The sequence below is a fragment of the Jaculus jaculus genome, chromosome 12 (genome assembly GCF_020740685.1).
Source record: "Jaculus jaculus isolate mJacJac1 chromosome 12, mJacJac1.mat.Y.cur, whole genome shotgun sequence".
NCBI lineage: Eukaryota > Metazoa > Chordata > Mammalia > Rodentia > Dipodidae > Jaculus > Jaculus jaculus.
Genome location: NC_059113.1, coordinates 38,966,026 through 39,019,262, shown reverse-complemented (window position 1 = coordinate 39,019,262; position 53,237 = coordinate 38,966,026). Strand labels below are relative to the sequence as shown.

Below are 53,237 nucleotides of genomic sequence, written 5' to 3'. Positions count from 1 at the left end.
GAGAGAGAGAGAGAGAGAGAGAGAGAGAGAGAGAGAGGACAAGCAAAAGGGCTGTTCTACCATAGCTGTGACACTGACTTACTCTCCTTTCTGTCTTTCCTGAGAGCTTTGGAGATGCTTTGAGGTATCCAACAAGCATGCAATATTGTATTCATGTGGAACTTATTTCCTTGAGACTCCTCTGTACTAAGTACATTCATCTCTTGATAACTGTAATGTTATCGGTTCTAGAACACCCCTCCCCTTAACAAAACCCACAGATGAGTCCCTCATGTATATTGGCGTAGAGTTTACATATCCTCACGTTATCTCTGGATGACTTTTAATGTCTAATACAATGTAAAGAGTTGCTCTACTTTATAAATTAGAGAATAATGACAAGGAGAAGTCCGTGCATGCTCAGTATGGGCACATTTCCAGTCCTCTGTTGAATCCACAGGTACAGAGCCCATGGACAGTGACTATTATCTTTCACCTATCAGGTAGTATTTGGAGCTCATAAACTTTCCACCTATATAAGTAAGACTCACATTTGGCTGCAAGCTACAAACCCAAAACAAGGATGACTTAAATAAGATAGTTTCATTTTTATCTTTTTTAAAGAGAAGCCTGGTGTTAGGCCAACCAGTCGCTCCCTGATTATCTTCAAGAGTACAGACATCTTTTAACTTTCAGTTGTTTTGTCTTGGGTAAAAAGCTTCCATTGTCAAGGTCAGTTACTGTTCTCAAGATGGCACCTCAGCCCCAATATCAGGCCTACAACCAAGGCAGGGGCAAGAGCTTCTGGCAGATGAAGACCTTGCCTGACTTCTAAGTTTACATATACGTCATTGTTTTACTCTTATCATAAGGGGGGTTGCAGGGCATATCTTCTAGGAAAAATTATGTAAAACAGAGGTGTCATTACAAAGACAGTGGGGGAAAGGAAACCAGATAGGCATGTAGGGAGTCAGTCTCTTCACACCTCCTGCAGGACACTAGCTTATTGGCAACTGGCTGAATGATGGCTATGGTTGTTTACATGTGAAATGTCACCCAGAGCTTCATGTGTTTGTGACTAAGCCTCGTACTTAATCCCTAGAGGAAGGATCCTTTGGGAAGTGGAGCCTTTCTTGAAGAGATGTGTTCTAGGAGCAGGCCTTAGGGTGTTAAAACCCCGTTCTAACTGTGGCAAGAAGCTCACTCACTCTGCTTTCTTTCTGCTCATGTGGAGATGTGATGGTGCCTAGCTGTCTACTAGTACCATCCTTTGCCCATCATGGTGAAATGTCCCTTGAAACCGTCAGCCAGAAATAAACCCTTTCATTACTGGGATACACAGTTGCCAAAATGAAGGTGTTTTATCCCAGTAATGAGAAGGTAATGGCTACAGATAATACATGTTCTGTTTGGCACTACTAAACATTCGTTATTTAATTTATAGTCACACTAGCAAACTAACAGACTCTGCTAGTATTTTGATGTCTAGGGGTGGTTTTGGGGAGCCACCTTCCCACATTTTAGAGAAGTGTTTTGAGTAAGGAAGACATGGCGCCCAGGGAAAGATCTTCAGGAAAAAGTAAAACCAGATTGTTCCTGTTCTTTGACAACCAGGTATCAGGACAGCGTAGACAGGTGGGAGAAACGAAGGTATCCACTCGTGTCCCCACCATAAGCATATTTGTCACACTTGGTACTTCTGCCACAACATGAACAGGTTTCAGAGGAAGTGGTGAAAAACAGGACAGTAAAATAGAATAGGGTCAGGGATCAGGGTAGAAATTGTATTTTTTTAATTTTTTTTTTAGACACAGTCTCAGGTGAGCAAGTAATGATCTGGAACTCATTATATAGACAAGGATGACCTTCAATTTCTTATCCTCTTGCTTCCACTTTCCTAGTGCTGGGATTACAACTGTATGCTACCACACCCAGTTTGTTTGGTGCCGAGGTTCACACTCAGGGTCTTGAGTACTCTAACCAACCACTCTACCCACGGAGCTACATCCCCAGCATTGAGGATGTCTCTTCCCACTAGCAAAGAGGCAGCACTCTTTTCCCTTGCTCTGAACCCTGATGTGAAACCCTGACATGGCTCTATTGCAGAAGGCTGGAGAAGCAGGTTGGGGGCAGACTGACTTGAGTACCATACTCTGAGCATCTCTGCATCCCTCTATCCTAGTCAGACTATATTTTAACTTGATTCCCTTGTCTGTCTTCTCAGGACTACCTGATTGCTTCCTGAGTCTGTATTACCACATCACATTTCTGACATCTGGCATGTGCTCAGGGGATTGACATGTCAGGCTAACTGGGAATGCATCTAAAGGAAGGGATCCAAGAAAGGCAGCCCCAGGGGCCGCCTAGGGAGTGAGCAACACAAATACCTGCTTCCCTCTTTCTTTAGTTCTCCTTCTGTGGCCACAGGAGGAATACCACTGCCTACACTGGCATTTTGTCATCTATTGAAGGTGGTCCAATAAACTACATGCGATTGTTTGAGGATCCGTTGGCAACTATTTCTCCCCTCGCCTTTGTAGCAATTTGGTAGTTTTGCCAGGGCAGTGAGAGATGGTCTCATACTCAAGTGATCTTTGGTGAACCTTTCTTTTACTTGGAGTAGAAGCTTGCACAGAGGATTGGCCTGGGGTACCTCCCTGTACCTGCAGACCACTGGAGCACTGAGCATGATCCCTCAGACAGCTGTCCCTGCCTGGAGCTTGATTACAAGGTGAAAGCTCCTGTCTGGGCAGGCAGAGTCTCTGGAGCTGTTGTCTAGTCTGCACAGAGGAAGCCTCACACAGGAATAGCCGTCCTCCCAGAGGCTGAGCACAGACAGGACTTTGGGTTGGGAGATGAAAGTTAGGATTTGTGGTGTCATTCTTACTCTGATCAGTTTCAGGAATTTCTCTATAGGACCTGGGACATTGATAGGCTTTCTGGAGCAGCTGCCTTCCTCACCTGGACCACAGTCCTCCTGGAAAGTTCTTTGTCCATGTTATATTTTTGATTTCACTACTGGGTTATTAGAATGAGAGGGTCAGGAGCTGATCCCTTTGTACCATGAGCATCTTGAAATGGGCCATCAGCTTCAAAGAGGCTCCCAAGGAACCATGCATGAAACCTACTCTGCTTTTCTTCTCCCTAGTGGACTTCTCAGTGTATGTGTGTTTGTGTGTGCGGGGGGGATCACAAGGTGGGGGAACATTTGAAAGGAGAGGAGAATACATGGACACTGTCTTTGAATTCCTGGAGGAACAGGATGAACATACAGCAGATATTGTTAAAGAGGATATAATTCAATGAGGTTGATTCCTTTAGGCTTCAGAGTAGATGAAGTTCTCAAAGGCAGAATAGCTAAAGAAAGGGCAAGTAATACAATCTGGTGGGATGAAGCCATGGGTGCTGGTCTTGTCTTCTGATCTGGGGTATGAAAGGAGTCCTTCAATGCAGGGGTACTTTGTTGCTGACATGTGTCATCGGACCTGTGTACACCCAAGCCTGGTGTGTCTCCAGCTCAGCCTTGCATGGGGAAGTAATTCTTGGCAAACATGACCTCCAATATTTCCTGCCTCAGGGAAGCTCATTGCCCAGCCTTGACTCATGTGGGACTTTCAGGGTGGTACCTAATGCTCAAAACCTTTCTTCGTAGCCTCCTTCCTATTTCTCTATGTGGAGAACCTGGCTGGAGGAACATGTACTGCTGATTGCAAATAGAGTCTGGAGCTTGGATACTTTCTGGAGTTGTGGTTGCTTCCAAACTTCCTTCCACTAAGACACACATGACAGGAACATCTGCAAAGACCCTCCTCCCATAGCTATGCTAAACTACAAGTTCTCAGGGGGAAAGTGAGGGCGTGTGTGTGTGTGGACGGGGAGGGGGGCTGAATCCAAGTGAACTAGCGAGGAGCTCCTCTGTAAGAATGCACCAGGGATGTGAGAGCATTATTAGAGGGATGATCTTCCATGACAGAAGAGAAGTGATCTTTAAGCCCTGTCACTTGTGACACTGTAACTCCAAGTAGTGATGTAGCATTTGAGACAATTCCTACCTGTGCGCAGGGGACAGATGGGCTAGAGGACCTGCCCACACCAGTGTAGGGTTGAATGTTACATAGCCATCCTAGAAGAGCCTAAAAGCTATAGAGTCTGCAAATCTAAATCCTTAGTCAGACTCTGGAGGCAGGGGGTGACCCAATGAAAGAAATTACTGCTTCTATGGACTTTTTTCCAAAACGCAGCAGGAACAAGAATGGATTTTAATGCTGCCTTATGGAACCCTTGTGAAGTATTGAGATGCCTTGGAGGCCTATTGGAGGGAGGTTGCCATGGTGATCTGGGAGCCTAGAAGGCTGAGGCATAGAGGGAGTCAGCTGGATCTCTCACCCTATCAAGTGCCCACCTCCTATGGTCTCTGCCTTGGCTTGGGACAACTTGGGAACCCTGTTATGAGTACCTTTTCCAATCTTTCACCTAATAGGTCTGTTGGTTGCTACAGGAAGTTTTAGGTACACTTATCTCATTGCTTCACAAAGTTTTGTAGGCTCACTGTGCTTGGTGGGCCCTCTGGAGACACTCTTCCAGTTGCCAAAGACTGAAGGCCCACACTGTACCCCAGAGAAACTGCATGTAAGGCACTTGGGGAAGCAGGTAGGAAGCAGCCAAGAGAGGGGATAGAATGGGATAATTGGGGCTTGAGAGATGGCCTAGCCATTAAGGCATTTGTCTGTAAAGCCAAAGGATCCCAGTTCGATTCTCCAAGACCCACATAAACCAGATGCACAAGGGGGCACACACATTTGGAGCTCGTGTGCAGTGGCTGGAGGCCCTTGCATGCCCATTTTCTCTCTCTCTCTCTCAAGTAAATAAATAAAATTTTTAAAAAGTAAGGGACGTCTGGAAGCTTAGGTAGGGACGTGGCCATGGAGACTTCTGATGCCCTCTTTTCTCCACAAGCCTCTGCCTATGCAAGGCCGTCCCTGCCTCCTTCCATGCATTTCTTTCAATTTCTTTGCCAACCTTTACCATTGTTCTCAGCTGAGATGATTTCCTGGGACTCCAGGGGTTTCTGTCTTTCTTCAAGTTTGGGTGAGGCACAAACTGAGTTCCTACAATCACCGCAAGAACTCAACATAGAATTTCTTATTGCCAGTTGGCTTGCCTGTCTTTCTTTCTTTGGGAGAGCAGGGGCCAGGGCTAGCTGTTCCTATCCTCGGCCCAGAGCAAGGAACTCGGAAAATGCATAAGTTGCTAGAGAGGGGCTAGCATAGAGAGGTTGAGGTTTTTAAAGTGAACCCCGTGTCTAGAAACCTGCACGTCATTCAGATGTGGCACTGAGGTCTTGATTGAGATGAAAGGAGGGTAGCAGGGACTGAGGCAAGAGCAAGGGAAACAGGATATTGGATCAACATGCATTTGTCCTTGGCCAATTGCCAAGTTGAAGTTAGTCGGTGAGAAGGAAGGGAGAGGGCTGTGGGGAGAGAGTGACACCCCTTAGCCTGACCCATTGTCTCTGGTATAAATACTAGAGAATCAGGAATGAACTTCCTCCGCCAGCTAACATATGGTGGGAATGTTCTTCACTGGACTGTGTTTTCCCCTGCGCCCCTTTCATTGTTCAGTTTTTGGAATGTTTCATGCTTGTGACTTATCTTGACTCTCAAGTCAATGTCTCACTCAGTAAGAGAGCCAAGGCTGTCAAATCCAGTGGGGTAAGAAGTCAGTCTTCCCTCCTTCTCTGAGAAGGACCTCCTTTGGTCTGTTTTGGTTCCAGAGGGTGCACATGCCGAATCCAGCTCAGGCACTCCAGTGAGATTTTTCTTGGAAGCATATCCCACCTCTAAAGAACTTCTCTTCAAGCACTGCATCTGGCAGAGAGAGAACAGGATGGATGATGGCTGGGGGCAGGAATTGAGGATGAGAGCCAGAGGGTTCAGGGACCATCAGCAGCATGAGAGAGACCAGGTATAACTCAGCCAGCCACATTCCAGGTATGTGAGGGTGGAGCCCTGACCTCTGTCCTTCCTGCAGGACCACATGGGGGAGGGGGGTTGTTGCCTGGACTAGTTTTGTGGCACTTCAAGGGAAATGGGACTGTCAGATGGTGGTCAGCAGGGCTTCTTTGCCTGGCCCAGCCACCATCAGCGATTCAGGAGGAAGAATTTTAGGCTCTGGAAGAAACTCGACTTCTGCCTCTGCTTTTGCTTCTTTTTGATGATGGGTACCCACACCAGCCCGCACACCAGAGTCATGAGTCCCAGCGACAGGAAGGCAGGCCCTATCATCTTGAGGACTGCGATGGTCTTTTCATTCAGGTTCATGGCATAGGCCAAGCAGGTGATGGCCACCCCGAAGAGCAGGGTGGCAGTGCCCACTGACATGATGATGATGGGCTTGTGGTATATCTCCCAGTTGCTCCTGGGGGTGGTGGTCCAGACAGACTCACTTCTGGAGCTGATGCACAGCGAGCTGGCAGTCTGGCTGGGCAGCAGGTCCTTGGATTCTGGAGACCTCTCATCCACCTCCAGGACTTTGGGGAGCACCTCCATCGTCATGACTGCTCACGACTGGGCACCTACAAGTGGCAACAGAAAGGAGGGTGAGGTGAACAGAATCCTCACAAAACCTTTCTGTACTCGGCGTTCAACTCTAGCCTGGCTCTCCATGGGGAGGAATCTAGTGTTTGTGTGCTAAAGCCAATGGGAAAACCAGATGAAATCCACGTAAGTATATGAGCTAAGCTGAGATGGTTATTTTTTCTTGGGTGAGATAAATGTTCTATCATTTCATTTTCTTGTGAAACAGGGTTTTGCTATGCAGTCTTGAACTCACAATCTTCCTGCCTCCACCTCCTGAATGTTGGAATTACAGACATGTGCCACCATGCCTCCACTAATATTATGACATTCTAATCAACTGCTTTCAATATATATATATATAATATTATACTTATATTTGTTTATTCATTTATGTGCATGTGTGTGTGTGCACGTGTGCACCACAGTACTTGTGTGGGGGTGAGAGGAGTTAACTATACTCCATCTTCTTTGAGACAGGGTCTTTTGCCACTGCAAATGAGTACCTTTACATGGGTGATGGGGAACTGAACCCAGGACACCAGGCTTTGCAAGCAAACACCTTTAACCATTAAGTCATCTCCCTAGTCCCTCAACTGCTTTTAATATTTAAACGAAAGAACAGTGATGGCATCTTATAAATAAAGACAAGCTGTAGTTTATTGAGTGGCATGATAATTTCAAACTCAATTGCTTTCTAGCTATGTGATCTTGAAAGAGTCATTTAACTTCTCTGTGCTTCAATTTTCTCATCTATAAAATGTGGATTATCTCCTGATTTTGCAAGGTTTCCAAAAGGGTTAAAGGAATGAAGGCATGAAATGCACTGGATCAATGCCTAGCATATTTAGGCTCTCCATACATGGTATCATTTGCCTGTTAGAAGAGTGATGTTTGATACACAGATATATAGATTGTGTGTGTGTGTGTGTGTGTGTGTGTGTGTGTGTGTGTGTGTGTGAGAGAGAGAGAGAGAGAGAGAGAGAGAGAGAGAGAGAGAGAGAAAGTGAGAGATTGACTGACTATGCCAGGCACTGCTCTGAAGTTGTTTTCAATCAAGTTGAAGTCACATAATGCTGTTCATGAATCACTAGTCCTATGTGACAGATTCAAAAGCTAAGGCTCAGAGGTGAGTGAAGAGCTCAGAGTAAGAAATTGCCTGAGCTCAGGTTTTCCCTTGTTTATACCCTACCAGGCTGTTGCTGGCTGAGGAGCTTTGTGCAGTCTGGGATTTCAAGTGCTTTGTTAGCTCAGGATGGGTGGTCCAGGTTCAGGTTCACAGTGTGAACTTCCACCATCTATGCCACCATTCCCACCTCCACGATGAAGACAACACGCAGACTCCACTTCATCATCTAAGCCATCCTTCCCGTCTCCACACTGAAGGCCCCACCTTCTCCATCATCTAAGCCATCCTTCCTGTGTCCACACTGAAGACAGCAGGGCAGACCCCACCTTCTCCCTTGCTTCAGTTTGGATGTTGCTTGAGTGTCCTGCTCCAGGCTTCATATGTTAAAATTTAATCCCTAGGTTGAGATATGGAGAGGGTGGCAATTTAACCCTACTGTGGTGTGTAGGGTGGGCCCTTTGAGAGGTGGTTAGGATTAGGCAGCAGTCATCAGGGTGGAGTCCCAGTGATTGCCTTTATCAGAATAGGAGGTGGGGCCAGACAGACCCACTTGTGTACTTCCTGTCTGAACACATGATGCCATACACCATCTTGAGACTTTGCCAGCAAGAGATCACAAACAGATGCAGTCCTTTGCTCCTTCCAAACTGAACAAAACAAGCTTCTTTTCTGTACAATGTAGCCTGCCTCAGTGATTTCACTATAGTAACTGAAAAGGCACTAACATTATTCTTAGACCTCTTAGAGGCCTAAAGTCTAGGTCAGTGACCACTTCTAATTCCCTTGTAGAGCCATGTACATAACCTCTCAGTCACCTGGGGCTCCCTCATCTTCCAGTCCCCACTCAGAGCTCTTGATGCTCCTCTGCATGAAGCAACTCGGCTGATGAGAAGCACGGCTGGCCAAAACCTTCCTCACCAGACAAGTGTTTGCTTAGATTTCTTTAACATGGGATTAAAACCTTGTTTATTATTATTTACTACTGATAATAATTATTAATCTTTGCATGTGTGTATGCATGTGTTTGAATCCTTATGGCAACCCACCCATCCCATTCCATCACTCTTCCACTTATTTTTTGTTGCTTGAGGCAGGGTCTCATTCTAGTCCAGGCTGACCTGGAACTTACGCTGCTGTTAAGGTGTGTAACATCGTGCCCAGTTTTCGGTCTTGTTTTTGAGCCAGAGTCTCCTTTTTACTGCTTCTCAAACATGTTTGGTCTTGGAAGATTCTTGGGTTTCTGCACCCCTGCGGGACTGGGGTTGTAGGTGAACGTGGCCATGCCCAGCTGTTTTATTTGTGACCTGGAGATTTGATTTAGCAGTCTCAGGCCCTTAACACTGAACTGCTGAGCCATTTCTACAGCCCCAAAGCCTTTTACTTTTTTTTTCTTTCTTTTTTAATACAAAACTGGAAATGCTGTTCAAATGCAAACACCTATGCATCTGCAATAATGTAGTAAGATGGGAATGACCTAGGGAAGGTTCTTTTCTGTGGACAGGTTTTGCTAGGGAGGGAAGGGATGCTGAGAAGGTCCAGAGGTTTTTCCACACACCACTGCCCTGTGAATAGTGCTTTACAACCAGGAAATTCTGCACATCTTTAACTGGACAAGTAAGCCAATGAACACCTTCCTGTCTTCTTTCTTCCCTCCTGAACCTTCCACTGGTCGCTATGACAAATTCAGCCCTTAAACCCACTGGGCAGGCTGACTTCTTTCAAGCAGAAGCCTGGATGGGGCCTCATCTATGACAAACTCAGGCCCTGCTCAGATCTGCATTCACATTTATGCCTGGGCAGGAATGGGATTCCATTGATTTCTTTCTGCAGCACCATGATTACTTGGGAACAATGAGTTCCCCCTTCCCTAACCCAAATAGGATGCTGGCTAGACCATGCATCAGACCCAACTACAAAAGAAGTACGGCATTTAGTTTGGAAAACTATCCCTGAAATTAAAGATAGTTTGGGGTGAAGGAGAGCTGCCTGATGGCTCCACATCTGGAAGCCCTGGAATCTTTCACTCCTTAACCTGGGCATTTCTCCTTCCCCGAGTGTTTTTTTCCTTCCATGCTTTCCCCGGTGTCAGTTCAATGGATCTCTTCTACCTCCTCCATGCCATTAGGCCCCACCTCCTATTCTGATAAAGGCAATCACAGGGGCTCCACCCTAATGACTGGTATCTCAGCTAAGACCTGAGCTGATCACTGACTGACTGCTTTCCTGTATCTCAAAGCACAGCCCTTAAGATCCTTCCCCATTGATGGAAGGAAGCAGATATTCATATTCAGTTACCCTTTGTGGAAAGAGGACATTTGGGATGGATGTATATGTATTTGTATATGTATATGTATACATACATGTATATGTATATGAATATGTATATGTATATGTATATATTCACTCAGTGCTGTTGTAACCATCAATACACAGGTGCTTGCTTCCTTTGGGAACCTGTGGCATATTTTCATAAGCTAAGCCATCATTAAAAAACAGCTTTCTTTCCTGTGAACTGGTGGAGGGGATAGGGAAGGGGAATACAGCATGTTGGGAAACCTTGGGGTGCGAATTGTAACCTGAATGTAGGTGATGGCATTTTGATGGGCTAGGGGTCCTGGGTTACATAAAAGGAAAGAGTGGACTGAGCACCAGCATCCATCTCTCACTATTTCCTGACTGTGGATGCACTGTAACCAGCTGTATCATGTTCCTGGCCTGACTTGATGGACAGTAACCTCCAACTGTAACCTGAAATAGACCCTTTCTTTCTTAAATTCCTTTTGTCAGATATGTTGTTGCAGCAAGAAGAAAGGTCATGGATATAGCCACCATTAGGAGAAATGACTCCTGGCTTCTGAGAAGGGGAGGCAATAAGCCTGGGCTTACTGGAGGCACCTCGTGTCTTCTATCCCTCCTCTTCGGCCCTGTAAGCTTAGCGTTATTTTGAAAAGGCAGAAATTGAGGCCCAGCGAAGCCAACCCCTCCACCTCACCTTACCCCAGGCTAGCTTTACAGCTACTGTGTTGGGTATTGTCAGATCAAGGTCTTAGGGTACAAAGCTCTTTGTACTACACTATGGTTGGTCTGATGGGCCCTGACAATGAAGAATAGGAAATAGAAATTGGCTAGGCAGTTGAGGGTAACACATCCTAAAAAGTAAGAAGTTTATTTATTTATTTATTTTTTGATTAAAAGATAAAAATATCTTTGAGCTTGTAAGGGGCATATCTCTTTTTCCCTAAGGGGTTCTCCTTATCTCAAAACCAGCCATAAGTTAGAAGCTTGAAAGGCACCTAGACACTGGCTTGGGAACTGGACTGACCAGCTATCTCCTGTCCAATAAAGCCCCATCTAGTAAATTCCTATAAGAAACCCCGATTAGTGACACCATGTAGATTACTCACTCATCATCCCTCTTGCTATACATGGTCTCTTCCTTCTTTCCTTCTCTTAAGCTCTATAATGAAATCTTTGGAAACCTCATCCTTTATAGCCTGTGGACTTCATTCTTCAAAATCACAAGACAAGAATCTGGAGGCCACTGACTCAATGGAAGTTTGGTGTGACTGTGAGTGTCTAACACCCATGAGTTAAAGTCTAATCCAGATCTGAGAATGGCTCTTGTCCTTCTGAGAGACACCTCAAATTCCCTTCTCACTGGGTGCTCTTCAATTCTAAGGATCTGATATTTTTCATTTTGGTGCCTTATCTTTTCCTGATGTAACTTTCACTGAATACAGGAGGATTTAAATTCACCATTTCCTAACCTCTGGCTCATCATACATGTGGGAAATAGTAGTTCTGTTGTCAGTGTTTTGTTTCATTTCACAAGTATTCAACTGAAATCACTTTCATTTTGAGATTAGGACTTTTCCACATTTTGCTGACGTTTGATTATTCATTGCCTTCTGAGATGCCCAGGATGGAAGACGATCTCTGATTTTGTGAGAAGTATGTAGTAAGAAAACATTGGTGATTCTATGTAGATTACCTATCACCTGTCATCTACTTATCTATCATCTATCTCTATCATGCTATCTCCCATCAATCAGTTCATTTACTATCTGTTCAGCATCTATCTCTGCATGTATCCATCATGTATCATTTATCTACCATCAGTTTATGCATGTGTGTATGTGTGTAACAATTATCTGGACTGAAATGGTCCATATTTTGTCAAAGAATGGGAGCTTCATTTGAGATGAGTTATTTGCGGGGAGAGGTAGATCCTGGGAAGTGAAGGGGCAGGACAGATGCAATTTTGGGCAGGTGCCAAAGGAGTCTTTTTGGACAAGGATGAGAATTATGCCTTTTCCTTTCCATTCCCTGATATCATCTCTCTCTGATTGTGACAAGCTGCAGACAGGAGCAAGGACAGACAGAAGGGAGGGGCAGGGCAGGGCTGCTGATGGCACACAGTGCTGGCAAGAGTTGGGCTTAATCTTTCACAGTTACTAGGAAGTCTCTGAGAAAACAGAAACCGAGGTCTCTGGCACCAGCACAGCCCTTGTTTAAATCCAGCCTGCAACTTATAAATTGTGGGACCTACCTTGGGCAGGTACTTGAGCCTCCAGAGTGTTAGTAACCTTGCATATAAAAGGAATAATAATGCATTGACCTCATGTGCTTGCTGTAAATGTCAAATTTCAAAAATAACAACAACAACAAAAAGAACTACCATCCTGTTCAGCATGCTATAGTGTTCAAGGAATATCCTTGGCTGCTATTATGATCATTTTTCATTCTGGGTCCCTGCTTTTTCATCTGTGAAATGAAAGCATTGGGTTAGGCAACCTCTGAAGTTATTTTTGATTGGCCTATACATAGTGAATCAACTTAAATTCTGAAAGTTCAGGTTTCCATAAAATTACCAATTTAGGGGGCTGTGTGAGTTTTACAACATTTTTTTAAAGTTTCAGTAATATTCTGTCCTTTCCTTTCCCTCCTTTATGCCAGGGTTTCTGAGTAGCAATTCTGTTAGCACTTTGGGCTGGGGATGCCATATTTATGGGATGTTTAGCATCATCTTTGGTTTCTACCTATGTGATGCCAGCAGCAGCCCCACCTCACTCATGACAATTTAAGAATAGCCCTTGGGGAAGGACTACATGACCCTGAGGGAGAAGCACTGTTCCATGCCAGCCCTTTCTCCCTCAGCTAGCAAACCGGAGGGGTGCTTCCTGCTCTGCGGCCACAGCGCCTGGCCCACAGCCTGGCATATTTCGTAGGTCTTCAGAGGCCTTGGCTCTGATGACTCAGCTCTGAATGGGGACAAGATGGTCAGTGAAATACTCTCCTATTGAAATACTGGGATTTGGTTTTTGTGTGTCTCAGGGGACATTTGCCTTACTGCAGTGCATTGAACCGTTCTCTTCAAAAGTCAGGTCTACCCAGAACCACAGGAAGGGACCTTATTTGGAACAGAGCCATTGCAGAAAGAATTACGGTAAGGATGTGGAGACAAATCATCCTGAGCTGGGATGGGATTTGGGTCCAGCTATTGGTGTCCTTATAAGTGCAAGGAGAAGGAACTTTAATACCCAGAGGGGAGGGTTATGCAGAGGAGAGGTGGAGAGGGAAGTAGTGCTTCTATAAGCTGAGGAGAAACAGGCTTGCAGACACTTTGATCTTGAACTTCTGGCTTGTAGTAATACAAGAGAATACATTTTTGTGGTTTTAAGTCACTAAATTGGTGGTAATTGTTTTATGGCAGCCCTTAAAACATGAATACATTCTGCTTTCTTCTGTGTCCCTGAGGATCCATAGCAGGACAAGGGCGGGACCTGAGAGAGGATTAACTCCATCCAGGGGAGGACTGAGCGTCCTGAACCAACCACAGATTGGACTGATGGTTGCCTTCAGAGCAGCCATTTGAGAATGGCCATGGCCCTCCTCGAGGCAAGTTTATAATACAAGGGAGCTGGTTTAGTGTGGAGACTTAGATATACCACCAGGGATGGCAGGATGTGGGCTGGCTCAATGGAGTGAAGCGGCACTGCTTTGGAACTAGAAACCAGTGATAAGGAACTCCACAAAGGACTCTTCTAAGTAAAAACCAGACACTAAGAGTCCATGCCATGTGATACCATTTACAGAACATTCACAAACAAGTAAACTGATCTATGTTAGGAGAGTGGTTACTTTTGGCTAGTGACTGAAAGGGGAGCTCGATGGAGACTTTGTGGTGCTGTCAGTCCAAGATGGTTGCTGGCTCCAGGGTGTGTAATAGTGGAGAGTGGAGGCACACGTTTTGTGGCAGGACCACACACTCTGTGTCTTCTAGCTGCATAACATATGTGTGTGTGTGTGTGTGTGTGTGTGTGTGTGTGTGTATGTGAAAGACAGAGAGACAGAGAGAGAGAGAAAGAGAGAGAGAGAGAGAGAGACAGAGAGACAGAGAGAGACAGAAAGCACACATGGGTGTGCCAGGGATCTCTTACTACTTTGTGTGTCTGGATTTATGTGGGTGGGAATTGAACCCAGGCTTTCAGGCTTTGCAAGCAAGTGCCTTTAATTCCAGAGCCATCTGTCTAGTCTCATAAAATATTTAAACCAAGAAAATCACAAGCTATAGCTAAATGTAATCCTTTCTTTAGATTCTGATCAAAACCAACTAATTGTAGAAAGAAGTTTAGAATAATGAGGGAAGTTTGAACATGGCTGGAGTCTGCCTCAGTGTGAATCATGGTCACTTTCCTTCCTGGCTTCCCTACTAATAGGCCTGTTCTTAGAGACAGGTGGCCTCTGACCTCTAGTTAGCATGGCTTTGCCATAATTCCTGGGCTTCAAGGCCAAATCAATTGATATGTTCTCAGTGCTGAGAGAATGAGAAGGGAAACTCCCTTAAAGGAATAGACACAGCAAGTGGTGGCCTGTCTTGTGTTTTGGTGCATTATCATATTGCACTAAAGTTTTAACTCATTCATTTAATTGAGCATGTTTAAAATTGCTGATTGGCACATAATAGTTGGACATATTTATGTGTCACAGTGTGATGTTTTGATCTGTGTATGTAGCTGGCATTCTGCATACACAAATCCAACCAAACCTGGAACAAAATATTTGAGAAAGCATTTCCTACATACTGAACATGGTCAGGCTTTTCCATTGTCATTATTTCCTAACAATTATCAGATCACTATTTATAGAGAATTTGTAACTCTGCAATTTATAACTCTGAAGTAAGGCTAAGCACAGAGCACTGCAGAAGCCCTGATATTTCCGTGAGGATGATACTAAGTGTTCAGTATCACAAGTTTATGTCTGGAGCTTGCAGGCAAGTAGGCAAAGACAGACAGACAGACATTCCCATTTGACATAATCTTAATATAATTTCTTTGGTATTATAAGTAGTCTAAAGATGAATTAAAGTAAACAGAAGGATGTGCATTGCTTCTAAGCACCATTCTACATAAGTACCTAGAACACAATCAGATTCTGTTATCCATGAAGGAGGGAGTCCTGGAACCAAATCTCTGATAGGTAAAAATTGAGCAGGACAAGTAACATGCCCATTCTCTTAAACATCTAGTACTTTTTGAAGGCAAGCATGTGGAAATTTAAAAACGCTTATTCTAGCTATTTATTTTTATTATTTTGGTTTGTGGAGATTGGGTCTCATATAGCTGAGGTTGGTCTCAAAACTAGTATGTCATCTCAAGTATAACCTTGCATTCCTGATCCCCTTGTCTCCACCTCCTGACTGCTAGGAGTGCAGCCATGTCCACCATGCCCTGTTGTTCTAGGCATTTTGACAAATGAAAACATTTATTCTGGCCTTTAAGGCAGGAGCACTTGTTGGTTGTAGAGTGAAGGGAATGCTGGAAGATGAGCCTGGAAAAGGAGCTAGGATCCAGAGCCTATGGACAGTGGTTGGCCTGCAGTGGACTCCCTGTTCATGTAAAAGTCAAAAATGTTTTATATATTTTTTTGAATTTTTTTGTTCATTTTTATGTATTTATTTGAGAGTGACAGAGAGAGAAAGAGGCAGCTAGAGAGAGAGAGAAAGAGAATGGGTGCGCCAGGGCTTCCAGCCACTGCAAACGAACTCCAGATGCATGCGCTCCCTTGTGCATCTGGTTAACATGGGTCCTGGGGAATCGAGCCTCAAACCAGGGTCCTCAGGCTTCATAGGCAAGTGCTTAACCACTAAGCCATCTCTCCAGCCCCATGTTTTATATTTTTATTTAATTGTTTTATGTGTGTGTGTGTGTGTGTGTGTATGTAGGACAAAGGAAAACCTCAGGGTGTCCATCCTCACCTACTTTGTTTGACACAGAATCTTAGATTTTGCTGCTGTAAATGTCAGACTAGCTGGCCCCCAAGCTTGAGGATTTTCCTGACTCTGTCTCTTAAGCATACAGATGCGTGCATTATTTGCATAAATTAGGGGGATCCAGACTCCAGTGGTCAGGCTTGTGCAGCAAGTACTTTTAGCCATTAAGCTCTTTCCCCATCCCTGCGTGTTTCATATTTATTTAAGCTAGTTAATTAACTAATTAATTTATGTTGTGGTTCTGGTATTGAACTTAGGCAAATGCACTACTACTGACCTATATTCCTAGCTTACTCTCTCTTTCCTCCCCTTCCTCTCTCTATTTTGAGACAGGGTCTTGCTTGTGATCCACCTGTCTCAGCCTCCTGAGTAGCTGGGATTATAGGTGTGCATCACCAGAATTTTTTTTTTAACTTTTTCGAGGTAGGGTCTCACTCTAGCTCAGGCTTTCCTGGAATTCACTATGTATTCTGAGGGTGGCCTCAACTCATGGTATCCTCCTAATCTCAGCCTCCCCAGTGCTGGGATTAAAGGCGTGCATCACCACGCCCCATTTTTTTTTTTTTTTTTTTGAGGTAGGGACTCACTCTAGCCCAGGCTGACCTGGAATTCACTTTGTTGTCTCAGAGTAGCCTTGAACTTGGGCGATCCTCCTTCCTCTGCCTCCCGAGTTCTGGGATTAAAGGCAGGCACTACCATGCCCAGCCTACCAGAATGTTTTGAAGTAAGAATGTTTTGTCTATTTATTTATGGTTGAAGAAATCACAATAATAATAATATTTTGCAATATATGACAATTGCATAAAAATTTGAATTTTTGTATTCTAAACAAGTCAGGTTTTTTTTTTTTTTGACCCAGCTAAGCTAAGCTCATTTGTTTATGTATTATCTATTGCTGATTTTGCATTTGAATTTCCATTTCAGTGGGATAAGCAGAGTTGTCAGCACCTGCAAAACTGACAATATTCACTATGGGCACCTTTACAGAAAATGTTTAACAATCCCTGACAGAAGACACTGGGGGCTAGGTAGAGTGGTAACAGAAAAAGCAGGGAAGGGTTAGGTAGGAGGAGAAATATGACCTCATTTTCACAGTAGGCGGAACACTCCAGCTGCTTGATGGAGAGTTATAAAGGAGGACAAGGAGTATGGAGGGCATTTGAGAGGCTGTTGTGGTAGCTCAGGTGGGAGATGGGGCAGCCTGGTGTTTGGCTGTAGCCATGGAGATGAGATGAGGTGCATAGACTAGAGGCTTATTAAGCAGGGAGTGGAGATGGCAGGATGTGATGGAAAAGAAGATTGGGCCAATGTGCAGGTCTTGGAAATAAAAATTAGTGTTGATCTGGGTGGTCATAGTTAACAGAGGTAGATGAAATACTGATTAGTGTTGCCAGATAAAATGAAGGACCCTAAGTTGAATTTGAACTGAAGATAAACAGCCAATAGTTTTTTATCTATGTGGTCTTTTATGTTTGATTTATTTTATCCAGTGTGTCTGTGTGACTCAATCATGCTGCTGTGTATTAGATGTTGCAGTGTCCCATTGTGTGATTATGTACCAATTTATCCTTTCTTTTGTTGTGGGCATTTGAGAGCTCTCTGTTTCTCTCTTCCCAGTGTAGATAAACCTACAAATAATTGCATTTCATAAGGAATAAAGGGTGGTCACACCATTTTTACTAGCCCTGGCCTTTTGGATACTTGTGTGGTCTGACAGAATACACACTTAGAGGTCTTAGGCATTGCCTACGGATGTCATAGTTGTGACCAAAGCAATAAGAATTGGTTTTTGAAGGAAGAAGTCCTAGCAATCACTTTGGTAGATGGGAGATTTCTCATCTCTCATCATAAAGGACCCATTCTTTAACCTTAGAAGAACCAAACTCCCAGGGGATGATGATGGTACCACCATCAGCCAATCATAGGACTTACTCCAGCACCAGTATCTGGGTGAAGAGGGTTCATGACTTCCTTGGCCTTGGCCTGGATGTTGGAATCTGGGGTTCTACCCGAGATGCCCAGAACCTCAGTGACCACACTGGGCTCTGAAACTTGGGCCTCATGTCCCAGTTTTAAGGAAGAGTTTATTGATGGCTTAAGGATAGATATGTGGTCAAAAATAGAGCCCCTGGAGCAGGAGAGAGAGAAGAGTAGGAAAAAACATGGAGGATAATTGATTTTCAAAAAAAAATTCATCAAAGGAATTCTGTGAAGAAAAGAGTCATTTCAAATAGTGCTGGAACAACTAGACATTTACATGGAAGACAAAAATGAAACTTATAATAATGAAACTTGACCCCACATACATGATCAACAGAAACTAATGGAAGGTACTGGAGAGATGGCTTGGTGGCGAAAGTCACTTGTATGCAAAGTCTGTGGATCTGGGTTTGATTTCCAAGCTACCCACATAAGTCAGATGTGAAATATGGCATAAGCATCTGGTGTTCATTCATAGGGGCAAAAGGCCCTGACACACACACACCTACACACAAATAAATAAAAATTTAAAAATTAATGGGAAGTGAATTGTGGACCGAAATATGCATGACAAACACTAAACTGTAAGTTTCTGGAGAAAACATAGGAGAATATCTTTGTCCCTGGAGGCAAGCAAAGATTCCTTAGAGAAGAGAAAGAAAAAAAAGCCAATAGGTGAGATTCTATCTACACTGGGGAAAATAATCATAAAATATATAGCTGTAAGTGCTACAACTGATTAGTAAAAGCCAAAAGGCCCAGTTAGAAATGGTTAAATATTAATCAAGCTAATGAGAAGATATGAACAAATAAACACAAAAAAAATCCATGAAAAGTGCTTGACATTGGCATTTTACAGGACAGTTTAAAAAAAAAAAAAACACCAATAACCATCACAAAGTCACTAGAATGCCTCTTTCAAAACCTCTGACTATATCATGTTGGTAACAGCATGGATCAGGTAGAACTCTCCCCCTTCTGTGGGCACCACTAAACAGGATTTCCAATGAAGTTAAGCACACACCTGCTCTTTGACCTAGTTTTTGTACTCCCAAATATTTATCTGTGCAAGGGAATAAAAGCCTATGTCCACAAAAATATTGTTTAAGAATATTTGTAGTTTTATCCAGCATACCAGGGGTGGGGAGAGAGACCACATGTCTACAACAAAAGAAAGGTTCACATTCACACAATTCAGTACACGCACAGCAAGACGGCTGAATCTCAGACGTGCTGGATGAAAGAGACCAGGCATAACAGACCACATGGGGCTGGAGGGATGGCTTAGTGGTTAAGGTGCTTGCCTGCAAAGCCAAAGGACCCAGGTTCAATTCTCCAGAACCCATGTTAGCCAGATGCACAAGGGGGCAAATGCATCTGGAGTTCATTTGCAGTGGCTGGAGGCCCTGGTGCGTACATTCTCGGTCTCTCTCTCTCCCCATCTTTCTCAGTCAAATAAATAAATAAATAAAAATATTTTTTAAAAAGAAACACAGGTACACTATGTTTCCATTTATATGATGTCATGAGGTCAGCTGAGAACTAAGTAAGGTGACAAAACTCAGAACAGTGGGGTAGGGTAGGAAGAAGTCTGGCAGACACTGGAGAGACTCTCTGGGGTGGATGGAAGGAAGTATGCCATCGTGTCATTTCACCCAACCTCTGACATGAAGGGGGATGCTGAGATATTTCAGTGGCTGGGAAAGTTTTAACCATTCCCCCCACCCCTCATTCATATATTCATTCTCTAACCGATGGGTTGGTGCTGAGGATCCGCAAGCTGGTGAGCAACCACGAGATCATAAGAACTGTAAGACAGTAAGGAGTGCATACGTTTTCCCTCAGTAGATTCCCCAGTGTCTGGAACATGCCACTTAGTGGGACGGTGGTTGAAAGTGAACTAAGTGAAATAGCACTCTGAAGATGAGTAGAAACGGGCAGTGCTCACGGCTCTGGAAGTGCGTTCTTCCCTCCGTGTCCTTTGGGGCTAGGCTGCGCCCTCTAGCACTTGGCTGAGGCAGGGGCCTGGTGACCGGTTGCTAAATGGCTAAGTTTGAGAGTCACAGTGAGTAGAGGAAGGAAATGGCTGTGTGTGTGGTTTGCAAATCAGTTTACTTGGTTTGTTTCCTTCCCAGTTTTGGTTGGGGCCAAGGAGGGTTAAATCCTGGGTAGCTTTGCATTGGGAGGAGGCCGCTGGCAGAGCAGCTAGCCAGGTGGTCTGGAAAGGCAGCTGTGAAGGGGAGGTGGAACGCTCATCACCTTCCATGACCTGCCCTTTCTTGGTGTCTCCTCACTACTCACTTCACCAAGATGGGTTGCCCCTTGGGGAACAAAGTCCTTACCAGTCTCCAGGGCCTCTGAGCAGATCTGCTGCTTTTGGAAGAAAGGCAATGCCATTTACCCATCCCTCTTTCATTGGGTGCTTGGGAACTAGCCGGTTTGTCTCACTGAATTCTCCCAACAAGTCACCCCACCATGAATGTGTAATTATCACCACATTTTGCAGATGAGAGACTGAGGATGGTGGAGGTTTGAGTGATCAGGTGAGTAGAGAGATAAGGGTGAAATGTGAACTTGGGAGCCTGTCTGGTTCCAGGATCCAGGTTTAGGTTAATCCTGCCCCTCTGGGAGTTTTGGATTTCTTTTCATATTGAGAGAGGAATGAGTGGTGGGGAGGACTGTTGAACTGCATTACAGATTGTAAATATAACTGTCATGATGGATGTGTGGGTGAGGGGTGAGCAGGCCAAGGGGTTTGGGGGAGTTGAGGTGGTTGAGGCTGAGTGGGGAAGCCTGAGCTGGTTCAAGGGGGGGCGGGCTGCGGCGAAAGTGGCCACAAAGTCACTGCTGCGGTCATCACACGCCTGGAGGATACAGAGCCCTGCACAGGCTTCGTTTGTCTCTTGGAGTATCTCTGAATCCTCATAGCACGGTGAGGGTGTGCCGTTAGCAGCCCTCCGATTTTACAGCTAAGGAAACGGAGACCTCCAGATGTCCGACCTCAAATGCTGCTCTCTTGCATTCTGCACCATGCCTTCTCAAGGTTGAGATCTTTTTCTTGTCTTTTTCTTCACTGCCTTACTTCCTGGAGGCCCAGCACCTCCATGGATGTCCATTCTTTGCTTTGTTATTCACTCCCCAGCCCTTCCCTGGCACTGCCCTTCTTTGGATGTATTAAAACATGGTCAATTTGAGTTGGCTATGAGATTTAGTACATGTAATGACAAAATGTCTAGTTGCATTTGATTTGAGATCAACAATTGATACTTCTTGTTAAGTATAAGAGTGATCCAATATTGCACGAGACATCTGTCTGTATACTAAAATGTGCATTCGCTGCTTATTAGAGACTCTAATTGAATCAGCTGTCCTGAACACAACATGCTTAGCCCCCATCATATTATTAGCATCCTTTCTGTGCTCCTGTGCTCAGGCCTGGAGTTATCTGGCTCTTCCCCATTCTCCTTCCCAGGCCTCTCCATGCAGAGAGTTCAGATAGGACCTGGGCTATTCTGGGAATTGTAAGGAACTGGCTGACATGGAGGACAGAAGAGGCACAAATGACCTCACAGTGGGGAGGCTGGCCCAGCCCGCAGAGGGCGAGAACAGAAGACAGACGGCGTTGTTTGAGTAGTGGAATTGCAAACTTTTTATTCCTGAGGGAGACCCAGCCCGGGTGAGGATTCGAGGTCTTCCCCTCAACCACTGAAGTCCCACTCTCACCCCCAGGGTCTTTATCTGTTCTTGCTTTCCTCACTTCACTACCCACCCCAGGGTGTTCTCTGGGTGACCGTCCACTTCTCTGATAAGGTGAGTGGGGCCCTGTGCCTGGGCTGATAAAGTAGTCTACACAGTTTGGAATATGCTAGCTACCACTGTCAACCCAGACCACGGACAGCCACCATCTGTCCCTAGCTCACAGCACTCCTAGGAAGGGAACATTCTTCCCTAAGGTCATCATTCTCTGGAGGGTGCTACTCATATCCCCTTTCAGGCCACACAACCAACATGTGGACCCTGTACAGTGACAGGGTGGAAAAAGAGCTTAGGGTTACTGTGTGTGACTATGTCTGACTTACTGAAAGGCGGGTCCCTATGGCCCCTGTCTCTCTGATCAAGCGGATGTTTTTGTTTTCTCATGTGCTCTGTCATATGCCTTGCTTTCTGAGGTGAAGATAGCAAGACAGAACATTCACTCTATATTGTCTTCCTGGCATCTGCCTGAGATGCTGGCCACACCTGCAGGAAGGAGGGATGGACCTGCCGCTGCTGAGGTTGGACGTGGAATGTCCAGGAGACAGGCAAGGTTTCCTGGGTCTGTGAATGGCCTCTTTGCTCCTCTATCCACCTAGTTTTGGATGGAGGGTGCTTTCCCACTCCTTCCTTCTAATGGCTTCCAAGAGCGGAAGACTTGACATCTTTCATGTGGAGTACAGAAGGGCCGCTTTCGTCACACACAGTCCCTTCTCCCATAGGCATAGCAAAGAGCAACCCCCTCCTAATACACACACACTGCTGCCTTTCCCAGGCAGTCCCTCCAGCCTGCTTGCAGCTGGCTTCACCCCGCCCAGGCACTCTCACTTGCCTTCCAACTCCAGTTCAGAGACTCAACATGCCCAGTAAACTTCATACCAGTTCCTTCCTGGGAGATAGAAGGAAGGGCAGAGGGGATGGTCCTTCTTTACTTACTGTACCCGATGTCCCAGGGGAGGATGGGGGTCCTGAGACTCAGCTGGTGCTCAAGCAGGGAGGAAGACAGCAATGAGTTTCGGCTCAAGTCCTTCATTCCAGCTGGAGAAAGCCACCCTGGCTACATCCAGAGCCTCCAGCGCTGTGAATCCCAGCCACTGAGCAGGCTCAGGCAGGGATGAGCTCACCAGGATGTGGCCTAATGGGTTAACTCTTTGCAAGCTGCTGGCACAGGCACTTGAGTGTGGCTTTCTCAGCTCTGCTCAGCCACTATTAGAGACGAATCTTGTGAAAAATTCATGAAGCTCTTCCGCACTGTGCCCTGGAGTTTGGCAGGTCGTGGCTAGGCAGGGTGGCTCCTGACTCCGGCTCAGCGCTCAGGAGGCACCGGCGGTTCTGGGTTTGAGGAGGTGTTCCACGGTGCTTGGTGGTGGGTCACACCTCATGCCTGGCTCAGTGGTTCTGAGGCTGAGCTCATGGCAAGGTTTGATAGTGAGATCTGGGACTCCATCTGTTTTAGGTTATTGGAGGGGCACGCACAGACATGGGGGGCAGCCTTAGTGACAAGATGGCAGGAATACCTCTGGAAGCTTTGCAGTGCCCATGGCGGGCATGCTACATTGCAAAATGCCTGGAGTACACACCCGAGTATCTGTGAGAGGGGGTAATGCAGCCCCTCCTTGCTTCTCCCATCTTTCCCAAGGGTGGCCTTATGGCTTGGTGTGAGATGCCAGCTGTAATGGGATGAGAAGCAATGAAAGTTTTGCAAATGGAAGAAAGGCTTCCACAGTATAAGCCTCCACTTGTGCTCGGGGAAGCTTGTGTGAGTGGTTGGGTTGTCAGTCTTCAAGATGTCCGTGGACGCAATGAGGCTAACAAAACTGTATGGTTCTGGTGGCTAGACTGACCTCTGCCCTTCTCCCCACTAACATGAGAATGTGGGAGCCATTGCTGAGGCAGGGGTGGGCAGTGGGCTGGGAGAAGACCCTTGCAATTGACAGCAGTACATTGCAGCTTCCTCTGTGAACTCAGCAGAATGCGAAGATTCTGAGAAAGGAAGGCTCTGCAGGGGTGGCTGTATGATCACTGCTAGAGAAGCAGGAAGCTTCAGGATGAACTTGCCCACCTGGTGGCCGGACAGGCGCCTCTGTCTTCTGCTGTGAATGGTGAGCACTTCTGCTCAGGGAGGGTCTGGGAGTGTGCCTGGTGGTGAGCACCCAGGGAAACTTGACTTTGAAGGGTTTTCAGAATCTTACTTGGCACCTCAGACTTTATGCTCGGATGCGCTTATTAAACCAAGTTTCCAGTACAAAGGAACCCATGATGAACTGATTTTTGCAATGTAGATAATAAAATAATTTATTTCTCCTCTTCAGGGTGTGGCCCTGTGGTGCAGTGCTGGTCATCAGTGAGGTAAGACCTAACTGATTTCTTCCTGTATGCCAGGCATGACTCTGAGCACTGTGTCTATGTAATAAAGCACCGTTCAATGCGAGGTCCTATGAGGTAGGTTATGTGGTAATTGCTATTCCTCTATTTGGTCTTGGACAAATTACTACTTTGAGCTTTCATTTATCAATTAGTTCACTTATTAATTGGGAAATCATTTGTACATCAGAATTTTTATAAGGATTAATAAGAAAATGGTAAGAAAATGCTTAATGAATATAATAAGATGTATATTCCTATATCTATAAGCATATATATATATATATATATACACATACATACATACATACATACATACATATATATATATATTTATATATATATATATATATATATATATATATATATATATATATATATATAAATTTGGGGAAATTAGTGGTCAGACCCAGATAGAAGTTGTGTTGTTTGTGGGCTCCCTCTAGCAGAACAAAGGAGGATAAATGCCACATTGGTCCTTGGGCAGTTGGTTCAAATGTCCTGGGGTGAAGGGTGGTTGCTGAGGTTTAGTGTGCAAGGAATAGAAAACAGATCTGGGCATTGCCTCAGGACCCCTCCTGGCCTCTTGTTAAGGCTGTTATCATTCTGAACCTGGAACCCATAGCTTCCCTGACACAGTTCTGCTTCCCTAAACTTACCAATATAATTTTCCATGTGATAATGGGAGCATAGGGTCACTTACTCCATGTTTGTCTGAGCTTGATGGGTTTTCTGATGTGGGACTTTCAGGGCTAACCCCAGAAAAGTTCTACATAAATGCAAATGAACTGGTTTTTTTAATTAAATATTTTTGGTTAGTGGAACATCATTTGGAGACTCCCTATTTATACAAATAAGCTCACTCCTTCTAGAAGATTCTATCTAAATTTAGCTAACTCAATCAGTGTTGCCTCACCTCCCCTGTAACCTCCCACTCTGGGTCTTCATAGTTGCTCTTATCTTACATTTCTTGATGATTGTCTATGTGCCCCACTCTTTCTGACAACCTCACCAACTCCTTGGAAAACGTTTTCTCAATAAAAAATATTTAAAAACATTTTAAATATATATAAAAATATGAAAAAGTAATCTAATGCATTTCTGTAGATGTTCACAGTTCAGATGCAGCAATGATCAATGCTCATTCTTTTAAATTTTTCTCTCTCTTATGCATCTACAAAAATTTATTTTTTAATTAATTAGTTTAGTTAGCTATTTGAGAGGGAGAGAGGAAGAGCGAGCAAATGAGCTAGTGAGAGAGAGAGAATGGGCACTCCAGGGCCTCCTGCCACTGCAAACAAACTCCAGATGCATGTACCACACTGTGCATCTGCCTTACATGGGTACTGGAGAATTCAACCTGGGTCCTTAGGCTTTGTAGGCAAGCACCTTATCCACTAAGTCATCTCTCCAGCCCTAAAAAGCTATTTTGATAGTGCACATGTGTCTGGAGTTTATTTGCAGTGGCAGGAGGCCCTGACATGTCCATATTTCCTTTTTCTCTTTGCAGGTAAATAAATAAGACATTTGGGGCTGGAGAGAAGGCTCAGCGGTTAAGGCATCTGTTTGCTTGAGAAGCCTAATGACCAGAATTCAATTGCCTAGTACCCACATAAAGCCAGACACACAAAATGGCTCCTGCATCTAGAGTTTGTTTGCAGTGGCTAGAGGCCCCAGCACACCCATTCTCTCTATCTCTCTCTGCTTGCAAATAAATAAATCAACAAATAAATACTATAAAATTGTTTTTAAGCAAATTTTAGACACCTCTTCTTAGAATCCTTGGAAGTAGGGACTGGCACAAGTCGGAGCTTCCTTCCTTTTTTCTCTTTAAAGACTGTAAGTACAATGCCATCACAAAATGACACAGGAAATGTAAATTTATCTTAATATTAATTATTGTTCCGTACTCATACTTCCAGTTGTTTCTTAACTACCTTTTTATACACAGGTTTCTTCAAAGTAGGATTAAAATATGACCTAGTTATAGTCCCTGGTATTAAATCTCTCAGTGGCTTTTATTGTAGGAGTCATTCCTTTACCCTATTTATTAACATCTTTCATTTTAGACTTTTTCTAAAAATAATTTTTCAAATGAAAAATTGTCCATGTTTGACTTGTAAAATACAATGTTTTGGAATATGCAAACATAGTGGAATGGCTAAGTTGGGCTAATTAGCGTAGCCTCGTGTTCTTGTCTCTCCCTCAACGCTCTGGAGTTGACTAAATGCTTCCTTGCGAGCCACTAAACATTTCTCTCTGTTTCCAAAAGCAGCATTTCCAATCTCGGATGGCCTTGGACCCCAGCACACACTGCCTTGGTCAGGAAGAGGTGCACACACCCACACGATTGTTCACAAGGTACCCTGCAGCATTTAGAGCAGTCTGGTCTGTGTGCCTTTTGGTCCTCAAAGTAGCAAGTTCTCTGCTGTGACACTGTGTGACGGGTCACCCAGATTAAGACTTGGGGCTCCCTGATTCTTATAATTTCTCCCTGGCTCTCACTAAGGCAGGGGGTTAATTCACATGGACTCTTTAAGAGAACTGTGGATCTCTGAGGCCTCTTCTGAGGAGACCTGGCCTTGCTCTGAGCAGGAGCGGAATTCCAAAGGCCCTGTTATCTCTTGCTAATGCAACCCCTATAGAGTTAGGTAGCGTCCATCCCTGGCCATGGGGGGCAAGAGAGGGGAGCCCAGGGCTGCACCACAGGATGGGAGGCAAACGAGCCTAAGTCCTAGGCGCCCACTCCTCACACTGCTCCAATATCTGCGCAGCACTGGCAGCCCGCTATCAGAAACAGAAATGCAAACCCCCACTCTTGGAAAATGTGTCCAGGGGGAGCTCCCAGCTCCCACGCCACCCTGTCTATCCCTCTTCTTCCTCCTCTGCTTCTGCCTCACACACCTGCCGATCTCCTAGGGCGACGCTCCCGCTCCCGGGGATCAAGGCCTCTTCAATTTTCAGGGCTATTAGCGGAGCAGGTGACCGCAGCCAGCCAGGCCCTGCTTGGGGAAGAAGGGGTGCGAAGTAAGTAGAGGGAATTTCACAATTCAGGCGCTGGGGAAAGTAAGCATGACGCTACTGGTGGAGCTTACACGACAGGAGATGGAAGGCAGGAGGGTGGAACATGTTTTCTGAGGTCGGGTGCAGTTCCTAGGTTCGTCTTTACCAGCCAGGACCTACCCTCCGGTGCCAGTCCCCAGACAGGCCCGGGGTGGGGCGGGGGAGGGTGTCAGGGTGGGGCTCCAGGTCTCAGGGCGGGACCAGAGGGCCGAGGCGGCTGCTCTTGGGGTGTGGCTGCCATCTAGTGGTGAGTTTAGGTAAAGTTGCTGTCTGAATCCTAATCAGTCCCTCTCACTCACTCCTCTGGCTTGGTAATTCCCATTGGACTTGAAATTACAAAATCCAACTTGTGTTTGATGATAGGTACAATCTCATGAAAATATCTCCCCATCACAAGATTTTAAACAATCAAGAGTTCCCTATAACTGCTGAATAGTTCAACTTTTCATCAAATGTTGGTTATGGATCTATTCTATACCTGGCCGTTTTAGGTTAGGCTCCAGGAATAAAGAGAGATAACTTAATAGCCTATATGATTTATGTGGAGAAAGAGGGAAGAAAACCGACAGCTCTAACCCAGAAGGAAACACTGCTACGTACAGATCAGGCTGTGCTGTGATGTTGAGAACACAAAGGCAGGATGACCTTGGGTGGTAAGGGGCTGAAGGGAGAGGCCTTGCGCAAGAGCTTATGGCTAACAAGAGCCTTTAAAGGACGCTTGGGAGCCAGAGAACAGGATAGAGGTGCCAAAGGTGGGGGTAGGGGCTGGGATTGGAGGTGGCAGAGCAGCTGAAGACTACTGGCCAAAGAGGCTGTGGGGGTGAAGCTGCAGATAACGGAGGCAGAAGTGTTTTGAGATCAATACAGTATTGGCCCTTTGGGCATTGTGGACAGTAGCAGCGTCAGATTCCCTCTTCTCCCCCCAGAAAGCAAGGCTATGGAGTAGAGTCTTAGATGGAAAGATCTTAGACCCTGATAATTTTCCAAAGCACTATGGGTATAAGGGCCAATCAGTAACTGCAGAGGACTTTAGTCAAAGAAAAAGTGACCCTAGTGACAGGTGAAGCCAAGAGGGTAGTAGAGAAGCTGACTGGGGGCCTGGACCACTTAGGCCTGAAGCAACTTAGCTGGGATTCAACTTACGTAACATGAGGCAATCATACCCTCATTGCTTAAGGGGCTGGACAGAGTGTCTTATCACTCACTACTGTAGTGTCAGATCAGGCTTGACTGGGCCACCAATGAAGGATGATAGAATATTTTACTAACCCATTCCTTCAGAACAATGATTTCCCCCCATCTCTAGGAAGTATTGTACAATGATCTCTCTTTGCATATTCTTCCCAAAACAAGGCTCTACACCATGTTTTCCTCCATATTCCACCACCACTGGACATGGGGCTGGAAAATTACATAGACAGGTTTTGACTAAACATTACCGAAGCCCCTTGGTTGGGGCCCTTTCATATCTGTGAGTCTGTATTGGTTTGGGCAAGGTAAACTCACATTTAATAAGAACATTTTCTCTCACTCTGGGTAGCATATAAGAAAAATTATACGTTCTCTGATCAGTCCTGAAAGCTTTACCAGAAGCTGTGGCTACAGAGTGGTCTTTATTACAACACTATTTCCCCTAAAGTAGATTCACTGAAAAGAAGGCTGCCCTTAAACCCTACCCAAGGACATGTGTTCCCCAAACAGAAAACATTCTGTTGTACTGATTCATCCATGTATTTCTTTTCCTTCTAGTCTGCTAACCTTCTCCAGGGAGAGAAATTCTGCCCCCAACCTCCCCATCTATAGTTAGTATCACCAGAAACTAAGGAGGGAAGGTAGAGTTTTGGAGAATACATGAATTTATTCAAGTAGTGTGTTTCCACTACCAGGCCTCAGGGAGCTTCTATTGCATGGTGCGTCAGAGCCAAGTGCCCCAGGCTGTCCCCAAGCTTTCGGCCCGTGGGAATGGTAGGTATTGGATTTGTGACAATGCCTGCCAGCAATCTCTTAATAGTAATGCAGACCAGAAAGAGGTATAGGAACAAGGAGACTGTATCTATTATGAGAGTGGAGGCATGAATTAATTTGAGCTCAAAATGAATTCCTGGTTGGTTGAGTATTTCAATAAAGATCTAGCTGAGAGGGTCCCATAGTCCAGTGACCTGAGGGGTGCCTCATTTGAGAGGTGGTTAGCAGGAAGTCACAAAGAATGACTCAGGATGAAGCTGTAATTGGAACCAGGAACCAGGCCTTGCTGGATCTTGTAGGCTGTGATGAACATGAGCAAGTCTTAATAAAGGTTATCTTCCGTGCAGCAATGAATGAAATGGCAGAAAAATGTCCTTATGTTGCCTTCTTTGGGCTCCCGTGTAAGGTCACAGTGATGATGACATTCTAGTGCAGGTGAGGGACATCCAGGAGGAGGGAGGGTTGGGCAAGAGCTGACTGCCAAGATACCTTGGTGGAGAAAGCCTGAGTTAGACATTAATGCTTTGTGTTAGTGGGAGTCCTAATGTGGGAGGTGCTGGCCTGCAACCGGCCTATGCTACCAAATTCTAGTTTCCCTCCTTAATTTCTGGTGATACCAACTTCAATATGAGGGTTCCAACTCAATGGAAACCCACAAACAGAATTGTTAAAGAGGACCCAAGTTTGGTGACGTTAAGTTACTCTGTGATGTTTTGACATGTCTGGTTCAAGACGCCACTCTGAAGTTCAGAGGGCTGAAGTTCCTGCAGCAGTTTGCACGTGCTTTGTACCCTGTGGGCTCCTGGGCTGGAGCCTCGGTCTCAGTGTGGAGGTGTTAACAGGTGGAGCCTAGTCAAATGTTGCTAGGTCTTTGTAAGCACTGGCCTCTGAGGGGGTTACAGTAGTTCACACGACTGCCTGGTTGTTACAGAGCATCTAGCCTGCGGCTCCCTGCTCGCTCTGGTTTCCTGTCTTGCTACATCTTTCTTTCTCATATGTGCTCCTGCCAAGATGTCTTCTTCCATCATATGATGTAGGAAACACTTGATGGGGCAACATACAACCTGGGACTTTCAGCCTCTAAAGCGGGAAGCTACATAAGCCTCATTTCTTCATGAAGTACCTGGCTTTCTTTACAATGTACCTGATTACAGCCATATACACATACTTGTTGCCCTTGGTGTGAAGGGCTTCCAGAAGTGGTGCTGAGGGCATAGGGACCCCCAGCTGAGGGGAACATAACTGCCCGCCTAGCTTGAAGTACTTTGCGCTGTCTTGGAGGCAGGTCTCTCTCTGAACACCAGGGGGTGTTGTGGTGTCCAGCCTCACAGGAATCACTCACTGAGTATTTCTGTGTCCAAGACTTCTAGGGTCTACTCACCTAACGCCTTTGTCTTGCTAACCCTATCATTTTGTTTGAGCAGAAGTATTTCTGCATTTGGCAAAATAGTCTTGGCTGGCACAAGGAAACGATTACAAAATTTCAGTGACTCAATGTACATTTTTTTTTCAATGCATTTATTGCATGTTTTTCCAGTGCCCTTTAGAAGGTGTTTAGTAGTCCAAAGCTGCCCTTCTGCTTGGTCCCTCAGGCTCTGTCCATTTTGAAGCTCTAGTTTCTTGGAGGAATTTGTCATGATTGTCTCCATTGCACTGACAAGAAAAGTCATGTGGGAAAGGAAAAATGTTTGGAGGACCTATATAAATTCCTTTCGGCCAATCCTATGGGAGAGCTTTTAGTCACATGGCCGTATCTAACTGCAGGGTGGACTGGAAATGTACTCTAGTCATGCAGTCAGAGAAGTAGCAAATAAATGTTGGTTGAAAATTATCAGTCTCTGCCACAGTGTTGACCAAACCCCGTATTTCACTGTCTCCCTTTGTTTATTTATCTACTGCTTTGTGTTACAAAATATCCCCAAGGGGGAATAGCTCAGTGTTAGAGCATTTGACTGCATACAATGAAGGTTTATTAAGTCACATAGTTTCTGTGCATCAGGAAGTTAGGAACAATTTAGCTTGACATTTCTGGTTCAAGTTACTTGGAAAGTAGTGGCCAAAATGTTGGCCAGGCCTGTAAATTCTCCGAAGCTCCCTTGAGGTCAAGGATGTGCTCTGGGTGGCTCACACTATCTCCAATGGGTCAGGGAGTTAATGCCAGCTGATGGCAGACGATCTCTTCTCCTCCACACATGGACTTCTCCTCGGGGCTGTTGCATCCTTACAGCATGACAGCTCGCCTCCCCCAGGAGCGAGCCTGTAGAGAAAACGTGATGCCGTATATCATTGAGTCTCAGTGATAAATGGCATCATGTTTTCTCTTGCTTATACAAGAACTTAAAAATGCAGTTAAAAATCAGCATGATTTTGGGGACCAGAGAGATGGCTTAGCAGTTAAGGCATTTGCTTGTGTTGCAGTCCAGTTCACATTGCTGGTAGAAATCACCGAACCAAGAGCAGCTTCTGGGAAAAAGACATTTATTTTGGCTTACAGGCTCAAGGGGAAGCTCCACGATGGCAGGGGAAAACGATGACGTGAGCAGAGGGTGGACATCACCCCCTGACCAACATAAGATGGACAATAGCAAAAGGAGAGTGTGCCAAACACTGGCAAGGAGAAACTGGCTACAACACCCATAAGCCCGCCCCCAACAATACACTCCCTCCAGGAGGCGTTAATTCCCAAATCTCCATCAGCTGGGAACCTAGCATTCAGAACACCTAAGTTTATGGGGGACACCTGAATCAAACCACCACATTCCGCCCCTACCCCCCATAAACTGATAACCATACATGATGTAAAACACAATGCATTCATCTAACTTTAAAAGTCCCATAGTTTTTATCAATTCCAATGATGTTCATACATCTTTTAACTGAGGCATAATACCAAAAAATAACCTCAAAAAATCATAATGGCACAGAATAAATATTCACACTGCAAAAGATGGCATTGGGTATAGCAAAGAAACAATCAACCAATATAAGATTTAAAACAACCAAGGCAAATATCAAACTCTGTAGCTTCAAGTCCAACAACTCAAGCCAGTGACAAATCTCAAGTCCCATAATTCTAACCAGCAACAAGTCTCTGGCATTCCAATTCCGCCCCTCCAGCTAGGCTACTCACAGTCCTGGAAAACTTCATCAGGGCTGGCAGCTCCTTAGCAGCCATCTCATGGTTCTGGCATCTCCACTGGGTCTCCAATGCAAGCCACGGTTCATCCAGGAGGCATTAATTCCCAAATCTCCATCAGCTGGGAACCTAGCATTCAGAACACCTAAGTTTATGGGGGACACCTGAATCAAACCACCACAGCCTGCAAAGTCTAAGGACCCAGGTTTGATTCTCCAGAACCCACCTAAGCCAGATGCATAATGCATCTGGGGTTTATTTGCAGTGTTTGCAGGTCCTGCTGCACCCATTCTCTCTCTCTCTCTCTCTCTCTCTCTCAAATAAATAAGTGAAATTAAACAAAAATCTAAAAATCAACATGATTTTAAAGAAAGGTGTGATATAATATCAAGGAGAGATTTGGGTGGTATTCAAGGCTTTCTCCTTAACTACTTGGAATGTTTGCTGTAAGTCCATTCTTTTCTGGTGCTATAATGGAATGCCATAGTCTAGGTAGTTTAAAAAGAAGATATTTATTTGTCTCACAATTCTAAGGAAGTCTAAGGACATGATTCTAATATCTGATGTGGGCTTCCGTGCTGTGTCATAACATGACTGGAACAACTGACTGCACGTGAGTCAGAGAGAAAAATCAATTAACCAATTAACATCCTTTTATTAGCAACCTACTCCCACTATTGCTTCAGTGCATTTAGGAGAACGGAGCCCATTTGATCTCATCAGTTATTTATTTGTTTGTTTGTTTATTTATTTATTTATTTATTTATTATTTGTGTGTGTATGTATGATGTGTGTGTATGGGTGCACCTGTGTCACGGCATGAGTGGACATCAAAGGACAACCTTAGGGTGTTGGTTCTTTCCTTCCACCTTATTTGAGACAGGATCTCTCTCATTGTTTCCTGCTGGCCTATGAGCTTCAGGATTCTCTTGGGTCTGTCTCCCATTGCTGTAAGCACGTTGGAATCACAGACACACCAGTTTATGGTGGAGTAGGGGATCCAAACTTTCAGGGCATGAGTCTTTAACCACTGAGAAATCTCTCCAGCCCCAGATCACATCCTTCATAGCCAGGTTGCAGGACAAATCTAGTCAGGTAGGGCTCTGAGGAATTGCATTCATCATACAGAGGTAAACTGGATACTGTTGTCCTATGCAATTACCTTTGTTTTCTATTTGGCTGCTTACTCCCCCGTGCCCCCCACAAGGTTCTGCTGTAGTGTAGGCTGACCTCCCACTTGCTTCCTCCTGACTCCATGTCCCAAGGGCTGGGATTGCAGGCATATGCCACCATACCTGACCTATGCAGTTTTCACTTCAGTTGCTTTCAAATCATACAGGGCTTCTCTTGGCCTTGGTTACTAGAGGCTCTGGGTATTCAATTTGGCTCAAAAGTGCCTCTCTTGAAAGTGAGAAGAGCAATTAAGTGTGGTGGGAGTACTAACCCACTTAATTAATGGGGGCATTTGTTTTGCCAAGGATCTCACCAAGGCTTGGAGGAGGACCTGCTGCACTGGATTACAACCCAAAGGACAGACTCTTTGCTTAGCCCATAAAGTGTCAATCCTACTCTGCAGGGATATTAGCTAGCTTTAATTGACATTCATGTGTCCTTTCACACTAATTTCTCTGTAGACCTGTTTGGCTCAAGCTGTTCTCCCAGGCGGGGTTCTCAAAATGGACCAGAAAATTTCATCCAGTGTCTGAGTGTCCTGTACCCCTGTTCTGAGAATAACGATGAGATTAAACAGAGGAGATGTCCTGCATTCTCCCCTTAAATTTACAGAAGACTCAACACTGGGGCCTGGTGGCTGCATTTGCCAAGCTAGTGATTGTCACTTGCTCCATCTATTTTTTTGTCCCATTCAAATAAATGGGCATGGTAATGATGCAGGATTTGGGGGTTTAAGAGGGGCCTCTCAGAATTTATAAACCCCAAATTTTGGATTCTGTCTTGCCTTAGAAAAGAATTAATAAAAATGGACACAAGAAGGATAAATTATAAATTAAGTTTATTGAGGGGGAAATCACAAACTGGGATTTATTTAAGTGCAGATTGGGATTTAAGAAAAACTGAGACCTTTTTAATGACAGATTAGAGTAAAGCCACAAATGTGTGGGAGGCATGAAAAACTGAGGCCTTTAAAGAGGTAGAGCCACAAACACGTGGAAAGTAGAATCTAGGCACTTGTGTAGGGAGACTTGGAAGGAATACCGATAGCACCCACCCTGAGTTTCCCCATGGATGAAAGTTAAAGGCCAAATGGTGGTGACTTAAGGGAGAATAGCAGAGAGACAATATCAAGGCAGAGACCAGGAGATTCAGAGGAGAAATGAATAATAAAGAAAGTTACACTCAGGGTTAGCCTGAATTTAAAGAAATTACACAGGTAGCAAACCTAGAGCTGGTGAGATGCCAGACTCATGTGTGAGAAAGCAAAGATGAGAGGGAATCCAGAGAGACCCCCCCCCCACACACACCAAAAGTTGCACCAAGAGAAATGGAGGGGCCAGAAGGCTGCAGCCTTTATAGCATCAGGTGTGCAAGGGAAAGACCTGACTGGTTTGTAGATTTGAAGGGTAGATCCCAGAGCCAGTCCACTTGGGCTAACCCATCCAGGTAGTGTGCTAGACTGTGGGAAGCATGGAGTGTTGTAGATCAGTCTTCATCATATGGTTCCATTTCTGCCAAGAGTTCTATTCTTGTGCCAGAGCAAGGCAGCATGTGGGGTGGCATCTCCTGGTTCTTTTGGGGCCTTAATCTCTAACTGAAACTGCCGAAAAAAGGTAACTTTCTCCTATTCTCCTTCATCAATATAGACCATGCTGGAGGATTCCTGATCCAGGGCCCTGCAAGCTTCATCAAGGCTGCAAAAATAACTGAAGTTTTGCTGGGCGTGGTGGTGCATGCCTTTAATCCCAGCACTCATGAAGCAGAGATAGGAGGATCGTTGTGAGTTCAAGGCTACCCTGAGAGTATAGAGTGAATTGCTTGAGCTAGAGTGAGACCCCCCACCTCAAAAAACAAACAACAACAACAACAACAACAAAAACCAAAAAACTGAAGTTTTGGATTGGGGATGTATTTGCCTAGGATGCCCCAAGCTCAAGATTCGAGACCCAGCGCCTTATAAACTAGGCATGGTAGTAATCCCACACCTGTGAGGCAAGAGGATCAAAAGTTCAAGTTCAGGCTGGAGAGATGGATGAGTGGTTAAGGTACTTGCATGCAAAGCCTAAGGACCCAAGTTCAATTCCCTACTACCCACGTAAAGCAAGATGCATGCACATGGTGGTGCATGCATGTGGAGTTCATTTGCAGTGGCTAGAATCCCTGGCATGCCCATTCTGTCTCTCTCTCTCATAAATAAATAAGTTAAATAAAATATTTTAAAAGTTCAAGTTCATCATTGGCTCTATGGAGAGTTTGAGGCCAATCTAGACTACATTGAAACTGTCTCAAGAAAAACAAACAAACAATAACTCTACAAATAAGTGAAGTTTTAAACAAATGCTCCTGTATATCAGAAAGAAAAAAAAAAACTTATTAAACCTTTTCCAAGGTAACACTGAGTCTGTAAAAATCTCAATGTTGTTCATCTAGACATATTTTGATATGCTTAATATTGTTGTAGATAGGCAAACATTAGGCTTGAAGGTTATTGAGGGACGTACCCCTCTCCTGTCTCCCTGGTGATAGCTATATTGTTTTGGGGATTTTGTGGGCCTCCATGACCAACAGCTCCCTGAGAGATATCCCATCTGTGGCATTGGGAATTTCCTGTAGCAAGCTGTAGCTTCTGAGCATAGAATCTCTAATCCTGAAGGGAACTTCTGCCCAAACTCTCTTTCTCTCTCTCTCTCTTAAAATTACATCCTCAGGCTGGAGAGATGTCTTAGTGGTTAAGGAACTTGCCTGCAAAGCCAAAGGACCCAGGTTTGATTCCTAGGACTCACATCAGTCAGATGTACAAGGTGACACATGCATCTAGAGTTCGTGTGCAGTGGCCAAGTGCCCTGGTGTACCCATTTTCTCTCTCTCCCTGGCTCTTTGTCAACTAAATAAGTAAATAAATAAATTATATTCTTTTTAAAAGTATTTAAAATATTTATTTATTTATTTATTTATTTATTTATTTATTTATTTATGAGAGAGAGAGAGAGGCCACACCAGGGCCTCCAGGCACTGTAAATGAACTCTAGATTCATGAGCCACCTTGTGCATCTGGCTTATGTGAGTCCTGGGGAATTGAGCCGAGGTCCATTGGCTTTGCAGGTAAATGCTTTAACTGCTAAGCCATCTCTTCAGCCCTACAATTAATTTTATTTATTTATTTGAGACACAGGAAGAGAAAGAAGAGAAAGAATGAGCACACCAGGGCCTCCAGCCACCACAAATGAACTCTAGATGCATGTGTCCCCTTGTGTATCAGGCTTATGTGGGTCTTGGAGAATCAAACTGGGGTCCTTTGCTTTGCAGGCAAATGCCTTAACCACTAAGCAATCTCTCCAGCCCCAGGTCTAAAATTATATTCTTAATTAGCTAACAAAGAAGTGGTTTCCATATGGTTTGTTCATATCATCCTTAGTTTTGGTTAACTGTACCCCAATACCTCTTCATTTCTATAGGTTTTCACCCCTAGAGGTTTCTCTATGATGGTCCATCCTCTACTCCCTTGGCCCCTCTCTAACTTTCTGAACTCTACCATTCACTGTTATTGCAACATACAGACCTAAAAAATTCAGTGCTAGTATATGCATATGAGAGAGAACATATTACATCTGTCTTTCTGAGCCTGGGTTACCTCCACATAATAGTTTCCAGCTTCATCCATTTCCAGTGAATTTCATTTTTCCTCATAGTTGAATAAAATTCCATTGTGTATATATGTCACATCTTCATTATCCACCCACTAGTTGATGAACACCTAAATATTGTGAATAGAACAGCAATAAACATAGATGAACAAGTATCTCTGAATTATATTATAGAGTTTTTGCAGGGCCTCTAGCCACTGCAAACAAACTTCAGACTCAGGCACCACCCATGTGCATCTGGTTTATGTGGGCTTTGGTGAGTCGAACCTGGGTCCTTAGGTTTCACAAGCAAGCACTTTAACCACTATATCATCTCTTCAGCCCTCATGACTATGGTGGAAGGAATCTTAAAGTATTTTTAATTTGCATTTCTATTTTCCCGGGGTCCTGGGGAATCGAACAAAGATCCTTTGGCATTGCAGGCTAATGTCTTAACTGCTAAGCCATCTCTCCAGCCCTCAGCTTCAGTTTTAAATGGAGGTTTCATCTCACAGGTGTGGTGGATTCAATCACTGGTCACTAGAGACTAACCTAATCTCTAGCCTCTCTCCCATCCCAATGTCAGGGGTCAGGACTGGAAGTTCCAGCCCTTTAATTATGTCTTGACTTTTCTTAATACCATTTCCTATCCTGAAGCTATCAAGGGACCTCCAGCCACCACTTACTAGCATACAAAGTACACTTGATGACTCTGTAGATTCCAAGGGTTTTAGGAACAATGTACAATGTCTTGCTTATGTCACACATGCCCTAGCCAGCATTCTATATCCCAGAGGTCCTGAAGAAAGTAAGTCAAATATAGCTGTGTAGCTACACACTAGAGAATTCACTGAGCACTAAGTTATGGCCCCTGAGCTTCTCTCAGAGTCTGTTTCCAAATACCCAATTTTATAACATTATTTACAGTAAAATTAACTATCTGGTTTTTTTTCTGTGTGATTGCTAAGGAGTTAAGGAGATAAGTTGTATGTAAATACCTACTAGTGATACAGGATTTTGGCATTCAGGGGCCCCAAGCTCCCAACCCCACTTTTGGGTTCTTATCCAATTTTAGAAAGAATTTATAAAAATAGACTCTAATTAAGTCAATTATGAATTATGACTTTTATTTTAGGGAGAACCAGAATCCAAGGAAAGGCTAGAAAGATTCCAGCCACAAGGGAATTCCCATCCTTGCCCAGTTGGAAAGGGAAAAGGGAGACAGGATGGACCATCATAGAGAAATCTCTAGGGGTGAAAACCTATAGAAAGGGCACATCAGGACACACACATGTGGAGGGCAAAATATGAGAGCCCAGACAGAAAGACTTAGAATGGGCTTGAGAGATGGGTCAGCAGTTAAGACACTTGTCTGCAAATCCTAAAGACGCAGGTTTGATTCCTCAGTACCCACTCCAAGCCAGATGCACAAGGTTGCACATGCATCTGGCGTTCATTTGCAGCAGCTAGAGGCCCTGGCGTATCCATTCTCTCTGTCTTTATTTTATTCCCCTCCCTTTCTCTCTGCTTGCAAATAAATAAATAATATTTTGAAAAGAAGATTCCGAAGAAATACATACACACACATTCACACACACGAAGCAAATCAAAGCATGAGAGTCTTCAACATCACATGGAAGAAAGTGAAGAGATTAGATGGTAAAGGGCCCAGAGCTTAGAAGTAAATTGTATATCTAACAAAGTGAGAAAGCATCTGGAAACAAAATGCATGTGGGAAGCAAGCCAGGCTGAGAAGTGGGGAGAGATTACCAAAGCAGGGACAAGGGGAGTCCAGTGCCAAGAGAATATAGCCAAGAGGGAAATGGCAGGCCCATTTATATGAGTCAGATATCAAATAAGGGTGAGCCTTGCTATTGGACTCAGGTGTGTACAGGAGAGACTTGATTGGTTTGTGGACATATGGGGCTAATTCAGGAGAGGCCAGCCCACCCAGGTACACTAGCCTGAGGAAGAAGCAGGAAGCACTGGGTGTATTGCATGCAGCCATCTTGGGTGAGACTGGATCAGATGCGGGCTCTAGTCTTGCCAGGGCAGGCAAGGTAGCATCTCCTTATTCTCCTTGGCTTTGTCCCTGTCTGACCTCCAACTAAAAAAAAAAAAAAAAAAAAAATCTCCATTTTCTCCTTCACTAGAAGGAGATTTTTAATTTTTAAAAACAGTGCAGTGTCAATTTTCTTACATGTACATAATGTATTTTGAACATAATCTCCTTCCACTACCTGTTTTGTCTACCCTTCATTGATTCCCTTCTTTTGTCCAGCTGGTTCCTCTATTATATATTTGTCCTCCTTCATCATATGTGATGGAATGTTGATGGGGCAAATGTTATGAAGGTAACAACAGCTGCTGTGAGGCCATGAACACAAGAGCCACTTTGTGTCTGGAAGACAGCATTCCAAAGCACCCCTCCCCGTCCGCTGGCTCTGATATTCTTCCTACCTTCTCTCTACAATGTTCTATGAGCATTGGAGGGTGTGATCAGGATGTCTCAGTTAGTACTGAGCAACTTATTCTTAGAATTTCTTGAGCTTTTAAAAATATTTTAATTAATTAACGTGTGTGTGTATGAGAGAGAAAGAGAGGGAGAGAGAGAGAGAGAGACTGAATATGGGCATGCTAGGGCCTCATGCCTCTATAAATGAACTCCAAATGCATGCGCCAATTTGTGTATCTGTCTTTATGTGGGAGTTGGGACCTTTAACTGCTGAGTTATGTCCCCAGCCCACTGTTGGGTTCGGAGTCTCCCCAGTAGTTATCACCATCAGAAAGAAGCTTCTCTAGTCAAAGATGAGAATGGTACTAATCTGTAGGCACAAATATACATATTTAGAGTGCAATTTGATGTGCACAATAAGGGATTTAAAAAATTTGTCAGAAGTAATTTAAAAGTAGTTTTTTTTATCTTCACTATCCTATATTTATTTTGAGCCAAAGATCTGCAGCTTAATTTAAATTCATCAGTATTCCCTTTTAAAAGGACAATGGGCAGATCAAGAAGTAAAAGGAAGTCCATCTGCAGTCCATATGAGTCTGAGACATCAGTAAAAGGAAAACGAAATCTTTCTCACAAAATGCAATTCATGTAAATGTTGTCTCTGTGGTTCATAGAGTTGTGGGTAGGCAGATGTTAGCAGGCTTGTAGGTCATTGAGGAAGGACCTGTCTATTTCCATGGTAACATTAAAAAGGAAAATGTTGCAATTGCCCATCCATAGTCTTTCAAATACCATGTGAAAGGGAAGAGCCACTTTGTCCTATCCAGACGAACAAAATCTTCTGGCCTTGGGCTGTGGCTTAAATTACCTCCCTTAAAAGTTTATCCAGCAGAGACTGTCAATCATTCCTCTGGTCAAGAGACCACTTCTCACCTACAGACATGCTAACGGGCTAGTAAGAATAGCTACCCACTCAATGAGACAATACTACCCCTCCCAGAGAGGTATCTCACAGAGCCTCACTGCTGATCCTACCAGCTTTTCTGAATTCAAACTCAAAATGTGTAACCTTTCCTTTCCTTCTTTCTCGTTCTTCTTTGAATGCTGGCTAAAAGCCTAAGCATGCTTGCTTCGGGATTTTTTTTTCTTTAAACTTTTTCTCAATAAACCTTTGCTTTACTTACATCGTGTCATCTGTGTGCCTAAGTTTCCATTATCATGAGACAGGGGACTCAACCATGTGAAAATCTGCAACAGTACTGTGAAATGAAGATTTTGGAAGCAGCTGCATTGATTTCAAATATTCTGCACGAGTACTTTGAATATTCTACAAGACTATGCAGATGGATGATTAGAATTGTCAATGTGGAGACATTGGAATGTTGCAGGTTCACAGCCAAATTGTCCTGGGCTATTTTAGCCTCTTAAAGACCAGTTAACATCTACCTCTGTATCTGACCCAATAACCTGTGACCAAATGAATCTTATGGAATGTATGAACAGACCCCCTTAGCGTCCACCAGATTGAAAAACAAGAATACCAGCAGACAGCATCTAGCAGAGATGTTCCGGCTCTGCTGTAACCAGCTTACATGATGTTTCCACCAATATTATTGAAAAACGCCTTGGTGTATGACTTTCTTTTGTTCTGTAACTATACACATTTCATGAAATAGTTAACATATTAGAACATAGGATTTTGGGATAATCTAACCTAAATCTGTCTTCCAGGGCCACAGTCACTCATATTTGGCTTCAGAATAAATGATCTCTTGTTCTCTTTGAGGTGAGAGTTTTATTTTGTGTCAACTGATTTTTTGGTGCTTTCAATATGAGGCCCCAAGGATGAGTCACCAGTGCATCAGGTTGTAGCATAAGGCCCTATGTGCCCTACTCTTTGGAACATCCTTCTTGGGCTCAAACCTCCCTAAATTTTGTTGATAGTCTTTTGGTTTATTCTAAATTGCTTTTTAAAGGACTCTATTTGTTTTGATACCCATTTTGTTGTCATCATTTGGGTTCTTTGTTTGCTCTTCTTAAGGTAAACATTTTATGTTGGAAGCATTTTGCCTTCTGACAGTTTCTTTTTGTTCTACTTGTTTTTATTTTAGTTTCTGTTTGGTTTGCTTTTGACATAGCAATTTAGAATATGAGTGCAATGGAGCCACTTTTGGCTCTTGGTTGGGCATCAGCACAGAAGTCAGGGTGCCAGGTAGTCACCGTCACAGAAAACTTCCACCGTTAGTGGCCTCCAGGTTCTTTATGAATTCGATGAATACAATACACAGACCATGCAGGTGAAGTTAAAAAAAAAAATGTCATTACAGCATTTAAGAGAAGGAAAGAAGGTAGCTCCTTCAGAGAAAGTGGTTGTACCCAGAAATGGGAAAGCCTGCTGGTGAACCTTATTGGTGTCTTTTGTGGGAATTTACTGGATGGGAGCTGAGCTGGTAAGGCCAGTTCTCATGTCAAGTGTCCAGGTGCTTTGTAATCTTATTCCTGCCTTCCTGTCAGATTTCTAGAGAAGGAGAGGTAAGGAAAAGCCAGGTCTCATGTCATGTGTTTAGGCACTAATAATCTTATTCACATCCTTTCATCATCAGATTTCAGGAATGGGGGACTCCTTTAGAGAAGAGGAGCTAAGGAGAAAGCCTTAGAATAATGAGCACAATGGAGCCATTTTTGGCTCTTGGTTGGGCATCAACACAGGAGTTAGGGTGCCATTGCAGGCTCAAGTATATTTCCTGCTTCTAGCCAAGGATAAAAATCTGTTCACCTGAGGGTGCCCTGTTACCATCAGTTGCCTAACCATTTTCTATCTTCTCATTCCCCACTCTGAAGAGGCCAGACTAGCTGTTGCACTTTTGATTGTGACTGTTGAAGGCATCTTAGCATGTGACCATTGGGACTGCATTTTTGGTTTTGATCCTTTATGCATGTTCACTTTTATTTGCTAACATTTATATTTTTGTCTCCTGCCACCATTCAAAATGTATAATTCTGCTATTTTTCCTGTGGCCTTTCCTGCTTATTGTAGCCTTACTACTTTTTGCTTAGGAATTCCATGAGTGCTTGAACATAGAGACACCAAAGTTAAGAAGCACTGGTTCCCTCCAGCCCAGTAAGGTGCAGATGTCAAAGGGAATACTCCATGACATATAATAACCTTGCAAGGAATCCCAACAAAACATGCCCTTTTCCTGGGTTAGAATGAACTTCACTGGGTTTGCCAGGAAGACATCCAGTATCTTGGGCTCCCTCACATTTCCACAAAACATGCAAGACTAGCCCAAGACAAAGTAGGAGGAACCAGTCTTAGGTTAACAGCCAATAAAACTACTTCCAAAAGCAATACATATATACCTTATTCAAAACACATATCCACTAGCTAACATAGAGAGGCTTGTGAATTCAGGGCGGGGGGTAGATATAAAAATAAATAAATAAAAGTGGGAAGAAGGAATTCCAAGAAGGAAGAAGTGTTTAGAAATTAAACACCATCTGGTACTCTGGCCAGTTTTATGTTTCATAATTATGAGGACACAACTTGTGAGTGTCAGGAGTAAGGGGTCTGAGATAGAGGCTCTGAGACTAGTATATGGGTTAAGAATACTTTATTATCATCTCTGAGAGGAGCAGCATGGCTTAAGAGTGGGGAAAGAAAAGAGAGGACCGGGTACAAGATGTTTGTGCTTAGAAGGAACTGCAGGCATATGCTGTGAGGGAAGGAAAACAGTGAGAAGGGAGCTCTTCCGTAGTACAAAATAAAACCATTCATCTGTTTGGTTTCCTGAAGTCAATATCTGATCGATAAGTCAGAAAACCATGGATTATATTTTAAAAGGAATGACCTGAAATTCTTTAGCAAACTCTAGGGGGTCCAGTCATGGATCAAGGAACTACATAACCAAAGATTTGTCTCAGTATTTGTCTAGGAAATATAAACATTATCTGTTTCTCCTGTCACCTTGGGTTTTATCTTAAATGAGACATAACAAAGTTTTCTTTTGGCATAGAATTTTGTTCCCCTTGGGAATTACTAGATAGGAGAGTAGAAGGTGAAAGTGAGAATGGAGGGGACTCTGGGGATTTGATTCTGGTGTCCCCCATAAACTTAGGTGTTCTGAATGCTAGGTTCCCAGCTGATGGAGATTTGGGAATTAACACCTCATGGAGGGAGTGTATTGTTGGGGTGTTATAGCCAGTTTATTCTTGCCAGTGTTTGGCATACTCCCCTGTTGCTGTTGTCCACCTAATGTTGGGCAAGGGGTGATGTCCACCCTCTGCTCATGCCATTGTTTTCCCCTGCCATTGTGGACTTCCCCTCGAGCCTATAAAGGAAAATACACCTCTTTTTCCCATAAGCTGCTCTTGGTTGGGTGATTTCTACCAGCAATGCAAACCTGACTACAACAGGGACGCAGAAGGTCTTCTTATATGGGAGGAAAGGGCAAAGAGGGATAGATGGGAGGAAAGTGTTGAAAAGAGTTAAATTCTTCAGAATTTACCTTTAGTTTTTATATAATCTTTATGATTTTCTTATTCATTTCTGGTCCTTCAGTATTTTTCCTCAATTCTGATATTGTTTCTAAAACTCTAATTATTTTCTTGTATATTACTGATTTTATTATTTCTTCTCTTAAATGCTTCTAAATTCCAATTAAAGTATGCTGCCAATTCATTAATTATCTTTTGTTTTCTTGCCTAGAATCTCTAGTTTCACACAAGAAATATGCTAATTTTGTAACATCAAAGGTACCCCACTGAGGGAACAATGGAGTCAAGTTATATTTGGTTATAATTGCTCATTTTTTTTTTCAAATTCTCACTGTCAGCCTCAGAGCTCCCTCCATTTCCCGAGTGGAAACTGAGGTCTTCCTTCAAGGACCTGCTCTCTCATCGGCTCCACGAGGGACCCAGACAACCTGGCTCCTGTCTTAAGCTGGCACCCCCCAAGTCCCCTCCCACTGGCCAGTCTGCTATATTTTGGTGTTGAGTATTGTTGCCTCTGATGTTCCTGACTTATAGGGACTTTGTCTTTTTCTTCTGTCATTATTGGGGACAGGTTCTGACTCAGCCCAGACTGACCTGGGACCCATTTCAGACTAAAAATCTCAGACTTCCAGTTAAGGATGTACAGCAACACACACCCTCAGGAACTTTGGCAGTATTAGATTATTTGTTTGTTTTAATTGCCACTCTTGCATAAATACTCTGTACTGGTTTTGTTTGAATTTTAGAATTTGCCAGTCTTTTGCTCCACCTAGAATACTTGAATAGGAGGAAAACTGAACACTAGGGTCACTTCTGCTGTTACTCTGTGAGTATAAGAGCTACACCTAGCACATAAAACTCCTACCCTGAAGATATATAAAGTTGTATTTACACAGCTAAAAACACTGCAGATAATTAGAAAACCCAATCATCAACTAACTCAAGATGTAAAAATCTTTGCATTAGAATACACGAAACACAAAATCAAGTTGATGCAATTACACCTAAAATTATAAATCCATCAAAAATGACCTCCAGTGAGACTGCCTTAGATGAAATGTCTGACAAAGATTAAAAAAAAAAATGATTATACCCATGCTCAAAGAGACCAAAGAAGAAATCAGAGAAAACAAACTCCTAAAGGAATCCTAAGAGAACACAAGAAACCAACTTAATGAAATAAGGAGGTCAATACAAGACATGAGTAAAGAAATAGAGTAATGAAAAAATGCTAATCAGAAATGCTAGAAATGCAAAACAGAGTAAGTCAAGTAGAAAACTCTGTAAATAGTCTTACCAATAGAATGGATCAAGGAGAGGACAGAATATCTAAAATAGAGGACCAGGTGTCAGATCTAATATAGTCCAACAAAGAGAAAGACAAATTAATAGGAAGGTGTGAATAGGAATTTCAAGACATTTGGGACACTGTGAAGAGATCAAACATAAGAATTCAGGGTATAGTACAAGGAGAAGAATTTCACTCCAAAGTCAAAATAGTTATTTTCAACAAAATCATGGAAAAAAAAATTCCACCAAATAGGGAAAGTGATGCCAAAATAGATATAGGAAACCTTTAGAATGCCAAGCAGACAAAATCAGGAAAGAACATCTCACCACCATATTGTAATTAAACCACAAAATACATAAACCAAATAAAATATACTGAAAGCAATTAGAGATAAGAATCAAACCACATACCAAAGTAAGCCCATCAGGATAGCAGCAGATTACTGAACACAAACTTTAATAGCAAGAAAGGCTTGGAATGATGTATTCCAAGTTCTGAAAGATAACAATTTTCAGCCAAGATTACTTTATCTTGTAAAGCTATCCAACCAAATAGATGGAGAAATAAGGACATTATACAACCGAAACAGGTTAAAGGAATATATGAAGACCAAACCAGCTCTACAGAAAATTCTTGAAAGGGTCTTCTGCCAAAGATGGCAAGCATGCCATTTCAGGATCATGAGGAATTGAGCACTGAAGAGCTGCATGACACAGTTCCTGCCCAGCTGTCTCTTCCTTGAAGTCCAAAGTGGCCCCTCTATAGAAAAATCTTTAGCTCTCTACGCTACAGATATCTGTGGTTTTCTGTATAATGTTTGTCTTTCTCTTGGTGTACCAATCTCTAAGTTTACTTTTCCAGTAAAAATTGGTGTTAGTGTAGTGTTGGCCAATGTATCTGAAAGATGCTCTGGCATAGAATTGGAAAAACAAGAAAATGGGTTGGAGATAATTGTTTTCCTTAAAGGAAGTCAGGCATGGATATAGCACACTTAGGAGGAAACAATGAACCTCCTGGGACAATGTAAAAATTGTTCTATGACTAATTTTTCTAAATGGTGGCAATTGCAGCAAGCTATGACTCTTTACCAAGAATCCTTACAGATAAACAACCAAAGTCAGAAAGAGTTCAATTGGGGGGACCAAAGTCTAAGTATTGGAGGGATGTGAAAAGGAAAATTCAAAATAAATGATTGAAGGATAAATGGATCTATTGGATCAATGATTAATGATGGGAACCCCAATTTGTGGTTGTTTTGTCTATTACCGTTAATATAGTAATTGAAAGTAGAAGTTTAGGAAATCACAAGTGCTTGACTGCACATACATGGGGAAAGTGGGAAAACAGTTAATCATTATAGGGGCCTAACGACTTTACTTGAGGTGAATAATTATGGGATTGTTTGATGAAAAGGAATAACAAAAAGTTTCTATGAATTCTGTGAAATTGTACCTTTCTTAAAGTTTGTTTTTGCATGATGTGATCAGAAAAATAAAAGACTGAGGCTAAGAGCTGTGGCAGCAGAGAAGCAGGGAAAAAACAGAGAAAAAGACAAAAAAAAAAAAAAAACAGAGAGAGAGAAAAGTAAGAAAAAAAAAGAGAAAAAGAAAAAAATATAGAAACAGAGAAGCAGAGAAAGAAAGATGGAAAAACTCAGCTGCTTTCAGCATTAGCCTGTCAGCTTGCACCAGAACTTGACTTTGAGTCATTATTGTGCTGCTCCCTTTCACACCTCTTCTCGGGGACCCTCCTTCAAGTCAGGGCTGGACCCTGGCAATCTTCTATGCTGAAGAGAAAGAAAAGCACACACATAAGGAAACAGAAAAAAAAAAAACAAAAAACAAAAAAAAAAAAACCAACCATACTCAAATAATAGCTAGTACAAGAAAGTAAAGGAAAAAACGGGAAGAGCTACAAAACAAGAACAGCAAGAATAAACACATACCTTTCAATAATACTCCTTAATATCAATGGCTTCAATGCCCCAACCAAAAAACACAGGTTGACAGACTGGTTAAAAAGTAGGATGCTTCTATTTGTTGCCTCCAAAAAACTCACCGTTCCATTAAAGATGAACACTATTTTAGGGTAAAAAGTTGGAAAGTGGTGTTTCAAGAAAATGGGCCTAGAAAACAAGCAGATGTCACATCCTAATATCAAACAGGATAGATTTTAAACCAACATTAGTTAGGAAAGATAAAGAAGGTCACTTTATATTGATTAAAGAAACACTCCAACAGGAGGACATTATAATTCTAAGAATATATGGCCTAACATGGGGACTCCCAAGTTCATCAAACAAACACTATTGGAACTAAGGTTTAAGGTTTAAGGATAATACCAAACACAATTGTAGTGGGTGACTTCAACACCCCACTCTCTCTCATCAATTGACAGGTCATCCTGGTAAAAAGTAACCAGAGAGATGCATCTGGATTAAATGAGGTCATAGAACAAATGGACCTAACATATCTACAGAATATTTCATCCAAATGCTGCAGAATACTCATTCTTTTCAGCAGTATGTGGGGCATTCTCTAAAATAGAACATATATTAGGACACAAAGCAAACCTTAACAAATACAGGAAAATTGAAATAATTCCCTGCACTCTATCTGATCACGATGGGATTAAACCACAAATGGACAGCAAGAAAAGCTATAGAGCATGCACAAAATGATGGAAACTAAACAATCCACTACTAAATGATGAATGCGTCAATGAAGAAATCAAGGAAGATATAAAAAAATTCATAGAATCAAATGATAATGAGAACACAATATACCGAAACCTTTGGAACACAAGGGAAGCAGTCCGACAAGGGAAATTTATAGCTTTAGAAAGGTCACAACTAAACAACTTAATGCTTTACCTTAAGGTCTTGGAAAAAGAAGAATGAGGCAAACCAAAAATCAGTAGATAGGAAGAAATAATAAAGATTTTGGCAGAAATTAATTAAGTAGAAACCAAAATACAATATAAAAAACCAATGAAACAAAGAGCTTGTTTTTTGAAAGTATAAACAATATTGATAAACCCATAGCAAATCTGACCAAATGAAAGAGTTAAGAGACACAAATTAATAAAATTTGGGATGAAAAAGGCATCATTACAAAGATACCAAAGAAATTCAGAAAATCTTAAGGACTACTTGAAGCACATATGCTCCACTAAGTTTGGACATCTGAAAAAAATGAATGATTTTCTTGATTTATATTACCTACAAAGATGAGATAAACCACTTAAATAGACCTATAACAAGTACAGATATCCAAGCAGTTATACAAAAATCTCCCAAGTAAATCAAGTCCTGGCTCAGATGGATTCACTGGTGAACTTTACCAGAATTTCATGGAAGAACTAACACCAGTGCTCTCAAACTTTTCCATAAAATATAAAAGGAAGGACTATTACTAAGCTCCTTCTATGAAGCCAGCATCACCCTAATACCTAAATCAGACCAAGACAGAACAAGAAAAGAAATCTACAGACCAATCTCCCTCATGAACGTAGATGTAAAAATTCTCAACAAACTATTGGAAAACAGAATATAAGAATATATCAAAAAGATCATTCACCCTGATGAAGCAGGTTTTATCCCAGAGATTCAGGGATGGTTCAACATATGCAAATTGATAAATGTAATACACTATGTAAATGGACTAAAGGACAAAAATCACATGATCTTCTCAATAGATGCCTAAAAGGCATTTAAAAAAAATACAACAACACTTCATGGTAAAAGTCCCACAGAACCTGGGAATAGAAAGAACATATTTCAACATAATAAAGGCTAATTATGATAAACCTACAGCCAACATGGGAACAAACTTGAAGCTTTTGCACTAAACTCAGGAACATGACAAGGGTATCCACTGTCCCCACTTTTATTTAATATAGTACTGTAAATTTTAGCTATAGCAACAAGGGAAGAGACACACATGAAAGGGATAGAAATTGGAAAGGAAGAGATCAAATTATTATTATTGGCAGATGATCTGATTCTATACATAAAGGACCCTGAAGACTCTGCTAGCAAACTGTTAGAACTGACAAACACTTTTAGCAACATAGCCAGTTACAAAATCAACACACAGAAATCATCAGCCTTCCCATATAGTAACAACAAACATGTTGAGCGTGAAAGAAGGCAATAACTCCCATTCACAATTGCCCAAAAAAAAAAAAAAAAAACAAAAAACCTCCCTTGGAGTAAACCTATCCACAGATGTGAAGGATCTTTATAATGAAAACTTTAGATAGAAATTGCAGAAAGACATCCCATATTCTTGGACTGGAAGATTCAGTATTGTGAAAATGTCAATCTTACCAAAAACAATCTACACATTTAATGCAATCCCTATCAAAATTCTAATGACATTCTTCACAGAAATAAAAAAATCCAATCCTAAAATTCATTTGGAAGCACAAAAATTCATGAATATCCAAAAAAAAAATTGAGCAACAAAAATAAGGGTGGTGGTATTACCATACCCGATTTTAACTTATATTATAGAGCCATAGTAACAAAAACAGCATGGTACTGGCACAAAAACAGACGTGTAGTTCAATGGAACAGAATAGAGGACCTAGATCTAAGTCTGGGCAGGTATAGCTACCTGATCTTTGATAAAAATGCCAAAAATACTCATTGGAGAAAAGACAGCCTCTTCAACAAATGATGCTAGAAAAAATGGATATCTATCTATAGAAGGCTGGCAATAGATCTCTCTCCATGTGCAAGAATTATGTCCATGTATCAAAGGCCTTAACATCAGACCTGAAACTCTGAAACTGCTAGGGGAAAAAAAAAATAGGAGAAACCCTTCAACATATTGGCAAAGCAAACAACTTTCTGAATATAACCCCAGTTGCTCAGGTAATAAAAAATCACTAATCAACCACTAGGGTCTCATGAAATTACAAAGCTTTTGTACAGCAAAGGACACTGTGAATAGAGCAAAGAGGCAAGCAACCTACTGAATGGGAGAAGATGTTTGCCAGCTATACATCTGATAGAGGATTAATAATGAGGATATACAAAGAACTAAAAAATAAAAATAAATCAAAATCTCAACTAAAAAAATACTCTGTGGAACTAGATTTTCAAGAAAAAGTCAAGTGGCCTATAAACATTTTAAAAAGTGTTCAGAAAAGGGGCAGGGAGGAGGAAAAGGAGGGATGGTTCCAACATGTGATGTTTATATACAAAACATGTCCATATCTAATAATAATAAAAAAAGAAAAAGAAAAAAATCTTCTACATCCTTAGCTGGCAGGGAAATGCAAATTAAAACTACTTTCAGATTCCATCTCACTCCTGTGAGAATGGCTACCATCAAGAAAACAAATAACGCTGTGGAGGATGCAGAAATAAAAAGCAACACTTCTACAGTGTTGGTGGGAATGTAAACTAGCACAGCCATGGTGGGCTGGAAATCAGTGTGGAGGTTCCTGACTCAGCTAAAGATAGATTTACCCTATGACCCAGGTACACCACTCCTAGGCATGATCCTAAGGACTCATCTCCCTTCCTTAGAGATACTTGTACAACTATGCTTATTGTTGCTCTGTTCACCATAGGTAGGAAATGGAACCAGCCTAGATGACCCTCAACTGATGAGTGGATAATGAAGATGTGGTACATTTATACAATAGAGTTCTACTCAGTGGTAAAGAAAAATGAAACCATGAAATTTGCAGGGAAATGGTTGGACTTGGAAAGGATTACGCTTAGTGAGGTAACCCAGGTCCAGAAAGCCAAGCGCCACATGTTCTCTCTCATATGTGGATCCTAGCTATAAATGCTTGGATTTGTGAGTTGTAATGAAATACAGTAGCAGAAGCTGCTATGGCAGAAAAGGTGTATAAGGGAGGGAAGAGAGGAGAGGACTTAAGGGATGACATTGTATATATGTAAGTAGAACAACAGATTATTGGGGATGGAAAAGCCTAAGTGAGGTCAGGGAAAGAGAGCGAGTGAAGGGAGGGTGGCAGGAGGGTTAATCAAAATCTAAGAGGGCATGAATAAGCCTTATGGAAACCTACTTTTTTTGCACAATGGTATACCCAAAAGCCATATATTGTTACTAGAAAATTTTCAGTGCCACAGATGGGATACCTTCCAGTCAGTTGCTGGCCAAGGAAGTCCCTGATGTCCCCAAAACATTACAGGCAATTTCCAAGACTCTTTGTTTCCCACCAGGAGTAGATGGTAAGAACCTATTGCCGAAGACTCCACATGCTTTGCTTGCAAGGTCACTGCGGAATCAAGCTGGAGCTGAGCTGAAAACCTCCTTCTTGTGGACCAGCTGACAGAAAGCTGGATAAAGCTATGTTGCATGCAGCTCTATGGGAGAGAAGTCATCAATGGAGGTAAACAACAGTGCACGCTGCATGCCTTACATTTAGCCAGCCAGGCTAAATGAGTCAAAGGGTGCAATAGTGGCATGTCTGTTATGGGTGAAACCAACTGCTCTCTAATTGGACTGGAGGCCTGCTCCATGGAAGGGAATACATGCCTGAAACTAAAAACCTATGATGCTTTGGGTGTTCTGACCGAAAACACACACAGAGAAAGACACAGGCTCCTGATGTCTCCAGCCAGCCATTAGACCCCAGTAGCCCAAGGACATCCTCCTTGTCTAAGGGCCATCTCTGTCCCCACTGTGCTACTCAAAGCATCTGAGGAAGTCATGCGAGGTTCTCCTGTCACCATTTATGTGCTCTGTTCTATAGAACTTTTGCTAAACTCACATCATACCCAGCATTACGCAGTGAGTGGACTAACTTCTGGAGATACCTTTGCTTTCATCTTCAAATATCTCCCTGGTGTGCTGCAACTCTCTTCACCCTGCTTCTTTACTGCCCCTTACCAGATGAGCTAGGAGACTATAAACACAACTGCTCAAATAATCAACATACTTCTTATTGGGAACAGCTATTGAAAATGCAGACTTGATTTCATTTACTGATGGCTCTTATTTACAAGATGAACAAGGGCATTTTCAAGTTGGAGATGCAGTTACCCCCGTTCTTGATACAGTCAAGAGTGCTCATTTGCTTGGAATTTAATCTGCTCAGATGGCTGAACTCATAGCCTGAACCACAGCATGCCATTTAGCAGAAAACAAAATAGCCAATATTACACAGATAGTCATTATGCAGCTGGAGTGGTGCATAGTTATGACATGCTATGGAAGCAAAGAGGCTTCCTGACCACTCCTGGTCAGCCTATTCAAAGTAGTTAACAAATCTCAAAATTACTAGATGCTATCCATTTGTTCAAACAATAAGTCATTATTAGAATTCCAGGACATTCTGCAGCAAATGCTGAAGAAGCAAAAGGTAATAATTTGGCTGCTGAAGTAGTGTAAGAGGGCTGCACTATACGTGACTGGACACCCTGAAAGCATCTGTCCCATTCGTTCTGTCCACTCTCTATCTCTGACCTCCTTCTTCAGGCTCAGATGGTATCTCAACAAGAAAAGGACACCTGGCAACAGGAGGGTTGCAGTTTCAATTCCCAAAGTGATTGCTGGTTAGGTTCTAATGAGAGGCCCATAAAACCCCTAAGTTTCCAGCTGCCTCTGGGCACCAGAAAAAAAAAAATTTCATGGGGTAAACAATCTTTTCTGAAAATTGTCTCTGGCAAAATCTCACAAGATATATTCAAGATGGCCCATTTCCTCCAAACAGAACCCTGGTAAACTACGTCATGGGACACAAGGACATTTCCCATTTCCAAATGGACCATTTGAAACCTGGCAATTGGACTTTATTCAAATGCCTCCAACACAAGGAGTAGATATGTCTTAGTGCTAATTTGTATGTTTTTCAATTGCTGGAAAGCCACTGTCTTAGCTGTAGGAAAAGTTCTAGTAGAAAGAAATATTCTTACTTGGGGCATTCCTGCTGAACTACATAGTGGCCAAGGAACTCATTTTACTGGACAAATGTTTAACTTTATCTGTAAATTTTGT

At 42.9% G+C, this 53,237-nt stretch overlaps 1 protein-coding gene across 1 annotated transcript; it reads right to left on the bottom strand.

Moving 5' to 3' along the window:
* Window positions 1–4,482: 4,482 nt before the first annotated feature.
* On the bottom strand, window positions 4,483–22,662 carry Pirt (phosphoinositide interacting regulator of transient receptor potential channels). The gene is made up of 2 exons (XM_045131647.1): window positions 22,628–22,662; window positions 4,483–6,553 (listed from the first exon to the last, which is right to left on the bottom strand). Exon 2 carries the CDS (start codon window positions 6,531–6,533, stop codon window positions 6,120–6,122), a length of 414 nt encoding a protein of 137 aa, XP_044987582.1. The 5' UTR covers window positions 6,534–6,553; window positions 22,628–22,662; the 3' UTR covers window positions 4,483–6,119.
* Window positions 22,663–53,237: the final 30,575 nt, after the last annotated feature.

What these genes read in the sequence shown, in the direction of transcription:
- Pirt (XM_045131647.1), bottom strand. Translation starts at nt 6,533, where the DNA reads ATGACGATGGAGGTGCTCCCCAAAGTCCTGGAGGTGGATGAGAGGTCT.